This window comes from Rhododendron vialii, chromosome 1a (genome assembly GCF_030253575.1).
Source record: "Rhododendron vialii isolate Sample 1 chromosome 1a, ASM3025357v1".
Taxonomy (NCBI): domain Eukaryota; kingdom Viridiplantae; phylum Streptophyta; class Magnoliopsida; order Ericales; family Ericaceae; genus Rhododendron; species Rhododendron vialii.
This window is the reverse complement of record NC_080557.1, coordinates 3,823,853-3,888,673: the sequence shown is the minus strand read 5'-3', so window position 1 is coordinate 3,888,673 and position 64,821 is coordinate 3,823,853. Positions and strand designations below refer to the sequence as shown.

The window sequence follows — 64,821 nt, the reverse complement described above, 5'->3', positions numbered from 1 at the left end:
CCCCTATTTAATTATTAATTAAATTTAAGTATAGGTTCACGAACCTAACCGAGCCAAATACTGTTAGGCTCAGGTTCGGCTCATTTACGGAACGAGCCTAGAGTTGAGGTTCAGGTTCAGTTCGTTTAGCAAACGAATCGAACTCGAACGAGCTCTTACCGAACCGAGCCTCGAATAGTTCGTGAATGACTCAGTTCATTTACAGCCCTATCGATGGGAAAACAAAATGTCACCAGTTTAGCTCAAATGAGGAGATAGGAAAGAGGAGATCGAGAAACTAGAAGTCTAGAACTCAAAAGGAAGTGTATGTAAAATGTTCCTGACATTTGTGACATAAGATTAGGGATGGTGGAGGCAAGGATGGTATTTACAGGCATAGGCGTGCATGGGTGAATGGTGATCAATTAGACTTAAGTAGACCCCATGACAGGGAGTTTGTCTCTGTACGTACCTGCTAGAAGCTAGTGCATATTTACCCTTTGATTAGTTAATCACCAAAGCGGCCACCCCTCTCAATAAACATTATACATTCTTTAGTTCCACCATTTTCACCAATTAAACTCAAGAAACTCAAAATGTTGTTATTCCTGCTTCTATTAGCCTTACTTTCTCTCACAGTTTGTAGAGACCTCAAAAGCTACATGATCTTCACACTGGTCACTCTCTTCACACCACCGGCCACCGAAAACTGTCATCTTACCACCACCGGCACCAACCACTTCCTTCACACCATCGAAGACTCCTTTCTTACCACCATTGTTGCCATTAATGCCACCGAAGCCCGACATGTATGTCAGTCACCGATTGTTGGCCACCACCTCCTATTCCTTAGTGTTGTGTACTGGTTGCACCACCAACACACAGTCCCTTCCCTTGTTGCTACATAGGTTGGTCACGAGTTGTTTTGGGAGGATTAGCATTGGGGTTATCATTTTTGTGGTCGGGTACAATTTCTACATGGCCTACAAACGGCTAGGCTCCTACCGCCCACCCTCACTCTAGGTCCAACTCTGGTGCACAAACACTGGACCAACGCTATCATGTAGCAACCCATGGTCAGGGCCGGTCTTGGGTAGCCCAAGGTGCCATGGTTTTAGGCTCTAAAAATAGCAGATTTTTAGGGCCAAAAATGTGTAGTAGTCCTATGTAGTATACACCTAAAAAAAAATCCATCCAAAGATAAAATGACGGCCCAACATGCATCCAATCAAAGCAAAGCCCAAAAATACTCAATAGCATACTTGTAAATTAGAGAACTAAAGGGTCCAATTTTATTAGAAAAATCATTTTACTAATTTGAAACAGGTTTTCCACAATACAAATTGACCAACAAGGTTTAATTTTCGTGCCTTTGTCGTGCTTTTTCCGTGCTTTTTTTGTACTCGTGTTTTTTCTGTGCCTGTACTTTTTCTGTGCTTAATTTTTCATACCCGTGCTTTTTTCGTGCTGGTGCTTTTTCCGTGCATTTGGTGAGAATCAACTGTAAATATCCTAATTTCAGAAAACCATGATTTGGAATAATAATATTAGTTTAGTATTGCATTCAATAAAAATCAATGGTTTAACATAAAGAAATCACTTTCTTATAAGTACTCTACTTTCATGTATTAACATAAATAAATCTCCCAAACCAGACGACCATGGCTAACTCCTACGTGCATCTGATTTCTCTCTTTCTCTCCTTCTAACTACCAGACGACTAACTCCTGCGGGAAAAGAAAAAGAAAAAAAACCCAAAGTCGAAAAAACTATACAAATTAAGTTCATTGTTAACATGAAAACTAGATGACTTTTTCATTACCTGATCAAAACCCAAAGCCAAAGGCGCCGTCGAAGATGAAATCTCCCAAACTAGGATCAACACCGATGTTGAAGGGGTAATGCGGTGGCAGCGGCGGATGCAACTGGTCTGGTGTATACGACTGGTCCGTGTTTGGGCCTCGGAGCTGGACACAAAGTGAGGTAGCACAGTGGGCCTTTGGAACCGGGGGGTCGACAAAGCGGTGGATCACGTCGACATTGTCGGCAAAAAGCCAAATATATGACGTAGATCAGCCTAGAAAGGATCACCCCGGTGGAAATCCGACCGAGTAGCAAGGATGGTGAGTCCCTCGACGGTGGTGGAGCAACCAGTGCATAACAACAACACTGAGGAATGGGCGGGGGTGGTGGAGAACAAGCGGTCGTCACCGACACGTCCGGAACCAGTGGCAACAATAAGGGTTGTGGTGAGGAGAGAGTGGGTGGTGGCGTACTCAACAAGAAGGTCATGTCTGCAGGTGGTGAGAAGAGTACTATATATGGGTGGGGAGGAGATCATGAGGTGGCAGACTCTACATTGAGTCAGAGAAGGGAAAAAAGCAAGCTGGAGAACAAGTAGAACTAGCAGCATTTTAGACTGATCAGTTTTTGAGGTTTGCGGCAAAAGAAATGGTGGAGGCAAGGATGGTAGTTCCTCATTTGTGTCGTGCACCGTCGTCAACGACTTGTAGTTCCTTAGCCGGTGCTCCCCCCGTGATGCTGAACCCGGTCATGCACCGCCCGTCGTCGAGCACGTCCAGCCACTCGGTGCTGGTCGTGGCCAGCAGTTCAGAGATGATGTTGACCTCGCATGTGCACCCGGGGCTCATGTCGAAGCCCTCTCACATGGCGTAGCTCTTGATGAAGTGCTTGTACATCTAGGGCAATGGAGAGAGTAAGAGTGAGAGAGAATAAGGAATTTTATTTGTGTATATTGGTGGGTGAATATGGGGAATGGATGGAGTTAAACTTGGGAAATAGAAAGTGGGTATTTTGATTGTTATTTGAATTAAGTCTAGGTACACAATATCCATCTACTTCACAATTCACTACATTTTTGTGGGGCCCACCTCTACATTGAGTCAGAGAAAGGAAAAAAGCAAGGAGAACAAGTAGAACTAGCAACATTGTGCTACACCGGCTGGGACAGAAACGCGCGAATCCAGCCAGGATGAAAACCCGCGAATTCAACCGAGCGAGGGTAGGACCGTGGGCCTCTAGAACTTAGGGATCGGCAAGGTGGTGGATCACGCCAACGTCGGCAAAAAGCCAAATATACAACGTAGATCACCTCAGAAATGATTACCCCAGTGCACTTACGACCGAAGGTACTCACGAACAATTGATGCAGCAAGGACTGTGAGTTCCCGACAGTGACGATGTAGCCAAAACACAACACTAAGGAATGGCCTGGGGTGGTGGAGAACAAGCGAACACCGGCATGTCCAGAACCAGTGGCAACAAGGGTTGTGGTAGTGGGATGGAGAGAGTGTCTGGTGGTGAGGAGAGAGTGGGTGGTGTCAACAAGACGGTGTCTGGTGGTGAGGAGAGTGTGGGTGGGGAGGAGATGCGATGGCAAACTCTACATTGAGTCAGGAAGGAAATGATGCAAGGAGAAGAAGAAATACTAGCAACATTTTGAGATGAGTTTTTGAGATTTGGGGCAAAAAAAATAGTGGAGGGATAGTATATATACTAAGACGGAAACGAATCTAACCGAGTTTCGATCAGTCAGTTGCCTTGGTCGAACGAGGAGAGGGGAAAGGGGAAAGAAACTAGAACTCAAAAGGAACTGAAGTCGAATAGCGAATTTGCTGCATCAAGATTCGACCATCGCATACCCATCACCCAATTAATTCTGACATTGGTGACATAAGATTAGGGACCCAGATTAAATTCTTTCTTGGAAAACCTAAGATTTTCAACACCTATTGTGGGCCCCATCGTGAGTTTGTTGTAGAAATCTGAACTATTCATCTCGTAGAGCCTGCAATTAGAAACAGGTTTTCTACAATAAAGACAAATTGACCGATGAGGTTTAATTTCTGTGCTCTTGTCATGCTCTTTTTGTGCTTGTATTTTTTTTGTGCCCGTGCTTTTTCCGTGCATTTGGTGAGAATCGACTGTATATATCCTAATTTCAGAGAACCACTATATTTCATTGAGATATTTGCAGTGGTTAATCATCATATATCTGAGGTGGGGGAAGAAACAATATATTCCTCTCTCTCTCTATGTGTTTTGTTCCCATTTTAGAATTAGCTGGTGATAGTTGCCAATACAATTAAAGTAATGTTTACTTGTTGACATTAAGTTAATTTTATAGGTGGTATTAATTTAGGGGTGGCAAATTGAACCCAAACTTACTTACTAAAAATTAGACCCGACCCGACCCAATCCATTTATAAGTTGGGTTAGGATGGATCTCAATCCATCTATTAATGGGTCTCAATTGGGCATCAATTGGGTCAACTTAAATGACTCAATGGGTCATCAACATAACCTACTAATGACACACACCCACACGTCCTAGACTTCAACGGGTTTTGTAACATCTGCAACATGCTCATCGGAACCAACAAGCAGACGGTCGTAGATCATCAGAATATCGTGCACAAAGGTGCGAAGATTAAGTGCACCGTCTGCGGCCGGAGATTCAAGAACAAGGCGGAACTCAGTGACCACATGGATCGCCCGCACCACTAGAACTTTTAGGGAGTCAAAACCCCATCATAAGCCAAGGGATCATCTGTCTATCTATCTTTATCTTTATGCTTTGTTCTTCACTTTGTTGTTTGTGGTTTCTTTTTCCGTCTGTGTGTGTCTTTAAATTAAATTAAGAGATTTAGGTAGGTAATGTTGACTTAAGCTTCCTTATTCATGAATGAAAAATCCTTGGTTTAAATTTGGTCATTTTTATATATAGGGATAATATGATAATTTAAGTGGACTTGGGCATTTTAGTCATTTAGATGTATAGTGGTAATATAGTCATTTCAGTGAACATGACTAATTGGGTTAATGTCGTTCAGGGGAAACAAAATGTAATTATATAGGTTAATGGACGGGTCTGGTTTGATTTTAAATAAATGGGCAGGGTTGGATATGGGTACTTAGGCTCGTAACTAATCGGTTCTAAATGGGTCAATGACCCATTAAAGACCTAACTCACTTACCCAATTTGACTCAAATCCGCCAATTTGTCACCCATAAGTATTATTTGCTTTGTGTTATTGTACGTGCATTTGTTTTGTCACTACTCTAATTGTGCATATTCATTTAATATATATTGCATTTTTCTCGTACTTTTCTTCCAATGAAAAAGAATTCTATGACTTTGTAGATTTCACAATAATTTTGATGGTTTTTTCAGGGTCGCAAGTGGTTCATGAACTGTTACAAACACAGTTCAGTAAGGGCTCGTTGTTTGATTTAGCTAAACGAACTAGATTTGAATCTCAATTAACAATTGTAGGCTTATTTAATAAATAAGCTGAGCTTTTTTTGGTAACTAAAATAAGCTGAGCTTGCAGGAGCCCTTGGGAGCCCTTGATCAATCGGGCCTCCTCTCGATTGTGAAGAACATCAGACTATTCAGATCTCTACAAATGATGGAGATATCTTCTGCACTTTTGACCACTTAGCATTACTGCTGCATCTGTCAGAAAAATAATCATCATACATGTATCTTAGTAGGGATGGCATTCGGGGCATTCGGGGCGGAAAATGGGTATTCCGTACCCGATCCCCGAACCCGAAGTATGTTCCATATCCGCCCCGATCCCCGAACGGGGAAGGAAGAATGGAACCATTTCCGAGCCATTCGGTTATCGGGTAATCCCCGAACCGAATGGGTAACCGAATGGAATCAGAATAATATGTTTACCCGAACCGAACCGAACCGAAATATTTTCAGTTTTCAAGCATTAAAAAAAACTGGCCACTATTATCAATATTGGCTTATCAATATTATCAGTTTTCAACCGAAATATTATCAATGGTTATAAAAAAACTAATCACATCACAAAAGATGGTGAAAATTGGGACAAAGCCCTAAAACGTATGGGTATATATATAGGCAGGGGTATTTTTGTAATTTACTACTACTTCGGTTCGGGGTTCGGGTTCGGTTCGGTTCGGGGTTCGGTTCGGGTATTGACTGAACCAAAACCGAACCGAAACCTGTTCGGGTATTCTCTATGCCAACCATACCCGTACCCACGGGGAAAATTTCGGTTATGGTTCGGGGATAATTTCGGTTATCGGTTCGGGTACCCATCGGTTCGGTTCGAATTGCCATCCCTATATCTTAGACACAAATGTATCCAAAACAGTTTTATCTGTGTGTGAGCAGGGCGGCCCCGAGGTGAGTCCAACAAGCCCCCGGGCTTGGGCAACCCCATCACGGGCAACCAAAAAAAAAACCATAAAGTATGTATTAAATATTTAATATAGCACAATGCATTTTCAATTGGTTGCTTTGGCACGGTGGAAAGTGGTATCCACAGTTATTGCGCGCGTTAGAGTCCCACGGTTCCTTTTTTATTTTCCCAAGGGACCCAGCCCCTTTTTCATAATTATCTGTCCATGGAACTTTTTATTTTATTTTCTTTGCTTAAGCTTCCTACTATTTTATTTTATTTTATTTTTTTCTTTTGACCTCTACTATTAAAAGTTAAAGGGTGCAATTAATAATTAGGACAGTGTGAAATTTATTCCTCTTTTTGTTTTGGTCAAACTATTTTACAAAATTGTCATTGTCTATGTTTTAATTCAGCTCACCTTTCTAAACACTGAACCAACACCACCATGCAGTAAGCCATGGTCTGGGCTAGCTTTGGGTAGCCCAAGATGCCACGGCTTTAGGCTCTAAAAATGACAGATTTTTTAGGGCCCAAATGTGTAGCAGTCTTATGTAGTAAAAAAAAAACTCATCCAATGATAAAATGAAGGCTCAACATGCATCCAATCAAAGCAAGGTCCAAAAATACTCAGTAGCATACTTGTAAATTAGAGAACTAAAGGGTCCAGTTGTATCAGAAAAATCATTTTACTAATTAGAAACAGGTTTCCACAATAAAGACAAATTGACCAACGAGGTTTAATTTCCGTGCCTTTGTCGTGCTTTTTCCGTGCTTTTTTTTTTTGTGCTTGTGCTTTTTCTGTGCCCGTGTTTTTCTCGTGTTTTTTTTATGCCGTTGCTTTTTTCATACATTTGGTGAGAATCGACATTGAGTCAAAGAAGGAAATGATGCAAGGAGAAGAAGAAATACTAGCAACATTTTGACACGAGTTTTTGAGGTTTGGGGCAAAAGAAATTGTGAAGGGATAGTATATAGTATATACATGCCCCACCAGGACGGAAACTGTAAAGATCCGGTATTTTTAATAAATAATCATATATAAAAAAAATTATTTTGCTCATTAGTTTATTTAATGCAAAAAAAAATATTTATGTCGTCGTGCCAATTTTAATTCTGTAATCAATTGTGCGCGCACGTATCTAGCATGTAGTTTTTCTAGTGTGTGCATGAGTTGCACTGAATCATTTTTCTAACCCAAACCAATACTCCACCCATCACCTCACATCTCCTTCTCCCCTTATTCAGCCGAACTCACCCTCTCCCTCTGCAAAAAAATTCAGCAGCCCCACTCCCACACACTACCCCCTTATTATAATCAAATCCCTTTCCCTTCTTTATTTTTTTCTGTTTTCCCAGGGTTCCTCCCATTTCAGCAAAGAGAGAGAGAGAAGGCAGCCTCCATCACCACCATTTCTCATCACCTCACCAACTGGGTCCTCACCATTGCCGAGCCCACCACCGAGAACGCCACCACAACCGGCCACTATCACCATCTCTATCTCCAGCCGTACATCACCAGCGGAAACTCCTTCTCCTCCTCTCCGTGGTAACCGGACGCCACCCATGCTAACCACCACCTTCGGCCTGCACCTCCCCCGTACTCCCTCCGTCCCTCCTCTCCTCACCGCCCGACACCTCCTCCCAGGGACGGTACCATGATTTCTTTAATGCAAGGGCCGAACTACGAACAACAAGATTTTAAAATTTAAAGGTTTAGAAATCTTAAGGATTTAAACGTCTAAATAACGCCAAATACAAAACACAATATCCAAGTGCTCTTAACAAACAAAAAACAACTAGAAGGTGAAAAAATAAAAGTTTCTCAATGCGTTACTTCAACCATGTATCAAAATGGAATGCGACGCTCTTTTAGATTCTTAAAGTTGTCGACGAAACCAGAATTTCTGTTAGTATTTTAATGGTGGGGACCATCCATGTGTTTTGTTTTATTGAAGACAATGATTGTTTCTAGTTTCTGCCACCACTTGGGGGCCACCATGTTGTCCTATATATTAAAAAAAAAACTGAAACAACGGGGTGGCCATGGCCACCATATGACCATTGGTAGATCCGTCATTGCCTCCTCTGTCCAGCCCGAACCACCACCTCCCTCGCCTCCTCCTTCTCCGTAGCAGCCACCACCCACCACCGAACCCACCTCCTCCAGCCGAGCTCCGCCGTCATGCCGGACCCACCTCCACCAGCCGGGTCACCATCACCCCGTAGCTTCGCCGCCACGTACCGAACTCCGTCGCCGCTCCGAACCTCTCCGTAAATTGTTTCGCCGATGCGAGGTAGTCCGAACTCACCTTCCTAAATATATATTATGTTTCGTATTGATTATTTCGTGTTTCGGTATGATAATAATCAAACCCACCGTTGTCGGTCGAGCCGGCCGAGATCCTCTGTTTTTCCGAAATGAAACAGTAGCCGGGGAAAACTTGGTTGAAAAATTAGTTGTAATAATTACAGTTTAGTCCCTCATGATTTAAGAGCTTACAAATCTACCTCTTGAGTAGTTAAAGTTAATATTAAACCCCAAAGTTAATTAGTTTTCGATTCCGACACCGCCGGCCGAACCGATCGAAACCCACTGTTTTTCCCAAAAATGGTAGCCACTGGATTTGAAAAATTCTCAGAATATTTACAGTTTAGTCCCTCAAGTTAGATTAGTTTATAAATCTAACCCTCGAAAATTTAAGGCTAAGATTATAAGTCCCGAGGTGATTAAGAGTAAATCGTAGACTTTAGTTTCGAAAAAGAAAAGAGACAATAAAAGGAGTAACTTAATTTACATCGCAAGGTTAAATAGTTTTAGCATGTTAGTATGTTTAGTTGGATCACTGAATCGCATGATTAAATTAAACGTATGATAAATTAATATGTGTTTAGCTTTATTGCATGATTTGTTATTATCGCGAATTTAATTGTTGTTAGCCTGTGAGCATGTTTCGAAAAATGTTGAACTGTAAAATATTGTTATATTGATAGTTTGGACAAATAGGTTCCTGGGTTGGTTGCGATGTGCGGACTTATCATCTTAAACGTTGAAATAGGGTTAACTGAAAATGGAATAAAGTGAGAGGCTGTGATTGTGATTCCGGACAACGAATCCGGGGATTAAATCGTTGGAGGTTGATTAGTGGTGATTTGTTGAAAGTGTTGATTTACGAACCCGGGGTACGGCGTGGTGGTGATCGGCTCTCGGATGTTTGGACGGGACATAAGGGTGGTATTGTGCTTGTGTCACAACTCGGGCTTGAATGTGCTCGCGTGCGCATCCGGTGAAATTTTATCCGAACTTATGGTCGCAGATGGGATACCTGGTATATAACTTAGGTATTTTTCATCCAGATCTGGAAAAGGGGAGTCGAACCACACCAGTGCCTTACGCCGGAGGTTATGGGTAGGAACGGATCTGTGGATAAGATTCGAGATCTCACATAAGTTAAAGGATAGTAATGAAAGAAAAGTTGATTGCCCTCTTTTGATGTTATTTTTAATGCATACCAATTATATTCTTATTGCTTGTAAGTTATGGGTTCGGGTGGGTTTTGGCTATTGAGCGTCATCGCTCACGGTACTATGTTGCCCTGGTAACTCGAACGCCAGGTACCAAAGATGAAACAGAAGTGTCGTACGATTCGAAAGAGTTCAATCCTATTGAGGAAGAAGCTGAAAACCTTAGTTTCCGTGCGTATAGTTGCTCTGATTAATTTAAGTCGACTTTATTTTGGAAGTTTCTAAGTTTATTTGGAAATTGTAATATTTTGATTTATTCGAAACGGCTATAATATAATGACATATGCTTTTGAAATGGTGACATAGTAAATCTATGAAATCCTTTTGTGAAAATAATCTTTGAAATGTTTATTAATGTCTTCGAATTTTCGGGGCGTTACAGAAACAAATTTGGCCGAGCTTCGGTCGGTCAGTCGTCTAGCTCAAACGAGGAGAGGGGAAAGAGGAGATCGAGAAAGTGGAACTCAAAAGGAACTGAAGTCGAATAGCGAATTTGCTACATCAAGATTCGATCACCACGTACCCATCACCCAATTAATTCTGACATTGGTGACATAAGATTAGGGACCTAGATTAAATTCTTTCTTGGAAAACCCATAATTTCCATCATTTATTATGGGCCCCATCGTGCGTTTGTTGCAGAGATTTAAACCGTTCATCTCTTCTAATGTGTTTTAAGCCCTCCGTATTAGAAGAGGGATATGCATCAAATTACCGTAATTTCTCTCTTCTTTTTGCCCCATATATATTTTCCTTTCAAAAGAGCTTTTCAAATACACATGATATCAATCAAAAACATCCTTCATTGATAAAACAAAATCGCATACATTGAATACAAATTTAGGACCGCAATCAAGCAAGCCAAAATTTAGTTATGTTTGTTTGCCAAGGTTTAGTTTCACAATCCAAGCTCAATCACGCTCACACTCATACATCTTTTTAGACCACGAAGGTGAGCTCAAATATATAGTCAGAGTAGCTAACATGATGTTGTTCCTCGTCCACTGGTCCCGAGTTCGATACACCGGTCTAGATGGTTGGGTGGGACCCGTGGGGGTGGGGGGTTTCAATTTAATTTACACTTTTTTTGTCTTTATTTGATATGAATTTACTCTATTGCCCCTTAATGTATAAAAAAGTGAACTTATGAAAGGGTAAAAATGTAAATTCACATGAATAAGGACAAAAAATAGAGTGTATGTGGTAAAAAAAGGAGTGTAGAAGTCGATTCCCTTACAAGATTATCAGTCTATGTTATGATAAATATATAACTAATGTCATTGTTCTTATTTGCAAATAAGTGTTTATTTGTAATTTTCAAGCTAAAAAATAATGGGCTTATTAAAATCTAAAAATATGCAATATGGATCTTGTTTGAAAGATCTCAAAAATTAAAAAAAAAATTGTTTTAGTAAGCCCATTATTTTTAAGCTTGAAAATTGCAAATAAGTACTTTTTTTAAAAAAGGTTTTTGGAACTCAAAGATACCCCAAGACCCACGGGCTTCTTATGACTTTATGTACACGAAATTGTAATACTCTTTCCTGCCATATCAAAAAGTACCAAATTTAACTTCATTTCTCTGCTTACAATTTGAGACATAGGTGTGTTTTGGCTTAATAATCTAAGCCTGTTTGTTAGCCTTCTTATTTGATTGGATCAACTAGTTGCCCAATTAATTAATCCGGTATTTGGTTGGCACACGCACGATCGGACTATTGACTATTTAATCCTGGGGACTAATTAGTCCCTCTACAACCGGATTATTTATGGACACCCCCTCACCCTGTCCATAATCAAATGATTTCTAGGGCTGATGAAAGTATGAAGTTCATGATAAATACTTATAGTAATCTACAGCAACGACTAATTTACTTACCCCAAAAAAATAAAAAAAATCTGTCTACAGCTACTAAATGAATAACGAATGACTTTTGTTTGCTGTCAATTTGGTTCCTGGGGGCTCTCATGTCCTTGGAAAGCAGTACGTTTCCGTGACGGTGACTCCCATCGGAACAAGGAGGTTCTCCGTGCCCTTGCTGTATTTTTTATGTGCTCGTGCATTTTCTGTGTTTTTTTCGTGTTGTTGCTGTGCCCGTGACATATTTTCCAAAATAACAACACCAACTATACCCACCTATTCCTCAATGTTGTTGTTATGTACTGGTTGCTTCGCCATCGCCGGGGAACTCATCACCGTCCATGCTACATCACCTATTTGTGAGTACCTTTGCTTGTATTTGCATCGGCATGATCATTTCTGGGGCGATCTATGTTGTGTATTTGGCTTTTTGCCAACGGGTTTGGCTTTGGGTTTTGATCAGGTAATGAATGAACTTAATTTGTAATTTCTTTGACTCTGTTATTAGCATTATTCATTCAGTAAGGTTTTTTCACACTAATTTATGTATCAACAACGATTTAGAAAATCGCCCCAACTTAATATGGAAAAAATAATGTGCTATAAAAAATTGACGGAGTCGGCCCGGCTAGATAGAGCAGCTTCGTGTTGGACTGTATTTTTCTGTCGTGAATTTCGCTTTTATTTTTGCAATGTGTGTTAGGGGTTTCAAAATGAATTCATCTTTATGAGCACCTTTTTTTTTTTTTGGCTTGGCTATGATCATTCACCAATACTGTGAAAACAAATGTAATTTCGTTGTATATATTGTTTGGTAGATGGGGCTGGTTTTGGAGATCAACAGAAATTGGTTTGAAGAGAGGTCAATGGTGATGCAGATAGGGGCTGTTATTCTTCAGTCATTATCTTTATTTAATAGTAGTGTTGGTTAGTTGCAGTTATTTAGTTGCTCTGTTTCTTGTTTGGTATTCGAGGATTATGAAAGTTGCTCTGTTCAAAACTCGTTGATGTAAAAGAATTGATGATCATATGCTAATCTTAGTTTGTTATAGAGGTTGATTAGTTGTGTTTTCAGTACTCCATTTGTGTTTAACCTCTTTTCTGAGTTACTCCATAGTCCATCAAATTCGAGTTGAGTTTTGTTCACCCTCCACTTAAGAGGGTGAACATTACATTCCTTCTTATTGGTTGAAATGGTGTGAATCTCACCACAAAGTGATGTCATACTTATCAAAAAGTGTATTGCATGGTAAGCATGACATCACTTTGTGGTGGGATCCACACTATTTCAACCAATAAGAAGGAGGGTAACGTCTACCCTTTTTTAAGGAGGGTGAACAAAATTGCACTCATCAAATTCCTCCTTTAGAAAATTGTCATCATTTATGTTCTCTTAAATATAACAAAGGTTGCTCCTCTCTCCTGGTGTCGAGTTCGATGTATACTTGGGACCAGATCATCTGGAGAGGGAGCTTCAATTGAACTTGGCAGGTCAGGTATGGCTTAAGTCCATACATTCTTGCTAGGTTAGGTAGATACCCAATCGAGGGCTATTACTCTGGTTCAATCCAGCACCTTGAGTAGGGGAGAAAAAAAAAACACTTCATGGTTGTTCTAAGATGCTCCCAGAGTTACAGACTCTTTATGTACACGAAATTGTAATCCCCGTTCCGGCCATATAAGAAATTGCAGTACCAATTGTAACTTCATTTCTTTGCTTACAAATCGAAACATTGGTTTGTTTTGGCTTAATTAATAATCTAAGCCTGTTAATTTGCTAGCCTTCTTATTTGGTTGGATGGACTATTTGCCCGGATTAATTAATCTGTATTTGGTTGGCACACACTCGATCGGAGCCGCATTATTTATGGACACCCCAACCCTGTCCATAATTAATCCCCCTTACCTAATTATTCAATTATCCCTCCCAAACTCAAAACAAAACACATCGTAGTTTATTTTGGAGATTTTTTTTTTTTTTTTTTTTGCCGTTTACTAATTTTTGAAGTCCTATGTTACTCAAATGATTTCTATTTCATGTTGGATTGATGAAAGTATGAAGTTCATGGTGAATATTTTAGTAATCTACAGCTACTAAATGAATAACGAATGATGATTGGTAAACTATTTAATTTTTTAGTAAAGCACTCATGACAGTATATACATACAATTTTTTTTTTGTTATCGTAAAACTACTTTTTTTCATTAGGATGGAACATCGGGCTTGGGCCGAAGAGGAGGAAAAGTCCTAGATGCAATGGCTAACATCTTCGGCGTGATTTAATTGGGGCCTGGAGTTGAAGAATAGTTAGTATGGTGGATTGCCATGTAATTTCTCCTAAATAAGTTTATGGTTGTCCATAACAAAACATAATTGTGGTATTGCATCCATGAAATTGTTATAAAAAAATTCTTCATCAAGTTAAAATTGATTTAAGTTGTTTGAAACTACATTTTTCTGTTTAAGTTTTATAGTGGATGTGTTGACAATATACCAAAAATTTACTATGATCTTCAATTTTGGTGCAAGATGCTTTTAATTAATATCCATAAAAATTAACTTGAGCATTTAAAAGAACTTTTAAGGACAAGCAAGTAAGCCCTTTTTTTTTTAGCTACCCAATTATATCCACCCACATAAATTACCACCCAAACCAAAGATTATATTGGATTGTCACCCTTTCTTAACTAGTTCCCCTTCTATCATATTTTCTTCTTATCCCCCTTCTTAGTTTATCCCCAAAACTAATCTGGCTAAACAGGCTCGGGTTTTTTGTTTTTTGTTTTTGTCTTTACTCAAAAAGTTCACCTTTGTTAATTTTGCGTCAATTTTGAATGAATTATTTGTATGTCCTCAAGAAAATAATCTTGAAATTAAAAAAAAATTAGAATCAAATCCTTAAAAGAATCAATTAAGAAAATAATCTGATAGGCATGAAATTGACAATATGATCATGGGTTTTTTGGGTGAATCGTAAGGTGAATCCAAGTCCAACGACAAACATAGGCCCATTAACTCAACCGGATGCCTACTGTGCCCACCAATTGCGAAAATAATATACTGTATAATGTTAAACGTTTATCTATTAGAGCTTGACGAGTAGAACAATATTGTTATGAAAATCAAGTTGATTCGATATTGAAAACTAGTGAACAAATCACAGTTTTGGGTTTGATTTTCTCGGCATCGAGAATAGCCCTGTTCAAATGTGTAATTCGTTCACTAGCTTATTGATATTTCAATCGATTTGATTTTTCACGATATTATATTTTGCCTTTGAGCCCTATGAAATGAACAGTTTGGATCTTCTTTTTTTTAGCTTGTGGCGATATCCCTTTTAGGGAGCGGTGGGAACACTCGAATCTGACCTTTAACATATCTAATTGATAATTTTCATTTTTTTGATTCGTCGAAGGTTTAAATATGACTTCTAAATACTGCATTCTTGTAAATGTATTTGTCCAAAACTTATTTCATTATTTTTTTAGTTTTTCTTATTTTTTGTTTAGTTTTTCGTCATTATTTTTGGGGTTACTCGTTGGTCTCGGCGAGACGAATAAAAAAAGTATTAAAATATGAACCGATGTTGGAAAAAGTTCATATAAGACGACAATTTAGACAAAAAAGACAGTTGTTTGATACTTTTTTCGTCTTTAGTAGACTTTTTTTTCATCTTGGTCATAATTTTTTACTTGTCAGACTCCTCTCATCAACACGAATGATTAATTCAATTCTCCAATATTACGCAAATCTAAAAAAATTAAAAAATGATGAACAAAACAGATTTTAAAAAATTAAGTTTACAAGAAACCCACCAAAGTATCTCTGACCAAATCAATTCTGATATTCATCAATTTCGGAAACTGTCTCTTGGCCTTCCAATCCAGTTTTTTTAAATGTGCAGTCCGGTAACAATTTTGGGTAGTTGTGTATTCCTCCCGGAGCCACAACAACGATTGAAATTGTTCATTTTGTACAAGAACAAAATGGACAATTATGAGTTTCAACTTAATTTTATTATCGCATTTTTCTTGTACAAATTTGTTCCGTTTATGTACCTATCAATGTTCAATCAAGCTAATTTTTTGCATGGATGACGTACACGACGAATTCAAAAAAATGAACGATTCTGATCATTATTATGGGCCTCTCTAACAGCGCAAAACTTGACCGAACTAGACATTAACAAAACTGGACTGGACCTTCCCCCACTCCATCTATCTTCTATCGAAATTTGGCTAACTTCCTAAACAAGTAACACTTATCAATTCTTCATTCTAGAATGATCCATTTCGTAGTCCTTGCCTTACCCAAGACCTACACCGCCCACAGATCAGGTTCTCATCCATCCACGTTGGCCCCATAAATCTATATATCCAATATCTTCACCTTATCAACATTCCACATCTCACACTATCCCTAAACCCACAAAAACCCCTCTCTCTCTCCTAAACCCACAAAAACCCCTCTCTCTCTCTCTCTCTCTCTCTCTCTCTCTCTCTCTCAAATTGTGAAGCAAAATGGCCAACAAAGAGATGGAAGTGGTGAAGGGTCTGGACCTAAACAGGTACATGGGCCGCTGGTACGAAATTGCCTCATTCCCGTCAAGGAACCAGCCCAAGAACGGGACCGACACTAGGGCTACCTACACTTTAAGGGACGATGGAACTGTGCATGTCCTAAACGAGACTTGGACTGATGGGAAGAGAGGGTCTATAGAAGGGACAGCCTATAAGGCCGATCCTTCTAATGACGAGGCCAAGCTCAAGGTCAAATTCTATGTTCCCCCTTTCTTGCCTATAATCCCCGTTGTTGGGGATTACTGGGTTTTGTATCTTGATGGGGATTATCAGTATGCTTTGATTGGCCAGCCCTCCAAGAAGTATCTTTGGGTATGTTTTCGTGACTATGTCTGTTCCTTGTTTATGTTTTCCTTTTTAATTTTTTTTTTTAATAACCGAATGTCCGGGCTGGCTTGCGTGTATCTGGACAAATTCTGGAGCCGTAAAGTTAACGACCTGCAAATCCTCCAATGCTGGAAATTTTGGAAAAGCTTGGCCCGAAGAATTCAAACAGGCGATGTCATGGAGGACAAGCACTCACTTCAAACAAGGGTTTGGAATGGTTTCTAATGGTTTTCTTCTCTATGCAGATTTGTGCAAATCCACTGCCTAATTTCCTGTTATCTTCTTTATCCTGATTTGTGCAAATTAATCCTGCTGCCTAATTTCCTGTTATCAAGACAAAATAAGAGGAACATGCACACAAAAATTAGAAAATTAAAAGCAACCCATCATCACTGTTTGCACTTCTATTTGTATAGCTGACAAATAAGAAAACAGAAATGCTATGTGTAAAGAAATTTTATCCGGAAATGACTCAGAATACACTATTTATGACCGGTCATAATCGAGTCGTTTATGACCGGTCATAAATAGTGTATTCTGGGTCATTTCCGTATAAAATTTCTTTGTACCTATCACTCCCTATAAGAAAATTCCGTATTGTTTTCTATGTAATTGTTAGAATTTCGTCAAGGGAATTCAAGAATCCCTGTAATTTCAATTTTTCAATTTTTCAAGGCCCTGTTCCGCTAAAATTGTTATTTTTTAAGTACTTATTTTCCTCTTTACGAAATAGATCATTTTTTCACACAATATCACCTTCAATTCAAAAAATAAATATTTATTCGACAAATAACCCTTAGCAGAGCGGGCCTATGTGATGTTATTTTTGGTGGATATATTCGCATCCATTAACCAATTAGTAATTTTCTTGGTGTGTTATTTGTGTATTTAGATACTATGCAGAGAGAACCATCTAGATGAAGAGATATACAATCAGCTAGTCCAGAAAGCCAAAGAGGAGGGTTATGATGTGAGCAAGCTTCACAAGACAGAGCACACTAATCCCCCACCAGAGGGAGAAGAAGGCCCCAAGGACACCAAGGGCATTTGGTGGATTAAGTCCATTTTAGGGAAGTAGGTATTATTGCAAAATAGTAGATAAATAAACAATGTTGTTCGAAGCATAGAAATAAAGGGGCTTAAAACCCTTGAGTAGATTGTATTTGAAATTTTGAATGCCCTTATCCCACTCAACAATAATTGTGAGAGTTATATAGTTTTTCAATACAAGTTTTATGGTGTAGAAAATTTGTTGGTTTATATTTTGGGGAAGGTTTGTAGGTAATGAGCGAAAAGAAATATAGAGGAACGGGAATAATATTTGGAAAGAAAACCTATTGGGTACCATGCTGAGAAAGGAAATGTGAAGAAATGTTTGTAGTAAGGCTACAAACAAGTCAAATCTAGTCGAGTTTTGAAGTATCTCAAACCAAGCTTCGAGGTGACTCGCTGAAAATTAGTTAACCTCATGCTCGAATAATTGAGCTCAAACTCGAGCTTGTCAGTGTTTCATACTACTATTCAATAGAAGAGTAAAAACAGCAACTATGTTAGTATTAGAATATGTCCATATAATCCCATATTGATGTTTGTGGGTCTATTCAAGCTTCGGCTAACCCGAACTCTTTCACTGAACAAGTCCAAAATTATGCCTCTTTCCAGAACATGTCCAAAATTATGCCTTGAGCTTGTTTATTAACCTTACGAACCAAGCTCGAACAAGTCTACCCAGCTTCAAGTAGCCTCGAGTTTCTTGAGAGTAACTTGGTTAATCTACAACCCAATGCATTACAGAATAGTAATCAAGGAACACACGAACACATATCCAAACACAGTGTCACATAAACCAGAATGAATACATGGCATTGACGAAATACATTCACAACCACCATCTCTCCATGTAAGCTTGGAAAGGACCAAATAAGTAGGATCTACTCTCTGCATGAGTTGCTCTAAACAGATCCAGCAATACTACATACGCATAAAAACTTGGGCTATTTTTGTCACACAAAAAAAAAAAAGTTAGGCTATGAATCTCAGGACATGATTAAAATCGGGAATTGCTTGGGTCATTTGGACATAGATGTCAGATGTGTCCAGGGCCATCCAACATGCGTAGGTCGATTTTAGACACCTTCGCGTACGTCTGGATCTGTAACATTGCTGGTTAAAAACTAACCCAAAAGGTAAAGGATCTCCCAACTCATAAAAACACGTGTTCATAACCACAAGCATGCAGGACCGTGTTAATAGATTGAAGTATTCCAATCAATCCTTTACTTTTCACATCTGTACAGGAGAGGGATGAGATCGTGTATAACACCAGAAGATAACGACGGTTCAGGATATGAACGGAAACGCAGATAACAGAGTATTAGGTTTCGTTTTCAATCTGGAAACCATTAAATCATTAAACCAAGATACAAGAGGATGAAAAACCATAAAATCTGTCAAGCAAACAGAGTGTAATGATATAAACAAACAATTACCATTTAGTGATACAATCATATTTATAACACCGGAACAAGTAAATGTTTTGATAAGATAGCCTCCTCACTTCTAAAGCTTACAATATTGTACAGCATTGATTAGTTTTCTTCGCCTGTTTGTAGAACATCTGTCAAAAACAACCAACAACAGGTACTCGTATTTAGGCGCAACTAGAAATACTACAGATATACTCCGTACAATCAAACAAGAGCTGTATGTGTAAGATCCCAGCTAAGCCAGGCATACCAGATTACAAAAATAAACATCACTGAATTTGATTCATGATCTTTTCTTTCCCAAATATACTGCAAAATCACAATCATAAACCTATTTTCCAAAAAAAAATTCAAATCACTTAAATCATTTTTTCCCCAAAAATAAGTTATATCCCTATCACACCTAATCACAACTGGTTGATAAAACCATGTGGATTATCTTATGACATTGAAATCGAAACAGTTAGAATTACTTGGATGACTAGTATATTGAAATGAAAATGTAGGCAAAAGATCGGATGAATAATTAACAGGTTGGAAATGCATTATTTCAACAGATGCGGAAATGTTCAACTATCAAACCTTTTTATTAATAGGAATGACTGATGCATACAGCTAGTCCATTTCTGTAAAGTAGTATGGTGCTCCATGCAATATACTTCAAGAAAACTGATAATTACTCCACCACTGTAGTCTGTAGCACAATACTTGTTTTTCTCTTGAAACCCATTCCAAACATGGTACCAATTGATATGATTACTATCACCAAGATTGAACCATAACCCAGTTCGAGCAAGCAAACATATACACTCACAATACCACAATCATAGATGATGAATTTGTCTAGATAATTGTAATCCCAAGACCCGACTGTCGTGGCACTATATATAAGTTGAGTTTATGAAAATCACACCTTCACACTTTACCTTAATATTATCACTTATAAGATAAAGTGATAAACAAGAAATAATTGATGTGGATAAGCACAAGGAAATGAGGTTTGGGTACACATCCCATATTTGTGTTTTGCCAGTTTACAACAGGAGACATACAAGCATAACAAAAAGTACCTGGCCATTCAAAACAAAGAAAAAAAAGAAAATTACCTGTGAAGCTGCACTGAGATCTGAACTCTTCTCAACTAAACTATCAAGCCTTTCACCTCGTGCAAGGACACTATCGATGGTCTTGTGCTGTACCAAAGGAACATTCATAAGTCACCATAAAGACAAACATAATTAATACAGGAATGGGTCAATATACGTGCGGCATATAACTGCAACACAAAGCATCTGTTAATGGGAACATCCATGTAATCGTTTAACTGTTGCTAGAAGACTGATACCATCTCACTTCAAGCAAAGAAATCGGGTCCCAATTTTCCAAACAAGAATAACACAAAGTCAAAAGGACCTTATATATCATGTCTAATATAAAGCAGATGCAGTTGTAGGTTTCCAAACCAAAAAGGAGAACATCTGAAACACGCTGACCATGCAAACCTTAATCGAAAATAAACCTTCAAATTTTTGGATCTGAATGACATCAACAGCTACCAAACTTGTTGATTCTATTATAGATGAGACCTAGTTTTTCAACCCAGCTCAAATTTAAAACAACGCTACCCACATGCAACATAGGGGAGAAAGAGCTAAAAGCAGTAAGAACCAAAATAATGTAAAGGTTTCAACCAAACGCAGTTATAACTCGACACTCACAAGAATAATCTTTGTTTCGTCCAATTCCCTCTGAATTTTTAACAACTTGTCAGCTTCAGCAGGATCCTGAAGAATTGAAAGGAAAAGACAGAAGATAAAGTTGCTTCAGTTCGTAGCAGCAAAAGGTCAACAAACAAAAATGAGAGAGTTTCATGGCGCAAAACGGAATAGCACATGTATGATTTCTTTATGAATTATGACCTTTGCCAAACAAATCTCAATCGAAAGTTAGATACCTGAAATTTGGTGAGAGCTTCATTCAAATAGGGCCAGGGTTGAGTACTATCTGCTTGCACAGTTCTCCATGAATCACCAAAATTCTTCTGGTACTCATCTAGCAACTGAAAAAATTCAAAATATCTTCAACCTATTGAATCAACTTTCCTAATCATCTTTCGTTTAAGAAACTAATTCAACAATCCCCGCACAGCTTTGAACCAAAAAAGCTTACGTAGTTTTCAATTAACACACTGATCCAGAGGACATCCAAAGAAGTACCTAAAAGTGAAGGATGGGGGCCTATTTTCTGTTCACCAGTTGTTTCGTCTATGAACATCCACGTATGGTTTATGAGCTGGGTTTTTCTCCCGTCTTCACATTTCTTTTCTTTTCTTTTTACCTGTTTTTGTGTTGCTTTCTTTTTTCCTTAGGTTAGAGGCAAAGTGGATGTCTGTGCATTTAGTTGAGAATTGAGATATTACCTGGTTAAGAAGAGAAAATGCACTTCGGACTGGGTAGTGATCATCCATAAAACCCACTACACATAGGCCATTTCTACTGTACGAATGCACTTTGTACTCTGTGAACCAGCGAACAAACAATTATACATTAGCCACTTCAAGATGCATCTTCACATAAACATACGTCAAAAGGAAAAGGGATTTCTAACAGTGGAAATAAAATCTGGGCATATGCTTCAATAATATTCTTTTAAGAAACAAGGCAGCCCTAAATTATCAAGGTGCTAAGAAGTACACTATTTGAAAGCCCTAGTTAACGGCTAAAGACATTTCTCACAAAACTTTACCAGCATATATTCTCCAACAAATATGCATAGTGCATACATTCTTGATACACACAAAAGGCACCAGAAGAATGAAGCAATCACAATAGTTCAAAAACAATTATAAGCTCATAAAACATCAAATCGGGCAGTAGCAAACCTTGAAGAAGCCAAACATTATCTTAATTACGAACAAGAAAATACTCTTCACTCTACAGACTTCTCTCTTATTCCGTAACTTGCACATTTTTACTACAACTTGACAAATCTCCTACAAGCTACAACCAGTACTCAGAAAAACCACTATCCAAATGACCCAAAATCCAATGGGTTCGGCCAAAATCTCCACATTCAATATATAATTTAAAAAATAAAACATCACCCAATGCTTTTTTTCTTTTATTCCTTTGGTATAGCGATATGGGGTGTCCAGGCCATGTTAGGCGCACCCCAACTAAACCCCTCCCCGGTCCTATCACATGGGACTAGGGAATTCACACGAAATTACTTTCTTGCAGCCTGCCCCAAGAGTCGAACCCTAGAAAATTGTGTGGCGAGCACACCCACCAACCACCCGTACTAACCCTCAGGGTTACATTTCACCCAATTCAATCCATCCACCCTTCATTAGGGAACCGTTTTGGATGGTGAGAAAGGAGAAGAAAAGAAAGGAGTAAGCTTTCTCACCAAATCTCACCACTTTTGGTGAGAAATGGTGAGAATCAGCATGGACCAATAAAAACTCACCATTCCTCATCCTTTCTCACAATTTCTCACAATGTTTTACCCATTTCATAAACAAGAAAGACAACGTTTCAATTTCTACCTAAATAGAATAGTGCTCAATTTGTATGACAAATATATATTTCCTACAAGCCAATCGTCCAAAGCCGAATCAGATCGCGCTTCGAAATCCAAATCCACATCCATACAAAATAACCAATTTCACAGCCGTATCCAAACAACAACTCCCATCCGATTCCTTCACCCAAAACACAAAGAATGCACATCCAAAACCATAAGCAAAATAATTCCCCAAATCCGGATCAGCCAACCCTAATCCCAATCAGGGCCGGGCCTGACATTTTGGGGGCCTAAAGCGAAATTAAAGATGGGTTTTTTTTTTGTTAGACTATTATAAAGGGCACCAAAGTCCGCGTAACGCGGCAAACTTTAGCTCAGGGCCAGCTCTGATCCCAATTCCCACAAACTTACAAACAACGAAATCGTGAAACCAACCAAATGGGAAAAAACCCAGCAGCTTACGATTACGATTAGGTCAAAATTCTCAGAGAGCCAACTAAAAACACGGCAATTATCGAAGAAAACCCTAATTGCGATAGGAAGGGTTAGGGGAAAAATTGGACCTTCGTGTTGGACGGATTGGCGCTGGCCGGGTGGGGTCCGTTTGGCGACGGTCCGGCCGACGAAGACGATGAATTCCCTGACGCTGGACCGCTGGAAGTAGCCGAAGTGGCTGACATCCGTCGCGTTGGCCAGGATGACCGGGTCGGTTCCCTCCGGGTTGCATTTCAACACCAACAACCCCGTGATCTTCATCTCTCTCTATCCTCTCCCTCTCTCTCTCTCTAGAACTCTCTCTCTCTCCCTCTAGAACTCTCTCAGAAAAGCTATGGAGATTTGATCAGTTTTTTTTGCTGTAATGGTAATGGATCGCGTGGAGGAGTTGAATTAGCGGTGCGGTTGGGGTTCTATGTGGTGCGATGGGAATACTGTTAGGCGCCCTGTTGCAATTGCTTACGTGTCACAATGGGTGGACTGTCAATTCAGCTTTTCCGGACTCTGATACCACGTCATTGTACAGAAAATCTATCTGCACAGATTTTGTGCACAACGATTGTGAACAGATTGCAGTGGCAATACTTTTTTGACAAAAAAACAATATAACAAAATAAATCTTATTGAACTTCCGTTTGATCATAAAAAAATAATAATCTTATTACATTGTCTTACAAAATGAACGGCAAAATACTAGTATAAATTTTAAAATGCTATACAAGATAGACGTGATGATTCAATCATTAGTAACGAATGAACAATTTTCTTAATTTTTTGCATAAATATTTTGGAGATTGATTTTGAAACTTCAACAATTTACTATCGAGTCGTCGACGCTCCAAGAGTGGAGTGCCAAAATCATTCCCTATATGCAATTGATTTTGGCACTCTACTTGTTAAAGCGCTGACAGTAATTTTTGAAGCGTCAAAATCATTATCCAATATTTTACCCGAGGAGGTTAAATAGGAGTAGTCAACAACTTGAGTAACAATTTTAGACTTGACATGGTGCTCATTTTTGAAGCACAATTATACGAACAGCAACAACCCAAGTCATAATATCATTATCTAGTATATCATTTCTCTCACTAAATCTAAAAGAGCAGTGCTACGAAAATAGATATCCAAACTAAAATACAGTTGTTGAATGTATGTGGGGCTGGCAGGATGTTTGTGATACCCACACACATAAAAAAACAGCGGGCACATCAATATTTGAATGTACATATAGACATACATCATAGTATAGTATCGAGATTACTTCAACGATCTTTTGGATTAAACTAGTCAAACGTGGGGAAGTATAAAATGTGGGAGAATTATATTGCCGAATATCAAACGTTACTTTTTAAACGATGTGCAAGGCAAAATAATTTGTGGGTCCAAGAAATGGTAAAGGGTCGTGTTGTAATGCATGTGGAAGTTAAGCTGATTCCAAATGTGCCGATATAACAAAATTAGGCATGTAGAGACAAGGGAAAAGGAGAGAATAATAATGATGGGGTATTGGCGTTTTCATTTCAACTTCAAAAAGTGGGACTAGTGGGGAATTTAGCTTTTGTCAAAAGAGAATACTAGCATAGAAGTGGATAGCTTTTTGTAGTTTGAATATTACATGTAGTGGGCCCGATGGCAGGTCTCGGACCCGGACCTCCTAAGAGTGGCGTTTTTGTTCACCAATACGTTATGGACAAGTATTTTTTGTTGTCTAAAAATGTCAAGTTGTTTCCATTAATTCATAAGTTGTAGATGGTATATGGGCGGCCAAGCAGGTTAGAGGAAAAATTAGAGAACAAAAATAGAGGGGAAAATGAAGAGAAAGAAGTTGTGGGTTAGTACGAACAAAATGACAAAATACAATAACTTGTAATCTAAAACTTTTAGTGGAAAGGCCTCCTAAAAGAGCCTAACCTAACCTGGAGAACAGGAGAAGGCCCAGGCCCCAGGCAGCCAATGTCCCAAACGACCATACATACGGGTCTCTCAGCCCGTGGCATCACGGGCGAGACGAGGTGCTGGGTCAGCTCACGGAAGGTGATGTATACTGAAAGTGAGACCATGTCTGCTGCATGGATTGGTTTGGCGCACCAGTGATGAATCGGCCGTGTGCCACCGCCAATTTGGCATTCAGCGATCATGCACGACATCAAATAAATGGTTATTTGTGACGTCACTAGCTAGGAGCACTCGCACGGTACAAGCTAACTTGGAGGCTAAGACAAGTTACTCTTTATAAAGAGTATTGTTCAACAACATGAAGAAATACTCCGTCCTTACTCAATCAAGCTCTATACTTTTCTTCTCTGAAGTGGGATTTACTTTGCCATCGGAGTGTCTTCCGATCTTCCCGACTAGTTAGGCACTAATGTGGTTCTTTGTCTGTAGGGAAGGGAGGAGCTCAACCCACTTCCAGATAAGAGATTTGAAGGAGATCTAGATTGAACACTACTATCCCACATAAATGCATGGTAATAGTATTTTTCTTCTTTTGGTGCAGTTGTTCAAATTATGCTGCCTAATTTCTTTTTCCCTCCTAACGTGGAGTAGTGAGGAGCCAGGCCAGGATAGGCTTATTTTGGCAAAATGAATGTTCACTATTTGGCATAGTCTCGTCATCCATCAACAATAGTACTACTACTTGAGCGATAACCATTTCCGCTAAAAATTAATCTTGCTTAGGTACAATAGTAATCTTTTGAAAAGGTCTTCAAAAGTAGACCGTTCGGATCATCAATGTAGAATATCTACCACGACAAAATGCATCGATCCTTAGTCTATACTATTACCTTCCCGTTCAAGCGAGGGAATATTGAAGACTTGTCTTCTGTAGTTCTATGCATTCTCTAAGCAACTCGTTATTGGTTTGACGGTCTTAACTCATTCATTCATTTCCAATCACGATTTTATTTGCCTAATTAAAAATCATGACCTTCCGCGATGAAATGGTACATCAAGCCATTTTTTGGAGCTTTCTAACTACATGGCTGGTTTCCCGTTGCGTTAGCGTTTTTCCAGTGCACAAATATCGAACTTGTAACACTAGCAGGGCTAAAATACATTAATTTGTAATCTGAATCAAGCCTGACGAGTGTTACGTACTTTCCCTGATCACTGATTGACGTAGAGTTTGTAAAGAGTTTTGAAGACCAAAAGAGAGTGTTTCCGCTAAGCTAAATAGACTGAATGGACATGTTTTCAAGGTTTTTTAGGTAATTTGTTCTCCTCAAAAGCATCAACTAAGATATGATATATCATTAAGTGGAAACAACTTGACTATTATCATTAACCTGAATGCATTTAGTTTAGCAAAAACATGTACACCAGCAGAATAATAGGTGTATGATGCATATAGTTGTAGCTATTCGTTTTTATTCGATCACTTAAATGTCAAAGAGATATAAATGTCAAAAGACGAACAGTTTGCCACCATGGTGGCAAATATCACAAGCTCCTAATGAATAATGATGCCATAAAAGTGACCCAATATGAACCCAAGCGGTATGGTCATGAAGTGGGAATGATAAAACAAATAGTGTTCATGTTTCATGAAGTCGATCACTTGTTCAAATTTCAGGGAAGCCAAACATTCTAAATATTAGGGCCACTGAAGGATTTTTTCGGTCATTAACTTCAAGGCCTGGAGATGCGCGTAAGCAAATCCGAACAGCTGGTTATCACAAAGTGATATTCAAATAGGTATTACGCGATATCTTAGTTGAGGGAATTAAGCGATATCCCTTTTTCTGCAATCTTTGTAACAATTTCAAAGATTATAAATAAAAAAAAATCCTTTCAAAAAAAAAAAGTGATAATTGCTTATGCTTGAGAAATCTCCTTGTAATTAACCCAAAACAAAAAATGGTCCCTCAAACTCTCAAAGCTCAAATTAATACACAAGAAATTATTTTCAAGAATTGGCTAAGCAGTTAGATTTTAAGCTGTCCACTTCCCACCATACATACAGAGTAAGACATTCATCTGTATTCCAAAAAAGAGCAAACATGGTTAAAAGACCACAATAAATGAAAAGGAATAGTCGACCCTTCTACGAAGAAATTATTGGGTGTTAGATGGTGCTCCTGTGAGGAAATGCCTCTCATATTGATCGTCGTCGCGACAACCGACAACGGTGTTGAAGGCATCAAGAAGTAAATTCAATGACCATTATGCGGTAGGGCGTATATCCAGTGGCGGTCCTCCACCTACACAAGCGGAGTAAAGAGCCCGATATCGAAACTGAGCGACTTTTCTTTGTATTTTGTTTTTTCTGCAGTTTTTTGTTTTTTTTCTGTTATTATTTGTAATTTGCTCTTATTTATCTATGATCCTGGTATCGAATTGATAGACTGAACCATGAATTCATTCCGAACCAAGCAATTAGGTTCAATCTTTATTAGCATGATTAGTTGGAAAAGAAAAAAAAATTCAAATCATTTGGTCTACAATGTTAATTTTCATAAATAATTTACGTTCCAATCCGAGCTGTAATTATGCTTATGCGGAAAAAAGAGCTTGAGTAAATGACTTTCATTGGATTCTACTAATTTTGGAGTGCGAGCATAACACTATTTTTTCAAAGTATTCCAAACTAGTGCTACAATTTGCTTGAGCGATATTGAGAGCAAAAGTGAAGGATCTTACTTAAAAATCACGTGACCAAGAACCAAACCAATTCGAGTTACATGCTCATCCATATCGAGGAAGGCCATATGACATTCCAAGATTATGCGCGAGCACAAATAAGAGTGCAAGCGTAAAACTATTTTTTTCAAAGTATTCCAAACTACGTACACTAAAACTTGCGAGAGCGATATTGAGAGCAAGGGCAAAGGATCTTATCTAAAAATCACGTGACCGAGAACCGAATCAATTCGAGTTATGCTCACCCATATAGAGGAAGGCCATATGACGCTCCAAGAGCATCCAATAATTCTTCCCTCAGATGAGTTACAGCCAACTTGACCGGTTATTAATGCGAGAAACGTGTTGAGAGTTATTATGGCCAAATCTCTCTCTCTCTCTCTCTCTCTCTCTCTCTCTCTCTCTCTCTCTCTCTCTCTCTCTCTCTCTCTCTCTCTCTCTCTCTCCTGTTACATTCCATTCCCCTCACTGCCTTTGGGGCTTCTTCACTCTTTGTTTTTTTTTTCCACAAGTTTTTGTTAATCTTTGAGAGTGAATTTTCGTTTCTTTCAGCCAACATATCAAGATTCAGGTAAGTTAATTGTATTCAGTCTTCATTATTTTGTGTGCAGGTAGGTCTGACTACGAATACATGGAGTGTGCAAGTTGGTGAGTGGGTACTTAAGAGTAAATTGTGGGGTATGGCAATTAGAGTGAGTGATTTTACATTTATCGCCATGATAGTTAATTTTTGTCGTGGTTAAAGTAAAGAGCAACAAAAAAATTTTATTATGAAAATCACTTTTGCGACACTTTGTGTCCATTCCAAAGTTTGTAGCTCCTTTTTATATTAAAAACAGATTATACTTGCCCGCTCTTTTCCACGCGGTTAGAGGGTTGAACCCGCACTCGTCTTGAGAGGTGTGTGAGGGAAGCTTTGTTTCGCTCAAGCTTTGGCGGGTGATAACCTATGGGTTTATTCCTTCTTGGGATCCATCGCGCTTCTGAACTCTGAAATCCCTATGATCATGCTCAGAGAATCTGGTCTTTGATTCTATGTTGCTTTATGTGTTCTGATATTTTCACCACATTCATTTAAAATCCACTTTAATGGAAACTTTGGGATGCGATTGTGAAAGATAGTTATCTTAAAGGAAAATATCTTTTGTGAATATCTTTTATAATTAAAAAAAAATTGGGTTAATGTTGGTATATACTGAGATGACATTTCCCTTATATTGCATTAAACCCCGTGCAATATAATGGTAAAAGATGAGAATATAATGAGGCGAATAAGCTAAATTTACTAGAGATGAAAACGGGTCGGGGGCCCTATTCCATCCCCGATCCTTGAGTTGGGGATTCGTGGGACCCTACGTGTTTATAAGGCGCGCTATGTGTATACTGAAGACGTGGTACAGGGCGGGTGTGGATTTGGGCGTTCGAGATTGGGATTGCATAAACCATATCCGCCCCATATCTCATGGGGGATTTTCTAAGTTTTACTATTGGGAAAATGACGGCTAGCCAGGACGTGTTTTGATAATTAATACCGGATTAGAACCAGTAAAAAATAGCTTTCAAACCCGCCTTCCTATGACCGGGTTAGAGCCAGTAGCCACTCAGTATAGAAGGTGAAATTTTTTGGTGCCGAGCGGGTACCATGTGGTACCCTAGCAGCGTATCCGGGCCATCCATTTCTATTTTGGACCACTCGGATTTGGAAAGAGAAAAAAAGAGAGAATGGTGGGGTGAGAGGAGAAACAAGATTTCAATCTGGGGCGTCCAACACACTTTTGGACGGTCTGGATGGACTGCTCGGATACCACGTAGGCACGGCCACGTGGTACCCATCCGGCATCAAAAAAATTCTCGTATAGAAGGCATTGTTTATTTTGGAATTTACTTCTTAATGATCTTCTTTTCGTTTGGTAAAACCCTTCACAATTCCATGATCCAGAAAGCAACCCAGAAGGAAAATGGAAAGTTAATTATATTTTGGATTCTTTTTTCCATCTTTGAAACTTCTAAAACTGAAACTTAAATCAAAAGGGATCAGCACATATAGAAGGTCCAAAATTAAAGACTTGCCAAAGCCATTTATTTATTGTATTGAATGACAAGAGGGTTTGTTATGTATATGAGCTCTCTGCTTCTTCTACTTGATACTTGATATCTATTTTCTGGTGTTAGACTATCCATTAAACTAGTCTTGGTTTTTTTTTTTTCCCGAGGACAGCAGTTGAAGAAGATGATCAGGCCTTTGTTTTTGGTTTTATTCTTGATTGGGTGCGTTCTAGCACAGAATGGGCAGCCTTCACAAAAATGGCAGACTTTAGATGGTAACTTTTGTTTCCCTTTGTTTTGTGTTTTCCCTTGATCTGCTTGTTTCTTTTGTTTTTCACAACCGGATATTCGGGCAAGCTTTTGCATACCTCAAATAAAGTTGACGACCGGGGAAACCCTCTAGTGGCCCCAAGATATCTAATGTTTGGCCTCCGTGGGATCTGAACATGTGACTTCTTGGAGCACTTCTTGTTTCTCTCCTAACTATTAGTAACATTTAGCGATTGGTTCTCATCTTTGTTCCCGAGATGTGATAACTGAGAAAGGATTGTCTCATGTGATCGGTAATCCCTCATATAACACAAAATGAGAGCCACCACGATCCTATTTATCAATCTGGGTTGTTTTTTTTTTTTTTGTTAAATCTCGATGTCAAAATCAACTATGTAAAAAATTAAGTTGATCGGATAGTGGCAATGGCTTTTTCAAATCTTATTTGTTTTGAGAGCAATGGACTATTTGATTTTGGCCATTCATTGTTCTTTAGTCAAATATGATTCATTCAAATGGATATGGATGTCAGATCGCTTTGATTTTGTGCATGAACAATGTACGTATCGAGACCTACAAATGAACGGCTTGGTTTGTAAGATGAGACCGCAGTCTGTCTCATTTTGGATCACAAGAGAAACCCACATGAGAAATCCTCACATGAGAGGATCTTGATTCGTGATAACTAGTGATCTGGCATTCCAAAGAACTACACAGAAATTATTCGCACATCTTCTAAAAAGAAACAGTTGAGTAGATCTCGGATAAGTTGAAAGTTGAACCATAATCGATCCTTCTGTTCCACATTGTTTTGCTTATAGCCCAATACTCATTACGCCGTATGGATGCACCAATGTTGTCTGCTTTTTTCTTGCTTCTCCTTTTTACCCGCAGGTTCTCAGCCTGTTGTCATAGCGCGTGGAGGGTATTCAGGACTTTTTCCCGATTCCAGCCAGTTTGCAATTTCAGTTGCCAAGACAACAGGCTTGCCTAATGTGATTATTTTCTGTGATCTTCAACTCACCAAAGACGATGAAGGCATTTGCCAAACGAGTTTACAACTTGGCAATTCGACAACTATATTAGACGCCTTCCCAGACAAACAGAAATCATACAACGTAAATGGGCAGGATGTCCGCGGATGGTTTGCTTTGGATTATACGTTTGAGGATCTATATAAGTATGTCACATGTAAGTCTCACAACCCTTCTCTTCTCCATTCTTGCTTTTTTTCCACCAATAGTATGTTTAGACTTTGTTTGGATTATGGAGGAATGAATAATCTTTTCCTTTACATTTTCCATCCCATCCAGTAGTCCTTCCGAAAATTCATGACAGATTGAACCCCACTGTCCTACTGATATTTTCTCAATATTTGAGAAATAGAACCAATCAAAAAAATATATGTATATGTTTGAGAAATATAGTGTCTTCCCACCAGAGAATCTTTTGAAAATTCTGATTCCCGCCTGCAAGATCATTCACCATATCGTCGCCGTCTGTGGCCTTAAATAGCTGAGTCAGAGTGTACAATTAAGTGTGAGAAATTTGGATGTTGCAACTATATGTGATTAGGATTTGTGTGTTTTTTTCTTCTTTTGAAAATCAAAAATCTTTGGGATTGAGGGCTATTTCGATGACCGGTATGTTTCATCTTCTGCAGTGACACAAAACATATTCTCTAGAACACATTTGTTCGATGGTCTATTTCCGGTAACTGGTGTCCAAGATGCAACAGGCATTGAGCCTCATCACTTTTGGTTGAATGTTCAGGTACTTCTTTATCTCTACCACCCTTTGTTTTCTCTTCTGATTTCATGCCAATTAATGCTAATCAAGTACTCGAAACATATCCGCGAATAACATTCCTTTTCTGCTATCTATTGCAGTATCCCACATTCTATGCACAACAAAAACACGATCCTGTGTTATATGTCGAAGAGGCTTTGAGAAAATGGAGGATAAACTACATTTCCTCTCCCGAAATTGGTTTCTTGAAAACACTGAGTGAAAGACTGAACAAAGCAAAGACAAAGCTTGTTTTTCGGTTCCTAGAAAAAGACACAGTCGAACCCACAACCAAACAGACATATGGTTCAATTCTAGGGAATCTTTCAAGTATCAAGTCATTTGCATCTGGAATTCTTGTTCCGAAAGAGTACATATGGCCCGTGAGCAGAGACCAGTTTTTGGAGGCATCAACTACTCTTGTATCTGATGCTCACAAGCAAGGACTACAAGTGTATGCTGCTGGTTTTGCTAATGACAACATCGCTAGTTACAACTATAGCTTTGATCCAGTAGCCGAGTATCTGCAGTTTATTGATAATTTTCAGTTTTCGGTTGATGGGGTGCTTACGGATTTTCCTTCCACTGCTTCAGCATCAGTTGGTGAGAGACTAGCTTTCGAACTCTTTTTAGTTCATTTTTACTTAAGTAGCTGCTCTGAGGCTGTGTTTGGATCGTGGATTTGTAGAGAGATTTTGTCAAAGTGAATGGAAAATGATAGGACAACCAAAGAAATGAATCAACTTTTTCACTCCATTATCTGCTTATCTTGTCCATGCATTTTCTGTTTCCCCAGCAAACACTTCCATAAATCCAAGATCCAAACACAACGCAAGTGGGGGTAGGATATGAAACCCCATAAAAGGAACAATTAATCGATTTTTTTTTGTTTTGGTTCTCTCTCCTTTTTCTTAACCATAAACTGCTCTTCTGTGATGCAGCATGCTTAGCTCACAACAAGAATGCTAGCAGGCCAGCTAAAGGTGAGAAACTTACAGTGTTTACAGTTGAATCTGAAACATTGTGCATCAAATCTTTACTGGAAAATGGGTCGCAATTACTTTCAAGTCTGAAATAGTAAGCTTCAAATCGCAAGGAGCAAAGAATTGAATACATCCAATGCAAAGAAAACCGAAATTCTTAGAAAATAAAGAGATTGTTGTGAGAAACTAGTAGTATGCTCTTTAGAGCTAGATACATGTACATCAGAGTGGACAGAAAACTCGACAAGCGTTAAAAAAACTGCAAGGAAAAACTACTCTCTCGCGTTAATTCTGTTTTCCATTTCAGGACCTTTGATCATTTCTCGGAATGGTGCTAGTGGGATTTTCCCAGGGTGTACCGATCTTGCTTATGAACAAGCGATTTCTGATGGAGCAGACATTATCGATTGTACGGTCCAGGTATCGAAAGATGGAGTTGCCTTCTGTTTGGAGTCGGCTGATCTCTCAGTAGAAACAACTGCATTGTCAACTTTCCTGGCAAAATCAACCAAGGTTCCTGAAATTCAAAATGACGCTGGAATTTTCTCGTTTGATCTCTCCTGGAACGAAATTCAAACACTAAAGCGTACGTAAACTTGAAAAGAAAAGACCTTTCCCCTTACGGATTGAACAAATTTAGGCCTTGAGTTATCCTGCTCACATCGAATTTCTTCCGTTGCAGCTCAACTGAGGAACCCTTTTCCAGAAAGTGGATTGAGAAGAAACCCTGCAAACACTAATAAGGGCAAATTTGTGACTCTATCTGCATTCTTAGAACTTGCTCAGACAAAGGCAGTTACTGGGATTTTGATCACCATACAAGTAAGTTTTCATCACGTCATATTTCCTTTTAGTTTCTGATTCTCTATCAGCAATTTTTATCTAGTCTTTGATCCTCCTCGGTAAACTTTTTCGTTCGGTCTTCTGATTTTGTTTTCTAGAGATCTGAAAGTCGTGTACAAGAACATGTTTGAAAGCTACTTTTGTGTCCAAAACACTGAAAAAGTTTCAAAGGTTCTAAAATTTTTGGAAATGAAAAGAAAAGAGGGGTTTTATTGTTCAAATTTCCATTCTCTCTTCCCTCCGGCACCACCTGCGCCCAACTCCCTCATCTGGCCACCTCCTCACTTCTAGCAAAAACAAGTTATTGAAAACGATGAGAACATGTTTCCCTTCATTCAGTAAGCAGAAAGCAGAAAACTTGCTATGTTACTAAATCCCACCCGAGCAAAAGAGGATCTCCTATGGGTGCTTGAAGATCAATGGTCAGCTTGCCAGAATGAAAAAGCGGATCTCTCATGGTAGCTAGATAGCCCCTTTGGTAAACGTGTGTGCCTTTTTGGTGTTTCTCTTATACTCCAAGAGCAACAAATCGAAGTGCTTATGAACTGGCTGCTTGGGCTTCGTTTTTTGGATTTCAACTTTCAAGGATCACCGAGTAGTGAAGAACTTTCAGAGTTGGTGGCCAAAGCTATAGACGAGGAGTTGGCCATCTTTCTCGTTATTTTGTAGTGTTTTCGTCTGTCTTCTTTTCTCGTTCTCCCTTTCTCTTACACTGTTCTTAGCAGAAAAATGCCACCGAAGCAATTCTTGTCAAGGAATTTTCCATCTTAATGTTGTATTCTAACATCTACACTTTCCCTCCTAGAATGCTGCCTACCTAGCATCCAAGAAGGGTCTTGTCATAACAGATGTTGTTGCCACTGCCTTGGCCAACGCCACCTTCGATAAACAACGTACTCAGAAAGTCTTGATCCAGTCAGACGACACTCAAGTCCTTTCAAAGTTCATGAGCAACCGGAATTTTCAAAAAGTACTGTTAATCAACGAGACAATAAGTGCTGCACCAAATATGACAGTGGGCGAAATCAAAAAGTACGCAGATGCAGTTTCAATCAGAAGAGCCTCAATGATTAAGGGATCTAATTCCTTCACCACGTCTTTCACCACTGTCGTTGACGATATGCACGCTGCGAATATATCAGTTTATGCCTTCCCTTTTAGAAACGAATTCGTCAGCCTGGCGTTTGATTTCTTTTCGGATCCGATGTTGGAGATTGCGACTTATTTGGCTCACGATGGTCTCGGAGTCGATGGGGTGATGACGGAGTTTCCTGCTACAGCAAATGCATACTTGAGTAAGTTTACGGACCTTGTACTCTTGCGTTTCTGTGAAATTTTCAAGTGTCTAAATGCAAAGAAATTATGTGGAGTTTGCACAGGGTATGCATTCAATCCGGGGTTATTATTGTGAGTTGTTCTTCCATCATCGTTTAGACGAATGGGTCGTTATTGAGAAGACCGATATGATACTCCTTACCAAACAATACATCTGAATGACAATATAGATGCAGGCATGTAAATTAAACAGCTAGTTATTTGGTACTCCTAAGCTACCATACTTTGTGATGTTGCATGTATTCTTCTAAGTCAAGGTGCGCACAAGCTGGCCGGACTTCCGGTTACCAAAAACACAAGTGTTCATATACCTCTGTCGGAGGTACTTACTTGGGTAAGAGTATGACATGTGAGAGTCAAGCTAATAAGTAGTATCCAACCAAGTATGTCCATGAGTTGAAGCCTACCATATACTTCTTGCACGAAATGTTCTACGACACCTTATAGACGCTACTTACCTGTATGACAGAGATACAAACATTTTCATTAGAACCTTATTGCATTCAAGAAAGATACTCTGACGTAAAAAAATTTGTTGTTGCTCGTCGTTCTTAGAAACAGGAAAGAGATTAATCTGATCCCTACAAATGTACATGTCACATTTGATGCCAGTGCCCGAGTTCATGTACCATATGTGGTAGTAGTAATCAAACAGCTTAAGCCTCTTATTGACGGAATCACATAGACATTAAATGGTTACGAGAAGGCATTAGCCTATATAGACATCGATATGCATGTAGAAGTTATTGTGAGAATTCTACATTCATCACAGAAGCCACATCTGAGATATACTTAACAAACATTTCACAGGTTGAGTTCAAAAGCTTTTGATAAAATGGTACAGATGCTCGAGAACATAACATGACTGTCATCTTTGGTTCTTGCAGGAAGCCCTTGTTCCAACCCGGACACGAATTTGTCATACATCTTACCAATTAGACCAGGCAACCTACTTCACTTGGTTCCACCATCCATTTTGCCGCCTGCAGAAGCCCCTGCCCCAGTCCTCGAAGTTGCAGATGTCGTTGATCCACCACTACCAGCTGCATCCAACGGCTCTGCTCCCACGCCTGCCACTGCCCCAACAGGAAAATCAGGTTCGAATGGTGCCAAGAGTGTTTCTACTGTGGGTTTTCGTCTATTCGCAATCGTGTTGGCTAGTGTTCTTTACATGGGATCTTGAAACTTGGTTAGTTTGGTATGAAAGTACGGTTTTCTTGAGGTGAATTTATCGCTAATTCTTTTGTAACATGTAAATACCGATCAGAGATTAGATATATGACATGCTTGGGTGTGTTTTTGAAGGAAGTTCAGATTATAACCATCCAAATTGAGAAAAACTACATTGTACATGTTAAAACTATGTCACCTAGAATGCGGATCGTAACAGTATGGGGAACTAGAACGGGTACGTGATTTGCCACATGTTTAACTTGTGGAACGCTGGGGTGGACTTCTGTAGATAACAAAACCAAAACTTACCCCTACCAAGTGATAATAAACATCTGGTAAAACTAAGTATTATTTTCAAAATTATTCATTTCAAATTACATTTCTAGGGACACACTGACTACACTCCCTCATCAAAATTTCATTCACTCTAGATCTTACATTAAAAAGTTAATTTTTTTGAAACAGTTTTGGGGATCGCTATGCTTACCATTTTGGAATGAAAGTGCACCATTTCTCGGAACATTCGTACCAAAACATATTTGCTAGGGTAGTACCATTTCCGTAGCAGTAAAACATATTTGCTAGGGTAGTACCATTTCTCTGAAGTTTTGACCAGTTCAGACCTAAACCATTGCATGTTCTGCTCATCGTTTCTAGCCTTTCTTCAAAACCTGCTCATATACTGGATGTTCTTGTTCAAGTGTTTTTTGGAAGAAGAGTGACGGTCCTTGAAGAATTATCTGACTTTGGATGGTTTGATTAATACCTGTGATGATTAAACATTCAATGTTAATGCTCTGTTAATACTAACTCACTGCCCAATCCAAAATCACCTACTATCTTTTTCTAGATTTTGGTTGCACATTCACACCCAAATCCTTCCTCAAAACCCAAAAGATCATCAGAAGAGAGAGAGAGAGAGAGAGGCTCAGATTCGCCTTTATTCAGACAAAAGAGGACACCGCCATGGCTGCAAAACAACAGTTGCCGTGAGAGAGAGATAAAGAAGCTTTTTACAAAACCCCAATCTCTCTAACAGACCCTCTGTGTTTGCCCTGCCAAGGCCAAATTTAGGGCCTCAAAAGCCTGATTTTTTCTGAATTCATCATCACAGCCTCATATAAGTGGAGAGAGAGACAGAGAGATAGATAGATAGATAGATTCACCATTCATCCCAAGTACAGGATCCTCATCCGATACAGAGAGAATGGCATTTTACAGCCACTTCAATGCTCCGTTGTTCGGTGTGGGTGTACTGAGGAAAAAGGGGTGTGTGAATACAACTTCCCCAGGGCTGTTGGTAAAGAGAGGGACAGATTGGTTAAATCATCGGCTCTCCGACGATTGATCAACCGCCGCCGTCGTCAACAGAGAGGGGCAACCACCCTGAGAAATTCCCAGATCTCTGTGAGCGAGAGAGAGAGAGCCTCATACTTAAACTAATGAGATTTTATGAAGCCCTAAATTCAGTCATTCCTCCGTATTTATAGCATGAGAGAGCTGCTACCCACACAGACCTTTTTTTAAAAAGATCATGCACACGTCACGATGTGGGATCTACTATAGGTTCCACACAAAAGATTTAATTCGTTTTTTAAATGTAAACCATTTTTTTAAAGGTCTTTGCAAAAAATCAGTTCAATATATTATCTATAGGTGCTCGATTCAATTATCTATTTTTTCATTCAGATTTTAGGATATTGAAAAGGTAGATGATTGGATTGATCATCTATTGGTATCGAATTGAGCTGATTTTTTACGATGGATCTTGAAAAAATATTTTATATTTAATGAACGGCTTGAACTATTTGTATGAGATGCAAACTACCCCACATCGTGATCTATGTACGATTTATTTAGAATTTTTGGACGAGTAATCTAACTTGTCCAAAGAGTTGAGAAAGTGTTATTAGACTACATGTACGTCAACATTTTTGTTTAACTTCACTTTATATTTCTCAAATTGATCATTCATCTTACCAGAATAGTCTTGAAAAGTACTCCCTCCATCCCGATTTGTTTGTCCAATCTTGGATTTTCAACTTATTAAGAAAATTAAATCTGATCCATTGATTCGAAAATACAAACAAATCGGAACGGAGGGAGTACAAAAATGACCAAAAGTTTAAGAAAGTACACTAAAAACAAAAATAGTTACAAAGCTCCTCTTTCCCCCAATTTTATCTTGCAAAAGAGATTTTTTATGAGATGCATATTACAACTGTACTGTTAAATTGAATATCCGAGCACATTTTTTAGGCAGGTTCAATTTAATAACCAAGTTGTCTCCATTTCAAAAAACCAGCTCATTTTATTAAACAAAAGCATGTTTCATTGAAGAAGAAAGTAATTTAAATTCTTCTTTTGGGAAATATGTTTGTCTAGCTGAAAAAAAAGGGGAAATTACAGTAACCCCCCTTTAACTACCACCCGGCCACACATTGCCCCCTTTAACAATAAAATCCAACGCTTAACCCCCTTAAACTACCATTTTGCTGAAATCGTGAGGATGTTGTTAACAAAAGTGTTGAATTTACCTTAATACCCCTTCTCTTTTGCAATGACCGAATCTACAGCTAGGGTTTTACAGTACATATACATACGTATACCCTATTCTTTTGCACTACATGTACATATACAACTAGGATTACCAGTGTTGGAAACCACAAATGAGGATTTCACAAACTTGAAGTAATCAACTGTGATAGACTATGATGGTTTCATCAACATGTGTTCTAATTTGACAGCTAGGGTTTGTGAAATTAGGATTACGGCGAAGGGGAAAAGTGGGGGATTTGTGAGGGGAATGAAAGGGGTTTTGGAGGAATGTGAAGAGGAGATTAGGGCACACGCTGACGGTTCCGCCACTGGTGAGGATCATACTGAAGGTGTCAGATCCGGCGATGGAGTACGCGGCCGGGGCGCTGCTGTCACTGTGCTCGACGGAAGGGTGCCAGAGGGAGGCGGTGGCAGCGGGCGTGTTGACTCAGTACGTTGCTTCTGCTGGTTCAGAGTGAGCACACGGAGAGAGCCAAACAGAAGGCGCAGATGATGTTGAAAAGCCCGGATCTACCTGCCAAATCCAATCACCAAAGCTGCCCGTCGCCGTTAGGCCAAACCCAGCAGTCTACCAACAAAGGCCACCATCGGTAGCCAAGGTAAATTGGAAACAGAAAACGTCCAGCAGCAGATCGGAAAGGGAAAAGGGAAAAGGGAAGAGAGAAGGGGACGAGAAGGAGGAGCGGTCCGACAACCTGTAACCTCTGTAATTGGGTGTGATTGCTCTGTAATCGGCGTCTGCGACGGCGATCATCTGGTGGCGCCACGAGCACCTTGGAAAGCCATGGAAGAACATCACCGCTATGGGACCCCGTTCCGGTCTCAGCTACGTGGAGCTTCAGACCATTCACTTCCATGTACCTGTGCTGTATTTGGTCCATTGAGTTGAGAGAGAAAGAGAGAGAGAGAGAGCCTGCAATTGTAATTCAAGAGAGATGGATTTTTTTTTCATATGAAAAGGGCAGATGAGGGTAAAATAGTCAACTGTTTGGGTTCCATCCAAATAATTAACAGATTATTAACGGCATCCTCACAATTTCAGCAAAATGGTAGTTCAAGGGGGTTAAGTGTTGAATTTTATAGTTAAAGGGGGTAATGTGTGACCAGGTGATAGTTAAAGGGGAATTACTGTAATTTCCCCATAATTAAAGGCTTTCAATTGTTTGTTTTTCCAAAAAAATATAGTTCCAATGTCATGCCTTTCTTTTTATTTTTTTCTTTTTAATGTCATGTCTTTTATTTAGTAGATAACATTGACAAAGCGCCTCTTTATGCAAAATATTTTGGCCATTTTCATGGTAGTGTTGCTCTCTTGCTTCCGCACCATACCATAATCAAAGTTAGTTTCATTTGTCGGATAATTAAAGATTGTTGTTCACGTCGTGAATAAGTTTTTATCATGTAGAAAAATATTTCATTCTTCAAAATTCCAAGAAGATAAACGTAAAACTATCTGAATTTATTTATCTTGTTGGTAAAAACATTGAGAAAACATTGTATATTTGTTGTTAGTATTTTTTACTTTTCGTCTCAACTAGAAAAATCGAAGTAAACCTTTTTTTGAACAGGAAGAAGTAAACCTTACAACTAATTTTTGGAAATAATTCAGAGGATAATGGAAATGAAAAGAAAGACTTTTTAGCTAGTAGTTATCATTACGATTTTTGCACTCCCTTTAAATGGGTTCAATTTTATTTTTTTCCCTTTTAGTGAACAAAATCCACACAAAAGTTACAAAAAATGGAGTGCCTTTATCTTAAATAAATAAATAAAAATGAAGAAGAAGAAACATTTATGTACAAATAAATATACATATATGTACAAATATATGTACGTATATACAGATCATTAGAGAAGATATCAAAATGGTGGAGAAGAAAGGGGGAGGCTCAGATCTGTATGAGATGAGGCCGAGAACACAAACTCCGCCATGGCTGCAACCACAGAAGAACCGGGTTGCCCCGCCAAGAAACGGGTCGGGTTCTCAAAGCCCGACTCTAAAATGCTCTGGAGATCTTAATCATCATCACAGCCTCTTATGGGAAAGAAGGAGTAAGGGAAAATGACGGCCAGGACGTGTTTCAATTTCCCAAAGAGTAATTATTCAGGCCCCGTTCCGGTAAAGGAAACAAGATAAGTTTAAGTTAAGTTCAAAAGAATGCAGCCTTAAGCATCATCATCATCATCATCGCAGCCTCTAATGAAACATTGTTTTGGTTCTGCTTGGTTTCTGGATTCGTGGAGCGATGACTGGCGAATCGTAATTTACCCGACACCAAGAAATCCATCAGCTTCATCAGATTCGCCGCCACCACCACCACAAACACACCCACACACACACACACACACAGTATTAGAGAGAGAGAGAGAGAGAGAGAGAGAGAGAGGAGGGTTGTTGATTTGGGAGGGAGAAATCATGGGCGATTTGCAGAGAGGGGCAACCACCCTCAGGAAAAATCCCCAAATCCTCTCTGCTGTGCCTCATTCTCGAGCATTTTACCCTAATCTTTGCGATCTGAAGTGCTGTACTTATAGTGGCTGAAACTTTACTTTATTACCCTGTTTGATGACCCCTTATTTACGGATTGAAGAAGGGTGCAAGGGGGAGGGGTATGTTGGACATTTTAGTGCTACAAAGTGACTGATGAGGAAATGAGCTCTCTGTTTTTTTGGTAATTGAATTGGCTTTTCGGTATTTTTGGTCAAACCATAGGAGGCTCCAATTCCACAATGGGTATCAAACTTCTGTCCAAGGTATTTGAACTCGTGACTTCGTAGTGCTAAGAGCAAGTACACCAGTATTTAAGTAAATTATCTTGTGAATAGTTCACAAATTTAGTTTAGCTATCAACTTTTTTTTTCACAATTACATTAATACTATCTATTTTATCTAACATCAATTTAAATATACATTTTTTTCAATATTTTCCTTTATCCTTTTATTTTTATCATTTTCCACCAACCAACTGTAGCCAAACGGTTGGGCAAGAGAAGAAAAAAAATTGATAAAGTATTGATTGAGTGTAAACAGTTGTGAGGTAAAAGTAGCTAACGACTGTAGAGGGAGGAATTCTAGCCTGTAGTTTACCTCTTCTGCTGCAGGGGCAAATTTCTCTCCTTAATTAGCTAAAGTAGCTTTTTTCTCTTGTTTAGCAACGCTGGTAAATTTGCTCTAAGAGTTACTTACTACATAACCATTTGGCCAACTGTCTTTGATTTTATTTCTTCATTCAACCGCCTTAGAAAACTAAAAACCAAATTTTCGTTTTGATGAAGTATGCTTTAGTGTACCTTTGCTTACAATTTTACTCAAAAGAGCTTATATGATTACAGAATATTTTGACATTTAGCAAACTAAATTTCATTGCAAGAAGGAATAAGGAAGAATTCCAAGAGTGATTATTGGATAATAACTCTTATATCATAACCCTTGCTCCGATCTATTTTTACGCTTTTCGTCCCCGTTGAAAGGCGGTTCGATCTCCTCTGTCCGACAGTTCCAAAAGCCGATGTGCCACTGTGTCGATAGGTTTTTAGCCATCGGATTGTGTGATTTTTTCTTATGTTTTAAATTTAACAACCGAAAAATCTCTCGGAACAAAGGTACAATGGTTTTCGGCACAGAAGATCCTGTCTCAATTGAAAGGGTTTCCTTTTTCACCCTTGCTTCTTAAATTTACTGTGTGCTATGTTTTTTTTTTTTTGTTATCACTTTTATTCAACTTTTTCTTGCAAGCGCAATAGATGTCTAGTCCATTTCTAAGGGTACCACTAAACGGCATACGGATCGGCCAAACCCAAAAGATGTCAACCATCACACCAAACATTAGCGCTCCTGGCAAAAATCGAACCCTCACATTTCATTATTTCATATGAAAAATTGAGGAAAGTGTCATTAGACTACAAGCTCGTGGACCTTTTTATTGAACTTCACTTTATATTTCTTAAATTGATCATCCATCTTACCAAAATAGTCTTAAAAAGTACAAAAATATTATCAAAAGCTTAAAAAAAAAAAAACTAAAAACGACCTCATTTTATTAAACAACTGCACTGTTAATTGAATATCCCAATTTTATCTTCCAAAAGAGACTTTTGATGAAATACACAATATTACAACTGTACTGTTAATTGAATACCCCTACACATTTTTTACGCATGTTCAATATAATAACCAAGTTGTCTCCATTTAAAAAAAAAAAAAACAGCTCATTTTATTAAAAAAAACATGTTTCATTGAAGAAGAAACATGTCTGTCCAGCTGAAATAATTAGAGGCTTTCAATTGTTTGTTTTTCAGAAAGAAAAAAAAATGTATTGTTCCGCTGTCAATGACTCAATGCCTTTTATTTAGTAGATAACATCGATAAAGCCACCCTTAGCATGTTTATTCGAAATCTTTTGGCAATTTTCATGGCAGTGTGGCTCTCTTGCTTCTGCACCATACGTTAATCAAAGAATTTTCTTTTTCTTTTCATTTGTAGGATATGTAGAATTCTTAGAAAATAAAATTCAAAGAAGATAAACAAAAGACTATATGAATTATTTATCTTTTTGGTAAAAAAAATTGTATATTTGTTGTTAGTGCTTTTTACTTTTCGCCTCAACTAGAAAAAATGCAAGAAGTAAAAACTTACAACTAATTTTGGAAATAATTCAGAGGATAATGGAAATAAAAAGAAAGACGTTTTAGGTGGAAGTAGTTATCAACCAACCATATTTTAAAATATACTTTTAATAAATAAAAAAACTTTTATCTTTTTTTAGTGGACAAAATAGACACACACACACAAACCTTCTTTACAAAAATAGGGTGGATTTATAAATATAAATTAAAAAAAAGTGAAAATCATTTCCCTTTCAATTCCCCAATTTGAGAGAATTCCAAGAGATATCTTTCACACAGAAATGTACATATAGGTATAGAGAAGATGATGGGGAAGAAAGGGGGAGGCTCAGATCTGCATGCGACGAGGCCGAGAACGCCAACTCCGCCATGGCTGCAACCACGGATGAACCGGGTTGCCCCGCCAAGAAACGGGTCGGGTTCCCAAAGCCCGACTCTGATGCTCTGGAGATCTTAATCATCATCACAGCCTCTTATGGGAAAGAAGGAGTAATTATTCAGGAACGGGCTCCGTTCCGCTAAAGGAAACAAGATAAGTTTAAGTAAAACACGTCATTGGCCATCATTTTCCCTTTTAAGTTAAGTTCAAAAGAACGCAACCTTAATCATCATCATCATCGCAGCCTCTTGCGAAACATTGTTTTGGTTCTGCTTGGTTTCTGGATTCGTGGAGCAATGACTGGCGAATCGTAATTTACCCGACACCAAGAAATCCATGAGCTTCATCAGATTCGCCGCCACCACCATCACAAACACACACACACACACAGTATTAGAGAGAGAGAGAGAGAGAGAGAGAGAGAGAGAGATGGAGGAGGAGGGTTGTTGATTTGGGAGGGAGATATCATAGGCGATTTGCAGAGAGGGGCAACCACCCTCAGGAAAACTCCCCAAATCCTCTCTGCTGTGCCTCATTCTCGAGCAATGCCCTAATTTCTGCGAAGTGAAGTGCTGAATTTATAGTGGCTGAACTTTACTTTATTACCCTGTTTGATGACCACTTTTTACGGATGGAAGAAGGGTGCAAGGGGTATATTGGACATTTTACAATGCATATTGAAGGAAAATGATATATTGGCACTCCAAAAATTAATTGAGGCACTCTAAGAAAACAAAGAAAAGTAGCTTTGGGATTACGCTGGTTTTGTAGTGTCTGCATCAATTTTTAAAGTGTCAATATCATTTACCTTATTTAATGGTCATCATTTAGTCCGAAGGCCCGCGACCCGCTCCAAGCCCACCCGGCCCGAGCCCTTCCAACGGGCGGGCTAGCCCAGGCCGAAGTTTTATGGACCGGGCTTGGGCTTATAAATTTTTACTCAAACCGCCCCGAGACCCGCTCGCTCCAAGCCCGAAAAATCTCCTTGTTTTTTGAAAAAAATAATTTATTGTTTTCAAGTTGTCTATCCATTTGGGACTAAGGCTCCGTTCCATAACGATAAATAAGCACTTATTTTTTAAGAATGCAATTTCAAGCTCAAAAATCATGTGCTTATGCAAATAATTTTTCTATAACTATGGATCTTGTTTGATAGATCTCATTGAGATCTTTAATAAGGTGCAAAAAAAATTGAAAAATTATTTTTCATTTACATTATTTTTTAGTTTGAAAATGTGAAATAAGTACTTATTTTTTAAGAAGGTATTCTGGAACGGGGCCTAAGAAACTAACTTGGGGAGTTTTAAAACTGTCCATATACAAACAGTGTGTGCATGTAAAAAAAAAACCCCCACTTTTGAAGCAATTTTTGAATTCTGACCGTTGTGAATTGGTTTGCCCAAATGCCGACCCACCCGATCCTCGGCCAAATGATTGGGCTAAGCCTGTGGGTGGGCTTGGGCTTTAAGTTTTCAGAGATAACCCGGCCCGCGAAAAAATAAAAGCCCACTAAGCCAAATCCGTAGGCGGACTTGGATAGTGACTTGGCAAGCTGAGCTGGCCCGGCCCGATGATGATCCTTACCTAATTGAAATGGCTCTTCAGTATATTTGGTCAAACCATAGGAGGCTCTAATTCGACCACAACCAACTGCAATGGATATCAAACTTCTGTCCACGGTATTTGAACTCGTAACTTCATGGTGCTAAGAGTTACTACGTACTACATAACTATTTGGCCAATTGTCTTGGTTTTATTTCTTCATTCAACCGCCTAAGAAAACTGAAAACCATCGTTTTGATGAAGTATGCTTTAGTATACCTTTGCTTACAATTTTACTCAAAAGAGCTTATATGATTACGGAATTTTTTGACATTTAGCAAACTAAATTTCATTGCAATGAGGCATAAGGAGACACCCATTAAAAAAAGAAAAAGAAAAAGTAAGTACTATAGACACGGGGAGGGGAAAGACACCTTTGGGCACAGATGTGTGATATTCAGAATCGTTCGATACACCTGGATCAGACATAATACCTATGGAATCTACGCATGTCAAACAATTTCGAACACATCTATATCCCTCCGTCCATGTTTAAAAATGTTAAATGAGTTCATTAAAGATGATTTTTTATTTGGTAAATTAAGATGAATTATTTTTTTTTTTGGACAAAGGAGTCTTGTTTTTCTACATTTTAAATAACCTTTGATCATCAATGTGGTTATAACTGCAGAGTCCACATTGATGATCACTTAGAAGAATTCTTGTGAGATAGTGAGAGGTCCGTATAAAGGAGGATTTTTTTTAAGTGTTTGACGTAGCTACAAATAAGCCAAGGTTCGGCTTTCTCAAGCTCAGCTAGTTTATATAGTGAACAAACTTTGACTTAAGCTTGTAACAAGTTGAGCTTAAATAGGCACTTATTATCGAGCCTCGCCTCGAACTACTCCAGAATATCTTAGTTCATTAACAAACATGACTGTGTTATGATTTTCCTTTCACTGCTTTCTCTACGCCCAAGTTTATGGAAAACAAAGGAGTACGTCAAATTGGTTGTTCAATTTCAATGCATGCTTTTGCTACACATTTTGATACATGTTCAATTTAGGGTAAAATATATACTTGCTCCTTAAACTATTCAAATTGGGTGCTGCTAAATACAACTACGAATTTGTTACATGTAGCCAATTCATAAAATAACAATTTTGGATTCCTCCTTATGAATTAGCTACATGTAGCAAATTCACAGTTGTATTTAGCCAGACCCTTCAAATTTTGTTTACTTCATCCTTAAATTACCAATTGCACACACTTACCCTTGTACTACCAATTGCATACTTACTAAGGCCAATTCAAGTTTTCAATCCATGTATCAAACAGAAAACCCATTGGTTGGATGGAAAAATGCTAACCTAACATTACCCAATATTTTTTGCGCCGAAAAGAGGGGTATTTTAGACTTTTACTCAAAAAACCCTAACACCCAAATCGATTTGGGTTTTTTTTTATTAGCCGATTGAAAATCCTATCTGTTAAAGAGAGAGAGAGAGAGAGAGAGAGCTCTGAGCATATGAGGTCCTCGTGGGCAACATAGCGAAATCAATCACTAACCGGTACATGTCAGAACCAAATTACTGAAACCAGTTGGGTGAATAAAATTACACTAAAAAAACCAGTATATATCACCGTTAGTAACTTCGGAGCTAAAAACCTATGTATCAGAGTATCAGTATAACCACAGGTAAAATCACAAGCTCATAGGATTACCTACTTTCAACTAGTGATAAGTTTTTCCTCGCATTTTAGCCAACTGTGAGTCCCAAAAGGCTTTAAGCATGATCATGGAGAAGCTATCTTTACTGAAACAACCCCATAGAGTCATGCTCATGTCTTTCATTGAACACAAAAACTGAATAGAAACAAACTCAGAATGCTAATAAACTCAAAGATGATAGAATAAAAGTGTCCTTTTTTTCATTTTATTTCAGAATTTTGCAAGAGGAGTACCAAGGAAGGAAATAAACTAAACTGGTCCTATACATTTATTAGCTGATTAAAACACGATCAATCAAGCAGGAAATTCAGCTGCTAATGCTTGGTCTGACAATTCATCAAAACTCGCATATAAATGAACCCCAATAAACGATCAACAATTTTCTTTTCTGTATACACACGCACATAATTTAAAAGTATTTCATTTGAAGACATGTAATGAAATTCAGCTGGAGAAGCTTATTCTAACAACTATTCGAAAAATTGCAAATAAATTCGATGTGTAACCAATATAAATGTATTGTAAGTTTGTAACCACATACAAACAACTACGTGTTCTTCCTTTGACTATATAGATGACGAAATTCATCTACACGCCTATCAATTAATCCAAAACTTGCATACAAATTGCAACCCAATACACATCCAACATACACACGTGTACGCAAAAACCTACACTCAAAAGTACTTCCATCGAAGATTCGAAGAAATAGAGCATGAAATTCAGCTTCTCATGCTTGTTCTAATAGCCCCTTTGGATTGGGTGATTTCATCAGAAATGAGATGGTTATGAATTCTCGCCAAATCTCACCATTTGTTGTGAGAAAAAGGTGAGAAACAAAATAAACCTTGCATTACACACATTCCTCGTAATTTCCCACCTAGCTATTTTATCCAAATTAGTGAGATTCTCCTTTCTTTTCTTTTCTTTTCTCACCAAACCTCAATCGGGCTGTAATAATTACTCGAAAGAATCATCTAAGGCCTAGTTTCCCAAAAGTGCTAAAAGTTCTTAAAGGGTTTTTTTTTTTTTCCTTCACAAAATACTTGGTACTTTTAGCACTTTTGGGAAACTAGGCCTTATAGATTATTCTTTCAAGTAATTGTTACAACAAAACCCATAAACATCAAGCGTGTTTGTGTACTTTATTATGCCTAAGCAAGATTATGTGCAACTCATTCGAAAAAAGAGGGGACGGGGACAAGTACCTCTAAGCACGAGCTTGTAAAAAGTGAGAGTAGCTTTCCACCTTCCTTCCTTCACCCTGTTGATGCTTTCGGCGCACCGAGAAATTTCGTTCAGGATCTGGCTGTTGATTGTGTTTCCGGCATTGGGTTGCCAATGCAAAACCCTAGAAAGAACGATGGGAGAGCAGTACAAGTGTATATCTGTAAATTAGATACATATCGTAAAATTTCAGAGCGGGAATTGCGTATTCGAGATTACCATTTTAATGCCCATTGCTTCTGCGAGAACACAGTCGGAGATGCAACGAGCTCTGCCGTGACGTACTGCAAGGGTTTTTGGAGAAGAAAGTGGAATGCGACGTCGTTCCTGCGGGTGCCCGTGATTTCTAATTATTTATGTTTATTGTTTTTTGAAAAGGCTATTTTCACCCTTATCCCTTGAGTTTTGGAAATATCAGTATTGAATTGATCAAGTGCCAGTACTTTTCGTTAATTCAATCCCTACACTACTCGATTCATGCTTATTGCTTAAGTTGGAAGCAACTGTCAATTTAATTGAGAAAAAATAATATTATGTCGCTCAAGATACAAAATTTATCAAATAGTAACAAATATTATTTGTTAACATAAAAATACGAATAAGTTCTAATTAAACTGATAGAATATTTAAATGATATTTACCATTCGGACTCAATTTGAAGTTTTTATTTTTTATGTTAACATCTGTCGAGCCAAATTATTCTTCTCCAAGGACCCTTATGCAACTCAAAACTTGAGGCTCCCTTTGTTTTCCTCTCTTTTTATTTATACATACTTCAAGTGCTCTCAAACTATCCATTTGCCTCTCACTATATCAAGTTTTCAACTATTTTCTTATTTTTTCCCAAGAACAAAGTTGGAGAAGGATAACATACGTAGTTACATGATACTTTATTGGAATTTTTCGCTCCCGCTCTCAATCCTAGCTAGGCGTTCGTGCTATCAATTTTTTTTCTCTCTCTCTCTCTCTCTCTCTCTCTCTCTCTCTCTCTCTCTCTCTCTCACGAAGTTTAATATAACAAGTTTAACAGAATTATAAAATTGAGGTTTAAATAGAATTTAGTGTATTTCAAAACCTTTAAAGATGTTCCCACATTAAGTTTTTTTTTTTCTCCCATAAACTATCCACATTTTGTCTACTTCGTCCGTAAACTATTGATTTAACGAATTTATCCCCTTAAGTTTCTGATTGATTCCTATTTCGTCCAATCGTTAATGGTAGTTAACATTTTAGACGAAAACCTGTCACGTGCTTATCAAAACCCAAATGAATGGGACAAAAAAGTCATTCCCTCATTCACGGAATATACCCACAAGGAAAAATGTGTATATCTGTGTGAAGGGTGGATTGACATTTTTGCCCCTTTCATATGGGTTCTGATCGCATGTGGTAGGCACGTGATAGGTTTTTTGTCCAAAATGTTAACAATCTTTAAAGAAATAAGAATCAATCAAAAACTTGAGAGGATAAATTCACCAAATTATTAGTTTAGGAACAAAGTAGACAAAATATGAATAGTTTATGGGATAAAAACAAAAAAACTCTTAAACTAATGAGTAATAACACGGTTCCCCCTCTTTCCCCGGACAAAACCAGAATTACCAAAAAATCGGAGGTTCTTTTCACAAATACGCAAAATTAGATGAATTCCACCCTGGAAACAGACCACTATAAATACAGCACCCCCACAGCGGAGGTCCAGATGGAGTGGTGCTAAATCTGTACCAGCGAGTACAAATGGCTTTTTGGATCTCTTTTGGGTCTCAAAAAAATGATCGGAATCGCTCATTTTGTTTAAAATACTTTGTTTATAATCCTTGCAAAAAATAAACTCAATCTGGTACCGGTAAGGATATTTACAAAACATCCAACTTTGCTTTAGAATTTAGGCATGAATTCTGTAACAAAGTTGAATGTTTTGTAAATGCTCTTACCGGTGTCGGATTGAGTTTATTTTTTGTAAGTACCATAAACAAAGTATTTTAAACAAAATGAGCGGCTCCGATCATTTTTTTGTGATCCAAAACATGTCCAAAAAGATGTTTGTACGCACTAGTACAGACATAAATCTGTACCAGTATCATTTCTGGGTCCAGATACTCCTCCGGCGGTTACTTGCGTTCAGTTTTTTTCGGAAGACTTTGGGCCGCTGGAGTTTCAGAATTTGGGTTTGTTTTCTAAGAGAATCTCGAGATATCGGCCGGAAATCGACGCCGGAGATCCAATGGCGAGCGTGTATATTCCGGTGCAGAACTCCGAAGAGGAGGTTAGGGTCGTCCTCGACCAGCTCCCCAGAGACGCCTCTGATATACTCGACATTCTCAAGGCCGAACAAGCACCCCTCGATCTCTGGCTTATCATCGCGGTTAGTTATTCCACTCTGGATACTCACCCATGTACAGAATTACGCCACTCGAATGTATTTGTATTCCGAAGAGTCTCAGTTTTGAATTTGTTCAATGTGCATAGAGTTGTTATGGGTTTAGAACCTTAATCACATAGGTCACCCGGTCACGCTCTCAATCTTGGCTCTGCGCTCGGGTTCTCAATCCTCTCTCTCGCAACTCAAGTACGCTTTCATGGTTCGGCTCCCGCACGGGTGTTATGTGACTTAGGTTAGGACTTTAGCACATAATTCTTTAGTAGAACCCTTTCGTTCGCACTCTCAATCCATCATTGCCATGCACTCGTGCTCTCAATTCCTCGCAATTTTAGTAGCTTGGGTCCTTGGGATATTTTTGAAAGTCAGTTTCACGCTTGCGCCCTCACCGGCGCATTATGTGACTTAGGTTAGGCCTCATAAACCAACAGCTGGCGATTGGTAAACAAGGTGGGCCGGAACATGCTTTTTAAGCTCGTTAAGTTTTCTATCCAAGCTTGAACAAAACGGTATTTGAGTCGGCTTGTTTGCAGCCACTTATTCATACTTAGATTGTGGTTTTTTTCTAATTATTGGTACTTTGGACTGTTAATTTTGTACTGCTTGTTAGTCGTCTGTGTGTCAAGTATTTTAGTCCATTGACTGTCCAAGCAGTACGTTGGTTTGAAAAAAATCGGCTTCTCTTAGCTTTGTAGTGGGTTTTGTTACTGGTGTTGATGCAGAGGGAGTACTTCAAGCAAGGCAAAATTGAGCAATTCCGCCAAATTCTGGAGGAAGGATCTAGTCCTGGTATTTATTTGTTTTGTTCCTCTCCATGTCTTGTCATTCTGTTTACTGTACTCGTTATGTATTGTTTTAGCTGTTGATGGGCAAGATTAGAAAATGTCTCCTTTTTTGGGTATTACGTGAATGTTCTGATTTTGGTTTCTTGTGCTGAAGAAATCGATGAATATTACGCGGATGTGAGATACGAGAGGATTGCCATCCTAAATGCTTTAGGGGCTTATTATAGTTACCTTGGAAAAATCGAGACAAAACAAAGAGAAAAGGAAGAGCATTTTATCATGGCAACACAGTACTACAACAAAGCATCAAGAATTGACATGCATGAACCTTCTACTTGGGTCGGAAAAGGTGAGCATCGTCTGGCTGCTTTATTTATTGACAACTAGTTGACGGATATTCATATTCGATATGTGCATTTATTACGGTGGACTGCATATGTAATGGAGATCGATAACTTGTGGATATGAAATCCGAAGATGAATTATTTTGAATTCGGTCGGTTGGGAATCCAGAATTGCTATTTAAGTTGTTGAAATTGGCGTTCATTACTGTAATACTGTGTGCATTAGCCAGACGATTGCCAAGGGTAAATGTATGAAGATTTTCATTAAATGCGAGATATTGGTTTCACTAAGAGGGTTGCTATTGTGGTAACACAGAGGAGAGACCACGAGAAGTGAGGAAAATGGACAGCTAAGAATATCAAACGGCCGTACGTGTCAAAAAGACATAATTTTTTTAGGATTAAATATCTAATAGCTGATTTTCTGTCTTGGTGTGCACTCCTGACGAAACCATGGGGCTCAGCTTCCACTTTCACAGCTAATTTAATGCACAAGACAAAAACTTGTATATCTTGTTGGGTCTATTCTTCCATACCAGTAACCATAAACATATTCAATACTATTGTCACATATAAGATTGGGCTTTTTCCTAGCAGGTGCAATGATAGCTCTGAAGGATCTAAACTGATATTCATTGTTTATTTATTTACATGTCAATTAGTTTCATGTTACTGGATTTTCTCTCATCAGCAGGTGTTGTTTGTTTTGTCCTGCTTTCATTTGACTATGGAGTGACAGTGTTACAATTCGTTCTGCGCAGTGTAGAACTTCGTGTTTACGGATCACAGACTGAGGAGATCTCACACTTCTAACTGATTCTGGATACAGGTCAGCTTTTATTGGCTAAGGGTGATGTAGAACAGGCATTTAATGCATTCAAGATTGTGTTGGATGGCGATCGCGATAATGTTTCTGCACTTCTTGGTCAGGTAGTCATTATCTTCCTGTATAGGCAGATTATGGAAAATATCTTCATTAGGCAGTGCAGATAATTGGTTTGTATTTCCCCTGAAATTTGCAATATGATGTCCTGTGGTGACATAGTGATAGTATCTAGTAAAAATGGAAATCTTCACTTTTGATGTAGGTAGTTTCCTTTAATGTATAGTGCTTTGAATATTTCCTTGGGTAGACACGATTTCAGATTAAGGTGATTCAACATAGCCTATTCTCCAATTTTTCTTTTTGCTAAGTATTTTGCACATGTATGGAAATTCAACTTCAAAATATCTTTTGCTCTTATATTTTTCTGATTGCATGCAAATGTTTTGATTTTACAGAAATTGACTAGCCTTAGATATTTTGCAGGCATGTGTTCAATTTAACCGTGGTCGATATACTGATTCACTGGAGTTGTACAAGGTTTGTTAGTTAACCACATTAATCGGACCTTGGCTGCTATGCGGAGTTTCTTAGCTTGTTGCTTTACATCTCCGAGTTTATTTTAGTTTCAGTTGTGAGAAACTCTTTCTCCCATGGAATATCCGAATATTGTTGTTCTGTGGGTATGGTATCCTTTTTGGGCTTATTTTTTGTGTTGCTGTTTACTTATAATATTCTTTTTCAAGAGGGCCTTGCAAGTCTATCCGCAATGTCCCGGAGCTGTAAGACTTGGCATCGGTCTCTGTCGTTACAAGTTGGGTCAATTTGAGAAGGCAAAGCAAGCCTTTCACCGAGTGTTGCAGGCAAGTCAATAGTGCATACAGCTTAGTTTGTCAATGAGTGTCATCTTTCTGTTGCAAGTTTGGGCTGATGTTGATAACAGATTATGTTAAATTTAATAACTGTAGCTAGACCCAGAAAATGTTGAAGCTCTTGTGGCACTTGGAATTTTGGATTTGCATACAAACGAAGGTCAGCTGCTCCATGTACAATAGTGCTTACATACATAGTGCATAGATCATGTAAAAATTCTCACATGTATTGATGTATATATACCTATTAGTTCGTTGCTATTTAAACTAGTTGAATAGCAAAATGTGAAGAGAAGAAGTGGAAAAAAGGAGGAAGACAGACAAAAATAGGCTTTTGGGAACCTTATCTGCCCTTTCACCTCATATATTTGTTTAAAACGATATGATCGAATTACACGAAGACCCTTAGTGCGGAAAGTAAACTGAACAACAAATATAAGCCCTGCAGCAAAATTGTTTTGGGGTTTGGTTTTTGTTTTTCAATGAGTTCAATGCTACCTTGTTCCTTTTACTTGATTGATTCAATTGTCTATGCAGCTGGTGATATTAGGAGAGGAATGGAAAATATGCAAAGAGCGTTCGAGATTTACCCTTACTGTGCAATGTCACTGAATTATCTGGCGAACCACTTCTTCTTCACTGGTCAACATTTTCTAGTTGAGCAACTAACCGAAACTGCACTTGCAATAACTAATCATGGGCCAACCAAGTCACATTCTTACTATAATTTGGCTCGGTCGTACCATAGCAAGGTATGTCACTGTATTCTTTTCTCTTTACAGTTTAGTTACCAATTTTTTAACTGATTCTTAGAACATTTTTTGTTTGCGCATACAAATCTGCAGCCCAACCCTCCCCCCTGCAATTCTCCCATTGTTGTAATGCTCCTAATGGAACAAATAATGTTATTTCTCGACTGCAGGGGGACTATGAAAAAGCGGGACTCTACTACATGGCGTCTGTAAAGGAAAGCAATAAGCCTCAGGAGTTTGTATTACCTTATTATGGTCTGTAGATTTTCTGATGCTTGTTTCATTGTTACATCTTGCTGTTTTTCTTCTACTGTCCTTTTTCCTGTATTCTCTTTCTTTCCAAGCTTCCGTGGGGGTATTGGCCTATCCTTATCAATGTTTGATGTTACTCAAGTTACAGTTAGTTTAGGTCTTTTGACTTCCCAGAATCTACTAGATGTGTTATCACCTATGGATCTTCATGTTTTTAACATATTTTTGGTTTACAAAAAAATGAAAGGACTGAAATGTGTATTTTAGTGCATTATAATGATTTTGGAACATGTGGTATAGAGGTCAAATGCGTTTGAATCAGTGGTTAATGTATGTCTTAAGAAAGTCCATTTAACAGCTTGCCAGAGGGATTCATTTGTTATGAAGCACCACTCAAAGAGTGCGTGATCTATATCATAAGAAGTAACCATGATATTACTGAAGATACCTTACTGTGTGCATCATTTGGAATTGATTCTGTGGACTTCATGTCTGTTTTGAGTATTTTCGGTTGATCCATCCTCTCTCATCTACCTTTTCATTCTACACATTTGGTTACTCTGGTACAGGTTTGGGACAAGTGCAATTGAAACTGGGAGATTTTAAAAGTTCTCTTGGGAACTTTGAAAAGGTCTTGGAGGTTTACCCTGATAACTGTGAGACATTGAAAGTAAGTATAATGACAGCAACTATGTTGGCAGTTCTTGCTTAAATTTTTTATCCTTTTTGTCTGTTTCTGATTTTATGGCATCTTTATGAATAGATGGCAATATGTTGGCAATGACTGAATTGTATTTTTCCTTCTTGTAGGCTCTTGGGCACATTTACATTCAGCTTGGGCAGACAGAGAAGGCCCATGAGTTCCTCAAGAAAGCTACTAAGATTGATCCACGTGATCCACAGGTTAGTTATTTTGTTGTTTAGTTCTTCTATGCTTTAATTCCTTGTTAAGATGTTAATTGCAAATACATGTTCTATTTGAGTGATTAAGAGGTAAATTATGTCTCTTGTGTGGATGCATGAGGAACTGTATTCAGCTTACTAATAAGAATATTAGTATTAACTATAGCCTACAATTGATGAGTTTTTATACAAATTCTGCTTTAGTTTGGAGAACAAAGCATTTTTCTTCTGTTTCCCACCAAAAGAGGTGCAGTTGAACATGGATGTACAAGATTCTTTCAAATGAGACACATTGACGATGGGGAACGTTCATTCTTCTACATCATTCGGTTGTAGGTCATTCTTTGATTATATCTTTGATGATGTTGCTAATGTTCCAATTCTTCAAGCGATGCAATTTTTGTTTACATTTTTATTACTATGTGACATATTTAATCCACATTCACTCTGTTAATTTCTGGCATTTTTCCCTGCTGTACAATAGTGATAGCACAATTTCCTCTACTCATACTCTACGCAAATCATTTTGGCCTTATCTACTTTTGACTTTTTGTCCTTGGAGATTTCCATACTTGTCAAGTACATTACTGGGCGAAACATTTTGCATTCTTTCACTCTTCTCACCTTAATGCAGGCATTTCTGGATCTTGGAGAATTGCTGATTTCAACTGATGCAGGTGCAGCTTTAGAAGCCTTCAAAACAGTATGGGCATTTGCTTTTTATTCTTTTCTGAGTTGTAGATTTTCTATTGTTCTATATAACTAGAGTTTTGATCTGTTTTACTGGGGGGGGGGGGGGGGGGGGGGGGGGGGGGGGGGGTGGGTTTGTGGGTCAGATGGGCACTTTGAATCACAACCATTATCTAGTGCTGCTTTCAGAAATCCCCGAAAATGTTTAACAGTACATTGTACAGTTGAATATCTGTTTGTGGAATGCAAATCTTGGGAGGCCATGACCATCTGTTCACTGGCAAATACTTAAACAATCATGCTTGAATCATCGTCTTACTTTAAATGATTACATAACCATACCGCTTGGTTTCCATGTAATTTTTTTCCTTTCCCCTTTTGGATGTTGTTACAGGCCCGTGGACTTTTGGAAAAGGGCCATGAAGAAGTACCAGTAGAGTTGCTCAACAATATTGGAGTCCTACAATTTGAAAGAGGAGATTTTGAGGTTTGAATTATATTTGTCTTGAGCTTTTTCTTAACTTCCTTGAAAGTAAAATGATCTGTTTTGTTACTCTTACCCTTCCATACAAATAATGGGTTTAGTGCTACATTTCTAATCATCTTTGATGTTATCCTCAATTTCAGCTGGCTGAACAAACTTACTGGGAGGCTCTAGGTGATGGCATTTGGTGCACCCTCACTGAGGATAAATCACCACCCTATCCCATTGATGCCAGTGCATCCATCTATCAGTACAAGGACACACAAATTTTCCATCGACTTGAGGAAGATGGTTTTACCATGGAAGTACCATGGAACAAAATCTCAGTATTATTTAACCTGGCTAGGGTATTCGAGCAGTTAAATAAAGCTGAAAGCGCGAGCATTTTATACCGGTTGATCTTGTTCAAGGTACACTTGTTTTTTGTTATACAATTATCCACCCGAGCTTTGCTAATCACAATAGTAACGAAACTTGGAGTTATCATAGCACTTTCATTTAATTTATTCTGCCATTTTTGCGTGCATCTTTACTTCTCTTGCTCTTATTTTTGGCCTAATGGTGAATTTGAGCTCAACGTTGCTTGGAATCCTAGATACCTGTTGGAGCTTGTCCCACATTGGTTAATTATAACCAGCGACCTCTCCACTTATTGTCAATTGGTTTTGAGTTGGATGCTTTAACATGGTGTCAAAACTAGGTTTTCGGAGGCATCTGGACAAGATTCTTAATTGATTGCCTTGTTTCTGCCTTAGGTGCACCTTGTTTCATTGTTTGTTGTGATCCCTATGTTATGGATCTATTGTTTATCTCTCCATGTACGGGTCAGGGGTTGCACGTGCGGGGGAGTGTTAGAGCTTGTCCCACATTAGTTAACTATAGCCTCCAAATCTAGTATATGAGCTTGGGCGGCCTCTCCACTCATTGCCAATTGAGTTTGAGTTGGATGCTTTAACAATACCCAACCATTTGGAGATTTTTTTTTGAAAAAGTTTAATCAATGAAGCAGTTCCCTACTTGGGACCCGACGCCAGGGTTATCTTCTTGTTTCCAGCCATCCTATTGTCCTTCAGCTGCCTTACCTGGACTCTTTTGTTTCTGTACTGTTATATGGTTTAGGTTCTTTCATTGGCGTTTATGTTGAGATAGCTATTTGACCTGTAACTGTATGTGGTCCTAATGCTGATTTGAGGAGGTTATCTGCAGTTACGGATATTTGTCTCTAATTAGGTATTAGTGGGGTAGGCGAGGGGGCGTTTACAAGTCCATGCTTGACTTTATGATTGAAGATCATCAACTTTTGAGAAATTTAGTTGCAAACATCACTTTGCATAAGTGTTTTCGATATTTTTCTCAATTTTTGTCTGATGCCTTGTGAGTACTTCCCTATTTGCCAATTTGTCTAACCTGTGTTCATTTTTGCAGTATCCGGATTATATTGATGCTTATCTGAGGCTTGCCGCAATTGCGAAGGCTCGAAATAATGTCCATATAAGCCTTGAGCTGGTTGTTATTGCTTTTCTTGCTATCTTATCAGCTACTCTATTTTCATATAAAAGGTTTATCAATGTTGGTTTTTCCTTTTGTAGATTGCTGATGCTCTGAAGGTGGATGATAAGTGCCCAAATGCATTACTGATGCTTGGTGACTTAGAGCTGAAAAATGATGACTGGGTTAAGGCAAAAGATACCTTCAAGGCTGCTAAGGACGCAAGTGACGGAAAAGATTCTTATGCTACTCTCTGTCTGGTGAATAAATTGTTCAGATTGCCCTCATCTTCTGTTTCTTAAACCAGCTTTAGCTTAAGTTTGGTGATAGACCTTTTCATACTGCATGTTGTCTGTACCTGGAGGCATTGTACTTAAGTGTCAAAATCATCTACCGTCACGATGGTGGTTTCAGTTATTTTGTTATTACCTCAATGTTAAATCTTTGGTATTGAGGTAACCTAAAAATATCAGTAGCTTATCTACTTGCTTTGTCGTTGTTAGGGAAACTGGAACTACTTTGCAGCAGTCCGCTCGGAGAAAAGAGCTCCTAAGTTGGAGGCCACTCATCTAGAAAAAGCCAAGGAATTGTACACAAAAGTATTGTATTCCTCTCAACTTCAAAATCTGATTCTGTGACTTTTACATTAGCGCCTTTTGCTCTTAAAGCTTTTCTTTAGAAAGCTACATGATGTAATATGCTGCCCTCTCAGATGCCTTCCTGCTTTGATTTGGGGGCATGGTTCTATGGCATCATGTCTCTTGAGTTCCTAAATTTTTGAAGGTATAGGGGGCCTGTATCCTGATGATAAAATTTTCTGAGAGCAGCCACTTAGTGCATTATTGCCAAAGGTTATCTAGTTCTTCCCCACCCATACCCTTGGTTGGAGATTACACAGGTATTGTTATTGTTGTTATTCAAGGTGGAAGTATTTATGATTCTGGTCATTGAAGGAAATTTTGAGAAAAAGGGCTAAAAGATCATGAAATTGGAGGAAATGAGACACAATGACCATTTTTTTGCTTCCATTGTGATGGGCTGCTCAATAGGGGTAGCCTGGAGACATAGAACAAAAATGCGTTCATTTGCAATGGGCTTGGGCTCTTACTGGAACTAGACTGTAAGTGACACGTGTCCTACATACTTGGTTGATCATGCACCTAGTGATCATGTTTTGTGATTAAGTCTGCTATATGATAATCCATAAAGCATGTTTTTCCAAAGTTGCTCTGTATAACTTCACATATACTATTTTACAATAGAAAATCAATAAAAGGAAGACGACCATTTAGCAGTGTCTTGGGTCCTCCATCCTAAATATACGATTAGAAGAGGCGGTGTTGAGCGATTGTTGGCTTTTGTGCATTATGCTTGTCTGCCTATGGTATACATGTATCAATACTTTTGGTAGACATGTGACTTAAAGTTCCCTCTAGTTTAGTGATGCTCATTTGGGTGTCCTCTGAAGGATCTCTGATTATTTTCTCTTCGAATACGAGATTTCTTACGTCCTGATAAATGTCATTGTGATCGGGAATGAACTGTACTAATCCTATTGCTTGCAGGTTCTGAGTGAACATAAAGCGAATCTTTATGCTGCCAATGGTGCTGGAGTGGTCTTGGCAGAAAAAGGTCAATTTGATGTTTCAAAGGATCTTTTTACACAGGTAGCTGAGTTGCTTTCATTTTGGGCGATGATCAAACTATTTTTGTATCCCTCACATCTTATTCCTGTGTTTAAGGTCCAACAAGCTGCTAGTGGAAGCATCTTTTACGAGATGCCAGATGTGCGGATAAATGTGGCTCATATGCATTTTGCTCATGGCGATTTTCCATTAGCTGTGAAAATGGTTCTGTACAGAATGGCTTCTTATTTGATACATTTAAATATCTTTTCACTTTTCAAACATTTAACTCAATGCACTTGTTGGTGGCATTTCCTTATTTGCAGTATCAAAATTGTTTGCGGAAGTTTTACTATAATACGGACAGTCAAGTTCTTCTCTACCTAGCTCGTACTCATTATGAAGCTGAACAATGGCAAGACTGCAAAAAGACATTACTAAGAGCTATTCACTTGGCACCTTCAAATTACACATTGAAATTTGATGCTGGTGTTGCAATGCAAAAGTTCTCAGCATCGACATTGCAAAAGCAGAAAAGGACTGTGGATGAGGTTACCAATGATGAAAACCTTTCCTTACAGTTTTCTTTGTATTTCATCTAGTGGTACTTGAACCATGGAACTCTGATAATTGTTATTTTTCGGAAAAGCTCATCTTTGCATCTGGATTCTGAATGAAGAAAGCAAGGTAATGAGCACGAAAATTGAATCGGGTCTCTAGGCCTACCCTCTCTGATGCCTTCCGGCTTTGATTTGGGGGCATGGTTCGAAGGCATGACGTTCCTAGAGTTTCTCAATTTTTGGAGGTACATGTGGTGTGTTGGGGGGGTGGGGGGCGGGGTTTGGGGGATTGCTTTCTGAGGTCAAATACTTTGTGCATATATTGCCAAAGATTGGGTCTGTGACTCTGTCTCTAGTATTCTCCTGCCCATACCCCCTTGATTGGGAATCTCATGGGTGCATTATTGTTGCTGTTCGGAAAACTTCATTTGCTTTCTATTAGGGTCATCTTAGTCCTTAATACTAATATTCTGAGAACATGGGCTCCTTTCTTTCTCCTTGAACTGTTGACATGTCGATCGGTCACTGGTCTTGTTATGTCTTGGTTTAGTTAGCTAAAACATATTGGTTTTCAATGGTTTATTCAAAGAGGTGCTGCTTCTACTATCTCACAATGTGTATACTTCCGGTTTTATCGTTTTTGTAGTTGCTCACATGCATGCATATATTTCAGCCATTTATTCCATGAACTTAATCCTTTTGAGCTTCTTTACATAGTATCCCTTAAAGATTGTGACGGCTTTTTCATTGACAAACAACAGATTTTCTAATAGAAACACTCCAGTGGATTTCAATGATGCTTATGTAAAGAAGAATAACTAGTAACACGAGTAACCCAACTGAAACTGACCTCATTAACGGATATCAGTCTCCTCCCAACATCATATAGATTTGTAATGGCTATTATAGTGAGTAGTGAGATAGCAGGTGTTATGTAGCTAACTCCTTCATTCTCATTATGTGGTCTGTACTTCTTCTAGTTGCACCATGAATCATCAGTGTCGTACATTTTTTAGTTTTAGTTTTTTTTTGGTTATCTGTGCTACTTCTAGTTATAATGCTGGATATCTTTTTAAATTATGTTGACGCTCGGACACTATCTCTCATCATTCTGGTGTAATAGGTGCGTTCAACTGTGGCGGAGCTTAAGAATGCTGTTAGAGTATTCAGTCAGTTGTCTTCAGCTTCAAACCTTCAGTTTCATGGGTTTGATGAGAAGAAAATTGATACCCATGTTAATTACTGCAAGCACTTACTCGAGGCTGCAAAAGTTCACTGTGAGGCAGCTGAGCGTGACGAGCAGCAGAATAGGCAGAGAATAGAACTTGCACGCCAGGTCTCTTTGGCAGAGGAAGCCCGTCGAAAAGCTGAAGAACAGAGGAAATTCCAGGTTAGCTGGTGTTGACTTGAAGTATAGTTCTTTTATCATCTTAATGCATTCACTCATTCTACTCATGGGGAAGCAGATGGATAGAAGGAAACAAGAAGATGAACTCAAGCAAGTGATGCAACAGGAGAAAAATTTAGAGCGCATAAAGGTAAGGGTTGTTAACGTTTTGTATTCTATTTGTGTATGATTCTCTTCTATATTGTATTGTTACGGTTTGTAACGCTTCGTATTGTGTTTATCTTAATTTGTTTCAGCATATCTTCATCTCTTTTTTCTGGTACTGACCAGCATCTTGTCTGACTTGTGATATGCTTGGAGATAATTATGCTTCCATCTTTGTGCAGATCTGGTTTGTCTCTGAATTTTGTGGAAATAAAATATGCTTTGTCTCCAGGAACAATGGAAGAGTATCGGTCCTGCGACTAAGCGGAAGGATAGGTCGCACTTCGAAGATGAGGAGGGAGGGCAAAATGAGAAGAGGAGGAAAAAGGGTGGAAAGAGAAGAAAGAGGGACAAGGGCTCTAAGACACGTTATGAGACCAACGAAGCCGAAGCTGACATTGTGGATGATCATGAAGAATTGGATGATGAAGATGGAAACATGAATTACAGGGATCCCTCTAATCCGATGAATGATCAAGAAGATGAAGGGGAAGAAAATGCCCAGGATCTACTGGCAGCAGCTGGGCTTGAAGATTCTGACGCTGAGGATGATGTGGTAATCTTTCTCTGCTTGCCTATATAATATTTTGGGAGATACTTGGAATATTTATTTTGGTCATTCCGATTCTAATTTGTCGAGGACGCTATTGTAGCTAGAAGTTTTTCCAAGTAAGAGAACTAACCTGAAAAGGTTCTATGCTATTGTTTGTCTAGCGAACTGGCATCACTCATCTTTTTCTCCTAGGTTTTTTATGGTATCATTTTCCATCCAAGATATTCATACCTCCATCCTAAAATGTTTATCCGGTCCGCAAAATGAGAAGTGGAAAATACGAAGTTTTTTTCAAGAAACAATTAAAACTTTTCTCATGAATCATAATAACTCATTGGATTTTTTTTTTTTTTGAAAAATTGGAAAATATTAAGTTTTTTTTTTTTGAAATGTATAATATTTAGAGAAGTGATTTTGGCAATCGCCTTCTATCCTAGTGCATTCCTTTTTCTTTTCATTTTTTTCCTGCAGATAAAGCTAGAGAAGTTCCCTTAATACATTTTAGTTTGTTATTTTATATATTTTGATTCCTTATTTTATTTTGCCTAAATACGTTATAAAACAGGTGGATTGTTTTGTTACTACCTAGTAAGGACATAAAGGTGTGCCTTGACCAATATTTTTACATATTCAAAGTGAATTTTTTTTTGTTTACCTATGCTTTGATGTCTGTTTCTGGGTGAAGGCTGCACCTTCCAACATCAGTCGAAGGAGGCATGCCTGGTCAGAATCAGATGACGATGAGCCTCAACAGAGGCAGCCACAATCCAGTCCTAATGGAGAGCTTTTGGCTGAGATGCAATTAAGTGATGGTGAAATTGGGGGAGATGATGACAAGCTTAATGCAGATGCTGCTGCTGATGAAGACGAATGAAAACATGCATAGGAACTAATTTAGCAGGTTAGCCATTACAATCTTATTCCATGCATACAAGGCTTGGAGGTATCTTTGCCTGTAAAATTAGGGTTTGCTAATAGCTGTTGTGTAGAAATGATTCAGTTAATTATCTGTTTCATGGTTACTTTTCTTGCATGGAACTGTTTATGTATATGCTCTCGTCTTATCTTGTATCATTTGTTCTCGGTAAAAAAATTACATTATTTTTAGTGATGCTGTTTTCGATCCCCCCATTTGTTGCTAATATCACCCATAGTGCGATTTTACAGGTTATATTGTGAAGCACATGTTATGAAAAGTGTTTTACACATTCTTATGATTGTTCCTTGTCTCTCCTTGCTTCCTAGGAATATTGGTTGAATACGTGAAAATTGTTAGTGCTGTATTAAGTTGGAGGGTGCTAAAATTCATCGGTATAATGCCCATATCACCGCTTTCCTCTATCCCAGAGATGTCTGAGGTGAAATAAGCAACTATTAATACAACCCCCAAAAGAAGCGAATTTAGTAAATCTCCTTGCAAATGCTGAGCATTTTTAGCTCTATTGTGCGTGGTCCGAATTGGGGACACTGTAGGGCGCTTTCTGTAGTGCATCTTGTAGGGCGCCGCGCATTCAGACCGTTCATCTCGGCAATTCATGGTTTAAATTTGTTGAAATACTCTTACCGGTTAAAATTAATTCTTATCGGTAAGAGTTAACAAACATATTTGAACTATGAATTACCAAGATGTGGACAGTCTGAATGTACCCTACAAGGTGCACTGCAGGAAAGGGTGATACAGTGTCCCCGATTCCCCGAAATGGCTCATTAAGATGAAAGTTTGACCCATAAGAAAGGTGAGAGGAAAGGTTGGGAATATCACAGAGGGAGAACGATGGCGTTTTGGGAAAGAGTTAAAAATTGTGGGGCTGGGGTTCATGTTCTGTGTCAGTTTTTTTTTAGACTGACCTGACAGTCTGAAACAGTACGGTAAATGAGTTTTTGTTTGTGTTAAAAGTCTGTAAAGGGCTGGTGGTGAAGTCTGAACCAACCTCCTTTAATAGCCTTGCCATGGACTAGACCCTGACCCATCACAACCAAAACCACAGTCCTTCTGCCACTGTCAATCTGATTGCACCTGGGTTCGGTTGGCTACATTCCCAATGACCATTATATCCCCTTGTCCTAGTCACAATGACCAAAACAGTATAAAACCCCGGCATGACCATTATGCATACATATTTGCATATGTAACCTTGTTCATTTTGAAATCTCAAAATTTTTAGGTACGATTTTTAATAATTTTTTTTTATCTATTTCTCTTCAATCTTTTTTAAAACCCCAATCGAATAGGGTACACTCCAATTTTTATAACCACTTTCTTTTTATCTTTTATGTGATGTGAATTTAGAAAATTAAACTTTCATTTATATACTCTTCCAAGGACAACATTGTAAATTCACACCACGTGAAAACATAAAGGGAAGTGTGACTATAAAAAACGAGAGTGAATCACAACCCATTTGCATCCTTGATGTATAAAATTTGCCAAAAGATTTTCATTGTCCATGTTAGCACAGAGAAAGTCTAAAAACACAACTATTTGCACAAAATGCCAATGTGATGTTACGTTTATAGTTTGCTAAGTTAGGATATGCTGTGAAGCAAACTTGGTAACTAGTTGTTGAACCGCTTATTATATGCATCTCAAGAGTCGAGACCTTACTGCCTTTTTCCGATGAGCCATGCGACTAGTAGGAGGATGTGTGAGAAA

At 38.5% G+C, this 64,821-nt stretch overlaps 4 protein-coding genes, 1 long non-coding RNA gene and 1 other non-coding gene across 11 annotated transcripts; 4 read left to right on the top strand and 2 right to left on the bottom strand.

Moving 5' to 3' along the window:
* The first annotated feature begins 15,943 nt into the window (after positions 1-15,943).
* On the top strand, positions 15,944-17,703 carry LOC131304009 (temperature-induced lipocalin-1-like). The gene is made up of 2 exons (XM_058331104.1): positions 15,944-16,440; positions 17,348-17,703. Exons 1-2 carry the CDS (start codon positions 16,069-16,071, stop codon positions 17,531-17,533), a joined length of 558 nt encoding a protein of 185 aa, XP_058187087.1. The 5' UTR covers positions 15,944-16,068; the 3' UTR covers positions 17,534-17,703.
* A 1,131-nt stretch (positions 17,704-18,834) lies between these two features.
* Positions 18,835-23,354, bottom strand: LOC131303983 (VAMP-like protein YKT61). The gene is made up of 6 exons (XM_058331071.1): positions 23,030-23,354; positions 21,361-21,458; positions 20,896-21,000; positions 20,660-20,725; positions 20,048-20,134; positions 18,835-19,072 (listed from the first exon to the last, which is right to left on the bottom strand). Exons 1-6 carry the CDS (start codon positions 23,220-23,222, stop codon positions 19,022-19,024), a joined length of 600 nt encoding a protein of 199 aa, XP_058187054.1. The 5' UTR covers positions 23,223-23,354; the 3' UTR covers positions 18,835-19,021.
* Positions 23,355-28,020: 4,666 nt separating this feature from the next.
* On the top strand, positions 28,021-36,219 carry LOC131303952 (glycerophosphodiester phosphodiesterase GDPDL6-like). Of its 4 annotated transcripts, none has more exons than XM_058331027.1 (10): positions 28,021-28,173; positions 29,821-29,923; positions 30,813-31,109; positions 31,582-31,691; positions 31,808-32,309; positions 32,648-32,689; positions 32,997-33,275; positions 33,372-33,511; positions 34,338-34,827; positions 35,755-36,219. In XM_058331027.1, the coding sequence occupies exons 2-10, from the start codon at positions 29,833-29,835 to the stop codon at positions 36,048-36,050; spliced, it is 2,247 nt and encodes a 748-aa protein (XP_058187010.1). In that variant the 5' UTR covers positions 28,021-28,173; positions 29,821-29,832; the 3' UTR covers positions 36,051-36,219. The 4 variants fall into 4 exon arrangements, with proteins under 4 accessions (XP_058187010.1, XP_058187021.1, XP_058187030.1 ...); XM_058331038.1 differs by having other exon boundaries at positions 28,024-28,173; positions 29,824-29,923; XM_058331047.1 differs by having other exon boundaries at positions 28,053-28,177.
* LOC131303974 (uncharacterized) lies at positions 32,847-37,559 on the bottom strand. 2 transcript variants are annotated; one of them, XR_009192274.1, is made up of 4 exons: positions 37,207-37,559; positions 36,528-36,806; positions 33,301-35,943; positions 32,847-33,184 (listed from the first exon to the last, which is right to left on the bottom strand). It is a non-coding gene; the product is annotated as an uncharacterized LOC131303974 (long non-coding RNA). The 2 variants fall into 2 exon arrangements; XR_009192278.1 differs by having other exon boundaries at positions 33,313-35,943.
* Positions 37,560-50,200: 12,641 nt separating this feature from the next.
* On the top strand, positions 50,201-63,275 carry LOC131303941 (protein CTR9 homolog). 2 transcript variants are annotated; one of them, XM_058331012.1, is made up of 24 exons: positions 50,201-50,470; positions 51,208-51,274; positions 51,425-51,619; positions 52,444-52,544; positions 52,924-52,977; positions 53,184-53,304; positions 53,410-53,469; positions 53,847-54,061; positions 54,232-54,316; positions 54,883-54,983; positions 55,124-55,216; positions 55,851-55,919; positions 56,301-56,393; positions 56,534-56,800; positions 57,816-57,896; positions 57,980-58,138; positions 58,382-58,477; positions 59,444-59,545; positions 59,621-59,728; positions 59,830-60,054; positions 61,187-61,453; positions 61,530-61,601; positions 61,848-62,171; positions 62,854-63,275. In XM_058331012.1, the coding sequence occupies exons 1-24, from the start codon at positions 50,330-50,332 to the stop codon at positions 63,040-63,042; spliced, it is 3,285 nt and encodes a 1,094-aa protein (XP_058186995.1). In that variant the 5' UTR covers positions 50,201-50,329; the 3' UTR covers positions 63,043-63,275. The 2 variants fall into 2 exon arrangements, with proteins under 2 accessions (XP_058186995.1, XP_058187002.1); XM_058331019.1 differs by lacking the exon at positions 62,854-63,275 and having other exon boundaries at positions 50,209-50,470; positions 61,798-62,167.
* On the top strand, positions 60,175-60,282 carry LOC131308768 (small nucleolar RNA snoR100). Its single transcript, XR_009194567.1, has one exon. It is a non-coding gene; the product is annotated as a small nucleolar RNA snoR100 (small nucleolar RNA).
* Positions 63,276-64,821: the final 1,546 nt, after the last annotated feature.

Excerpts from the sequence above, each read along its gene's own strand:
- LOC131304009 (XM_058331104.1), top strand. The coding sequence starts at position 16,069 with ATGGCCAACAAAGAGATGGAAGTGGTGAAGGGTCTGGACCTAAACAGG. Across the intron at positions 16,441-17,347 it reads CCTCCAAGAAGTATCTTTGG|ATACTATGCAGAGAGAACCA; the intron begins GTATGTTTTCGT and ends TTGTGTATTTAG.
- LOC131303983 (XM_058331071.1), bottom strand. The coding sequence starts at position 23,222 with ATGAAGATCACGGGGTTGTTGGTGTTGAAATGCAACCCGGAGGGAACC. Across the intron at positions 20,726-20,895 it reads AAGCTCTCACCAAATTTCAG|GATCCTGCTGAAGCTGACAA; the intron begins GTATCTAACTTT and ends TCAATTCTTCAG. Across the intron at positions 19,073-20,047 it reads ATCTCAGTGCAGCTTCACAG|ATGTTCTACAAACAGGCGAA; the intron begins GTAATTTTCTTT and ends TGTTTTTGACAG.
- LOC131303952 (XM_058331027.1), top strand. The coding sequence starts at position 29,833 with ATGATCAGGCCTTTGTTTTTGGTTTTATTCTTGATTGGGTGCGTTCTA. Across the intron at positions 29,924-30,812 it reads AAAATGGCAGACTTTAGATG|GTTCTCAGCCTGTTGTCATA; the intron begins GTAACTTTTGTT and ends TTTTACCCGCAG. Across the intron at positions 34,828-35,754 it reads TACAGCAAATGCATACTTGA|GAAGCCCTTGTTCCAACCCG; the intron begins GTAAGTTTACGG and ends TGGTTCTTGCAG.
- LOC131303941 (XM_058331012.1), top strand. The coding sequence starts at position 50,330 with ATGGCGAGCGTGTATATTCCGGTGCAGAACTCCGAAGAGGAGGTTAGG. Across the intron at positions 52,545-52,923 it reads TTTCTGCACTTCTTGGTCAG|GCATGTGTTCAATTTAACCG; the intron begins GTAGTCATTATC and ends GATATTTTGCAG. Across the intron at positions 58,139-58,381 it reads CTTATGCTACTCTCTGTCTG|GGAAACTGGAACTACTTTGC; the intron begins GTGAATAAATTG and ends TGTCGTTGTTAG.